Source organism: Ochlerotatus camptorhynchus, unplaced genomic scaffold, assembly GCF_037179485.1.
Source record: "Ochlerotatus camptorhynchus isolate MF236.1 unplaced genomic scaffold, CSIRO-AGI_Acam_v1.1 ptg000919l, whole genome shotgun sequence".
Taxonomy (NCBI): Eukaryota; Metazoa; Arthropoda; class Insecta; order Diptera; family Culicidae; genus Ochlerotatus; species Ochlerotatus camptorhynchus.
In genome coordinates, this window is record NW_027041367.1 from 70458 (window position 1) to 134536 (window position 64079).

At 38.4% G+C, this 64079-nt stretch overlaps 2 protein-coding genes and 1 pseudogene across 3 annotated transcripts; 1 reads left to right on the forward strand and 2 right to left on the reverse strand.

Moving 5' to 3' along the window:
• Positions 1 to 14780: 14780 nt before the first annotated feature.
• On the reverse strand, positions 14781 to 59381 carry LOC135715451 (protein unc-79 homolog). 2 transcript variants are annotated; one of them, XM_065238721.1, is made up of 4 exons: positions 58999 to 59381; positions 43791 to 43990; positions 34869 to 35301; positions 14781 to 17567 (listed from the first exon to the last, which is right to left on the reverse strand). In XM_065238721.1, exons 1-4 carry the CDS (start codon positions 59236 to 59238, stop codon positions 17268 to 17270), a joined length of 1173 nt encoding a protein of 390 aa, XP_065094793.1. In that variant the 5' UTR covers positions 59239 to 59381; the 3' UTR covers positions 14781 to 17267. The 2 variants fall into 2 exon arrangements, with proteins under 2 accessions (XP_065094793.1, XP_065094794.1); XM_065238722.1 differs by having other exon boundaries at positions 14782 to 17567; positions 43791 to 43969.
• Positions 51701 to 52869, forward strand: LOC135715454 (uncharacterized). Its single transcript, XM_065238724.1, has 3 exons — positions 51701 to 51950; positions 52211 to 52482; positions 52515 to 52869. The coding sequence occupies exons 1-3, from the start codon at positions 51758 to 51760 to the stop codon at positions 52860 to 52862; spliced, it is 813 nt and encodes a 270-aa protein (XP_065094796.1). The 5' UTR covers positions 51701 to 51757; the 3' UTR covers positions 52863 to 52869.
• Positions 56524 to 58539, reverse strand: LOC135715449 (uncharacterized; annotated as a pseudogene).
• Positions 59382 to 64079: the final 4698 nt, after the last annotated feature.

A 64079-nucleotide genomic window follows, 5' to 3' on the forward strand; every position in this document is an offset into this window, starting at 1 on the left:
CAAATCAGTTTTCTCCGGAGAGAATTCGATACCCAGCTTCATAGCCCAAGTAGACAAATTGTCTAAGGTATCTTGCAATGGTCCTTGCAGGTCCGGTGCACTTGGCCCTATAACGGATACAACGCCGTCATCTGCAAGCTGCCTTAGCGAGCAATTTTCATCAAGACAACCATCGTCTTTTACATAAAAATTATAAAGGAGGGGGCTTAAACATGAGCCCTGGGGGAGACCAATGTAACTAATTCGTGAAGTTGTCGAGTTTCCATGAGAAAAGCTCATATATTTCTCAGACAACAAGTTGCTCAAATAGTTGTTCATAATTGGTGAAAGCCCACTATCGTGGAGTTGATCCAAAAATTCTCGATCTATTTTGAACTGAATTTGGATCAAGACAAGCACTGCTCCAAACTAGTTTGACAGCTGTCGCACTCGAGATTTTGTTTTGTTTTGTTTCGTTGTTGGGGTTTTTTTCAGCAAAACAAACCGATTTAGTTCCTCAATTTTCTAAGAAACGTGGGCGGAACAATCGACTGCTGTTGGTGTAGTTCCAGGCCTATCGCGCTATCGGTGCTGCTGTTGCTGCTGTTGCTGCCGGCCCTGTCGTCGCAGCTGCGAAAGAATCACATGGGAGACATCCGGACGCTTCTGTTCTGCAGGATTTTCCGGGCATGTTCTGGAAACTCCCAGGGAAGTGGCCAGTTTCTGACTTTGTCCAAAACTCATCATGTGACACATCAAATCACATTAGATTTCAAAAGCAATATCAAGGGTAGTCAAATATAGTGCACATAATCATGTTGACCCCTATAGGATATGTTCCGGGCACCTTCAAGGAAATGGCTAGTTTCTGATTTAATCCAAAACACATCATGCGCCACATAGCAAATCACATTAGATTTCAAAACCAAGATCAATGTAAGTCAAATAATGTGCCCAAGACCACCTTTCTTACTTCCAAGCATCTTTCAGGAACTCCTAGGGATGTGACTAGTTTCTGATATGGTCCAAACCCTGTGATGTGTCAAATCTCACAGAAATAAAAAAAATGGTGGGGTTGTGTACAAGACACGACCGCATGGTTGACGTAGACTACGTTAAGCTGTGTAGTGAAATTCTCGTGCGTTTTTCTAGATATTGATATAAAATACAGTAGAAGTAACTGTGGCATCCAACGCCAGTTCACAACTGAAGATTTAGATTAGTGTAAATACAGGAACGGGATGAACGCAGAACGACTAGGGGAGAAGTAAAAACGTGTAGCTTGCGATCAGACGCTTTTACGAGAACCGGAAAATGAAGAGATTGTTTTAAAACTGGATATTAAATAAACTGTAATTAGTTGTAGTACTAAGATCCGAAACTGTATTCCTCACATTTGGCGACGCAGGATAAATAAAATGTAAGTAGAATATTTTTGCGACGTGAATCTTTTTCGCAGATTCTGGTGATAAAGAAGCGAATTTCAGTCGAAATGGTATGCATCATTCTTTGAAGAAGGGGTGGGGTTCGAGCTATGCCCTTCTGTAAAGCTTGGTTATGTCAACGGATGAAGGAGTTTTGGTTTTTTTTTCTTTTTTTTTGCCTTTTTTTTTTGTTGTCGGTATCGGAGGTATAGTGCTATGGTGATTTATGAAGTGGAAGCGGGAAGACCGTGTTTTTGGTGGAAAGATGGAATATGCTGAATCGCATTTTATTTACTTTTGTGTGTGTGATGGGTATTAAAAGAGAACTGTGTGAAGCGAGCAGCGGAGCACACCGTGAACAGAAAGATATATGTAGTGGAGAAAAATGTTGGTGGGTTGAAAACATGAATACATAAAATATACTGGGCGATTTGTATGCAATAATCGATTCTAGATTGTTTACATAAACGAAAAGAAGAGTTTGCCATCGTTTGATGATTGTTGAGGGAATCCAAAGCCATGATAAAATATGTTATTCTGATAACTGGAAAAAGTTATACATCTGAGGATGTGTACAATATGAGTAAACGGGTTCACCATGAATTGAGCGGGTTCACTATAAAAATAAGGCTTATTTGTACAAAGGTGAGTTCGCTAGGAGAAGGCGGGTTAGCCATGAGAAGGCGGGTTCACCATGAGAAGGCGGGTTCGCCATGAGAAGGCGGGTTCGCCATGAGAAGGCGGGTTCGCCATGAGAAGGCGGGTTCGCCATGAGAAGGTGGGTTCGCCATGAGAAGGTGGGTTTGCCATGAGAAGGCGAGTTCGCCATGAGAAGGCGGGTTCGCCATGAGAAGGTGGGTTCGCCATGAGAAGGCGGGTTTGCCATGAGAAGGCGGGTTCGCCATGAGAAAGCTAATGCGCTATAAGTATGTGGGATCAGAATTTATAAAAGTTATTAAAAATAGTATTGATGTATAACTACATTGAAGATTAAAGATACAAAATTGAAAGAATTAATAGAAACAAATAACAACATAAGAATCATGCGACCATTCATGACTTTCAAGATCATTTTAAAAGATTTGTTTTCTTAAATTTTGGAATAGGACAAGCAACGACGGCCGAATCAAACCGTTTTTGTCCTCAATAGAGTCTTCACAACTCCCTCTGGCCTGGTCAAAATAGAAAAGGGATTTGAAATCTTATTTTGAATCGGAAAAGATCATTTCCCAGTACGATAAACGCTCTAAATTATTGTATTTGGGTGGTTCTGATTTGAGGGATATATACGATAATCTGCCCGACACAGCTCAGGTATCATACGTGTTGAAAGATCCACCATATTATGATGTGGCCATTTCCAAACTCGACGCTCATTTCGAACCGTTCCGTCGTCGAACGTATGAGCACAAACGAAGTTACAGACGACTTTCTCCGAAGAAATTAATTAAAATAATGTGGTTCTCTGTAATAGAATTTAAGACCACTTTCCGCCGCTCACCGCCAGGTTCGCTAGTATTTTTGATTTGAATTAATTCAAGTTGGTTTTGTGTGCAATGATCTGGCAACTCGCGAAATTTTGATTAGAGTGAAAAAGTAAGAAACAGTCAGCGCGGGAACCGTGTGCATTACTATAGGTACGGCAGAAGGAATATAATCGACTCTTTCGTTCTCACGGTGTTCTTACGCATGATCCAACCACAGACAAACAGACATAACTCTCGCAAGTTTTTCATCGAACAAGCATTTAACGGAAAATTTAAAAGTATCGTAGTTGGTAGTACCGCCACCTGCGGCGCGCATAGTCAATTCCCTTGCGTTTGACGTTTACGCACTACCGCCATATATTCAGTGTAGTGCCCACCACAGTGTACTCAACAGATGGCGGTAATGTTTTAGCGACGACGTTTCACAGTGAGAAATATTCAATGTGTTATGTCTGTTTGTCTGTGATCCAACGTTACGTCACACTGGATTATGCATAAGAACGTCGTGATAATGAAAGAGCAAAGTTTGTATGTTTGGGAGCCTCGCATTCAACCCCCATTCCCACAACATCCATTTGAAACGGGCCAGATGAAGTGGGCTTGTGTAATTGAATCAGTGATTGCTAAACATTGCATTAGGTCCTAAGTAACATTGACAGATTCTCTTCGTCGACTTTTTCTTTGTATGCTCACGGCTAATTAAAGACATTCCCAGGTTTTTTCTGCTCACAGATCGATAAAAGAAGTTTTTATCTAGTATCTAATACGACAAATTCAACAAAAAACAGTTATGCGCTCAAGTTATTAACGAAAGAGAAAGTCTACACGGACAGAAAATTGTTTGCATTGAACCAAACAAAACTTTAGTTGTATTTAAACAAACAATTCCGGTTGAAATTATATTGCATTTTATTGTTTCTATAAAACTTATTCAAATAAATTCAACATAAGATTCTTTTTGTTTTAATAAGCCACTTTTCAATTGCAACTATTGTAAAAATAACAATATTCTATTATTAAGCCAACAATAGTTAATTTTAATTTAGCATTTATTTGCTGTGTCTATTCCCCGGGCCATGAATACAAAAATAACTACCAACTATTCCCTCGTTTTCACCCGGACAAAAATGTAAATAATAACAACAAATTTCTCATTTGATTAAGTATTGTTTTTAATTGTGAATTTCGGGAAATAAGTACGAGATTTCCGAAAATCTTGAGACTTGAGGTAAGCAAGTAAGCTGCAGTTGAAGCTGCAGTTGTTAAATATAATCAATTTTTAAGTTTTTTTTCCTTGATTTTTTTCCGTCGATCTTGTTTTCCGTACTGAGTACCAATGCTCCCGACGCCAGGAATGCACCTCCCACACCTGGACCCTACATATCGACCCATCAACTCATGAACCGGTGACCAACGGCTTTACTTCCCTTCCCGAAGGAAGGCGTGATCAGTGATTTTATGCCTCAAAAATTCAATTGCAATTCTGTTTGTTGCAAAAAGAAAACAAAACACAAAAAAAAAATCGACATTATTTTTGAATCAATAAACATATTGTTATTTCTACTGCGTGAATTGTCAGCCTTCATAAAATAAATTTGATTGAATCAACAAGAAATCTCTTTTAAAAACAAACATATTTTCTTGTTGACCCAGCTGCCAAATTTGACAGCTTACGTCAAAACCATGAAAGCTCTTGTAAATTCGAAAAGATTTTCTTTTTGATTTAACAATCCATGGGTTTTAAGGGACAACAATACTGGATTGTTGAAACAATAATGATTTCTTTTTGCAGCCAAAACAACATGAAATTCTTATTGCATTTACGTCAAATATTATTACGCTTAAAATATTTTTTTCTGCGTGTAGGAAGAGAATCGATCAATGTTACTTAGGACCTAATGCAATGTTCAGCTTGATTTTCTTGCATCATAACCGGCAGCAGCAACATCGGCAACATCAGAGTGGTAATGGCGAACATGGGTGCCAGTTGTCGGTCCAAATCAGGTTTCTCCCCGTCGTCGTGGTCCTTCCCGCTCTGGGAGAGAACGAGCCGTGCGAGAGAAACTAATGGGCTAGCTTTAGGCTCTAACGACCGACCGGTATCGACACGGAATCGGTAGCTTCCTGTTTCGATGTATCGCTCGTTTGGAATGTTTGCGGTTCATTCCTGGTTTCCTTTTTTTTAATCTTTATTAAAGAGATTTTTAGCCTTAGGCTAGTTCATCTCTAGTTCCTGGTTTCCGGATCCTTGAGTTCGATAGTTCAAAAGCATAATGGTTAAGTTAATTTTAATCGTCTAACGAACAACTAGAGGAGGACGAGGTCGGTTCTTTCCTTCATCTTCGATAACGATTTTGGTATTAATTACTTCGGCAACACGGTCATTAAAGGGGCACGTCTTTCCATGTCGGTTGCGGTTACCGCAGTGTAGGTGGAACGGAACTTCAACTTTATTTGTAGGAGTGGTCCTTTGCCCCTATTGATGACGATGCTCGGCTTGGGTGCGTATGTGGCTTGGGTGGAACATTAGCATTGACCTATCGACATGGATTGGGAGGTGTTCGTAGCTTGCTACTGGTAGATTAACCGTGAGTGATAAGTTGCCACTACACCGTGAAGTGACATCGGTAATAAGGGCCAACGTTCACTGTTGAGAAACATCAATTGTAGCACCACTTGCGGAACCTCTTTGATTTTGGAAGTAAATTTTGGCTTCTGTTGCTGAATAACTGTTGCTCTCCCAGTCCCATGTCTTCTCGGTCTCAGATGACTGCACGGAAAGTATAATCTACTATATTGGGGGTTTAAAGTAAACGCAATGCACCTATATGTTTTTCCAGACTACATTGTGAATTCGCTACGAGCACAAGTGCATTCAAAAATACTATACACTATAAAAACGCATTACGTAGTATTTTTAACCGTACATGCTACTTTACGATGACTTTTTCCCTAGATTCTACTATGGAATAATTGTGGTTTTTACTATGTTCTGTGATGTTTCACTATGGCATAGTATTTTGTGTTTTGTTTTTCAATTTTGCTATTTTTTACTTACAATTTTACCAAAATGAAAGCCACTTTAATAGATGCATTAAAATATTCAACAAATACAAATCAGTAACAAACATTCATGCGATTCCAACTTTGATGATAGATGACGTAATCCTCTATAAGCATTGAGCTTGGTATCGATGATAGTTGGTGTCAGCACCCGCCTCAGCAAGCATCGATTCTGCAAATGGCCTGTTCTCTCGGACTGTGCTCATCGTACGCGCCTTCCTTGTGACCAACACCGTGCAGAGATATTAAAACTTGCGCTCATACGCTCTCATACTGCAGCGGATTCATCTAATCCATCTACAAAAAAATGTAAAAATTTAACATCATCATCAGTTGCTTCTTCCCCAGCGAACGAAAAATAGTTTTCATTGCCATTCGCGCAACTGTCAGCTCCTGTACCATTGCGAAAACTTTCATACGTCAAGGTATGGCACCAGGAAACAGTTGCCAGAATCTTCCAGCCGTACGTACATTCAGTAGATAAGAAACTTACCCTTTGTCGTGGTACTGATCCAAACTTCAGCATCGGCGTTGATCAATTGCAGCAGACTGTTCGTTTTGTATTTCATGAAAAAAATAGCTATTTTTGCTGTGCAGTTCCGGGGAAAACTCAATGAAGGAAGCATGCAATATTCGTCCATCGAGGGTATTATTATGCGTCGATTTAGCGATGCTGATGCTGAGCCGAAACATCCAGTCTCTTTCTGCAGTTGCCTTCATGACAAGCTGAAAATATGTGGGAGGAAACTGATCTAATGTTTAATTTAACTTTGATTACTCCAATCTTATTGCTTACCTTTCAAAGCACGTAGAAATAATCACCGAAATTGAAAAAAAAAAATCGGCAAACTGACTCCGTTGTAAAAATTGTAACTGGCAGACGGTTCGCGATGGTGGAGCACTTTGTTTTGATTTTTTTTTTATGACTGCTGTCAAAAATTGCTACATAGTATTTTCAAACATAAAATATTTTCAGTAAAAACTGTCGGTCATTGACAGCTCAACATCGTTTACATGTAAGCAAATGTTAACTCTATGTGTTTACCCCCCATCATTTTGATCTATAGTCTTTCATTATACAAAAGAAGTGCAGATAACAACGAAGACGACATACACGCTAACTTGAAAGTACCCATTAATGAGTACAAATTCATCAATTTTATAGAAAAGTGGCTTAACTCATTTAATGAGTAAACCGGCTTTACTCATTAATGAGTATTCAAGGAATACTTCAAAAAATGGGTACTTTTGACCCTTCATTTTTATTCTATACATGAGTAGAAAGTACAAATTTTATTAAAAATTTTGCTTCATGGGGCACCCTGTCATCATAGATGTAACCAAGAAATAAATTGTGAAAAAAAACAGATTAAAAGGGATTGAAACTTTTTATATTGTACATATATTGATCATCAACGATTACAATTCAATTTTCTTGTTGAATTTATGACTAAATGGGCGGGAGACCTCTCCAGAGTTCCATCCACGTCCTCAAGACCGTAGCTGAAAAAATTCACCTGGCGGAAGCTTCTCCCTGAAAAATGCATTGAAATGTTGTGCTGGACATTCCCACAACGGCCTCCACCATCCAATCACGATTTCGATGTGTCGGTTGCAGCTCATGCACCCGCATAAACGCGAACCATAAATTGACCTTACCTAAAATGGTTAAAAATTGTTTATAATCCCTGCTAAACTTTAACTGAAATGGTTATGGAACTTTACATGAACGTTTAATGATAAAGTTTCAACCTTATGTATTATGGTTTTTTGGAACTGGACCTTACAAATAATGGGTTGTTAAGAACCATTACCGTTCCAAATTCTTGTTTTCTCCATACATTTTCGGAAAGAGAACTATATTAGAACCTTTTAACTTATGGTTTGAGAACTTTAATGGTAATGGTTATGGTAGTCAGTAAGGTCCACGAATGGTTTTGTAACATCGATTAACTTTATGTGGAATATATCGCGAATTGGTTGCCTGTAATTTACTGATTACCAATTCACGATATATTCCACGTAAAGTTGAGCGATAATACAAAACCATCAATGGACCTTACTAACTACCATAACCATTACCATTAATGTTCTCAAATCATAAGTAAAAACGTTCTTATATAGTTCTCTTTCTGAAAATGTATGGAGAAAACAAGAATTTGGAATGGTAATGGTTCTTAACAACCCATTATTTGTAAGGTCCAGTTCCAAAAAACCATAATACATAAGGTTGAAACTTTATCATTAAACGTTCATGTAAAGTTCCATAACCATTTCAGTTAAAGTTTAGCAGGGATTATAAACAATTTTTAACCATTTTAGGTAAGGTCAATTTATGGTTCGCGTTTATGCGGGCAGTTTTCTCAGCATGATCAGCAACAAATGAATGTTCTTCTTCGTGATGGATACTGCTATCGAATGGGTCCGGTTCCTTATGAATGTGAACTTCTTCGAAGATCTCAGCAAACCTGAAACGAAACACATTATTAGAACAATTTGTATGAATGTCGCACATCTATATAATCCCTACCTTGTAACAACTAGCTTTGTCGCTCTTTCCATAGTTGGAAAACTCGCGATAAATCCCGACCACGTAAAATTTCCTCCTGATATGCGAAAATGGCGTCTCTTTTTTTGCATTGAAATATGAATGAATTTTTTACCCATTTTTATTTCAAGCCAATGTTCTCAAAAATGAATAAAAAGTAAACATTTTTCATTTTGTAAAAATACCCATTTTTTGACAGCTAAGAATAAATTTAAAAAATGAGTACAAGATACTCATTTAATGGGTACTTTCAAGTTAGCGTGTAATGATATGCTGTTTGACAACAGGCTCTCCTTTCAAATTTCTTTAGAGAAAAAGAGATAACAGGCGGTACCCCAGTGGCATGAACTACTTTAAGCTAGTATATATGAGTAGATAGTGTTGCCGTGAGGTACACTCGAAAATTTAAAATGTAAGTGCGTCAAATCAAATTGCAAGCCGCTCCGTCTGTCACTTCGTTTGTGATCAAAAGGTCATCACCCGTATACACCGTACAACCACAAACGAAGTGACAGACGACTAACTGGCGAAGAAATCCATTTAAATAATGTGGTTCACTGTAATAGAATTTTCTTGGAAGCTTGTGCCATCATCCACCAGATGGGTTAGTTTTTTTGTTTTGATTTGAACAAAGTTGATTTTGTGTACAATGATTCTTTGACAGTGTGCAAAGGTGCGTATCATTTTGTCATTTTTTTATGCATTTCAGGTTTGAGTAGAGTGAAAGAGATAGAACCAAAACATTCTAGTACATTTGGTGAAAATGCTAGAACTAGCATTTTCACCAAATGTACTAGAATGTTTTGGTTCTATCTCTGTCACTCTACTCAAAATTGAAATGCATAAAAAAATGACAAAATGATACGCACTCTTTGCACACTGCCAAAGAATCATTGTACACAAAATCAACTTTGTGCAAAACCAAAACAAAAATACTATCCCATCTGGTGGATGATGGCACAAGCTTCTAAGAAAATTCTATTACATCGAACCACATTATTTTAATTGATTTCTTCGCCAGTTAGTCGTCTGTCACTTCGTTTGTGGTTATATTATCGTTTCAGTAGAAAACCGGAAAATCCCACACGCGCCAATTGAATTTACTCTCGTTCTGTACGTTAAACATAACGTCGGACATAGTGCGCTGTATTCACACAATGATGCGCTATTCAGCGCACTATGTCCGACCACAAACGAAGTGACAGACGGAGCGGCTCGAAAACTTTGGTGACTAACCTGCTATTTCAATTTTTCAGTTTACCACATGGCAACACCACTACTACTGGATTGTACCACATGGCAACACTACTACTGGATTGTACTAGCATTTTCACCAAATGTATTAGAATGTTTTGGTTCTATCTCTTTCACTCTACTCAAAACTGAAATGCATAAAAAAATGACAAAATGATACACTCTTTGCACACTGTCAAAGAATCATTGTACACAAAATCAACTTTGTTCAAATCAAAACAAAAAAACTAACCCATCTGCTGGATGATGGCACAAGTTTACAAGAAAATTCTATTACAGTGAACCACATTATTTTAATGGATTTCTTCGCCAGTTAGTCGTCTGTCACTTCGTTTGTGGTCCGACGTTATGTTTAACGTATAGAACGAGGGTAAAATCGAATGTCGCGTGTGGGATTTTCCGATGTCCAACTTGAACGACAATAACATGTTATAACTCTCCAGTCTAGGCCTCCCTTAGCTCAGTCGGTAAAGGCGCATCTACAAAGCAAGACCATGTTGGAGGTGGCTGGGTTCGATTCCCGGTTCGGTCTAGGAATTTTTTGGGTTGGAAAATTTCTCGACTTCCCTGGGCATAGAAGTATGATTGGACTTGCCACACAATCATATCAATGCAAAAATGGTACAGGCATCGAAAGCTGTCAATTAATAACTGTGGAAGTGCATCTAGAACACTAAGTTGAGAGCACGCAATAAGCTAATGTGCGATATGCAATAAGCTTGGAATGCGAAGAAGAAGAAGAAGAACTCTCCAGTCTGGATAGCGTTGTAGATCCTTAATCCTAAAAATTACAGATGTTTCGGTATTTTCTTGCTCATTTGCTGAAAACTGTAAATAAAATTACCGAATTTCGGTGATTTAATTTCAATTCGACGAAAACGGTAAAAAAAAAAATTACCGGCAGATCTGTAAATCAGCTTCATCACTGACTTCGGGTAAATATTTTACTGAAGTTTCGGTAAACAAAGCGTTCCGTTCCGAGTTCGGTAGATTTCACAGCGAGAATCGTCAAATCCGCCGTAATGTGTTTTCGACCTTTAAGAAAAAGTTTGTAAGTGGAAACTGAAAAACAAAAAGTGAAATGATGGAGGCTTTTATGGACCAGCTGCAACGCCAAAAGATGAGCGAATCGTAGATATTTTCCGTAAGTAATGATATTTCGTTATCTAAAAAAACACCCATTGTCATTGTTACATATGGCCGATGTTGTTGTTTTTTTTCTGTCGGTCGCAAGTTCCAGGCTATGTTACCGGAATGCACCAACATATCAATGACCACATAAAAAAGAGAAATTTTTATACTGGCAGCAATATTCAACTTTAATATTTACATTGACCACAACTGGAGCCAAATATTTGCATGGGTTGCAGTGACCGCCAGCGCTATGGGTAAGTTTTGGGTTTTTAGGTTTACATAAAACATATCCGTAAGAATAAAATAAAATAAAGGATAAGGAAAAATGCATTAAATTAATTGATAAAACCAAGAAAATACCTTGAAACAATATTTAAGCGAATTACAGTTGTCAGCGGCGCCGGTGGTGTAGTGGTAAGCGTGATTACTTCTCACCCCAGCAGGCCTGGGTTCAATCCCAGTCGGCGCCGCCGGGATGTTCAGGGAAGTAAAGCCGTTGGTCCCCGGTTCATGAGTTGATGGGTCGATAGGTAGGATCCAGGTGTGGGAGCTGCCTCCCTGGCGTTGGTAGCATTGGTGCTCAGCACGTAAAACAAGATCGACGGAAAACAAACCAAAGAAAAAAAAAAATTACCTTTTAAAAAACTACAGATCTTTCGGTAAATTTCATTTTCCATATCGACTCCAAAATTACAGTTCTCCGGTAAAGTCGATTACAAATCAAGCCGGTGTAGCTACACCGCAAAAACGAAAACGACATAATGCTGTGAACCATTATCCGAGTTAAATTTAACTCGTGGTTAAAAATGCCATTTCGAAAGTTATTCTCAATGTTCGAAAATCCCTGTGCTGTCGATCGACCGGTTTTCGAGAAGAACTCAACCACGATTGTCAAAATTTAACTTCTAGTCTGTCAGAAATAACCACGCTCGGATAGCAGAGTTAGCGTTAGCGTTGTTATGATATACTTCGTAGGTTGGATACTAGCGACACTCACGTCTCTTCTGAAAATCTCAGTTAGACTACTTTCAGGAATAATGCTGAGGAGTAAACATTGGTTCCAATCTAAACAAGAGTAACAGAAGCATGACTGTCGCTATTCCCGGCCACGCCCATCTTTACCATAACTAGGGATAGGGAAGGAAATGTTGATGTAGTACTTACTTAACGAGAGGCCACCGACTTAGCGACACCCTCATAAGTGCTACGGAGTTGGAGGGTTGGGTAGGGTATTCGGTTAGGATTCACCTCAAGTTGGCGATGCAACCAAAAGTATGTATTGTTTATTTGTTGTTTATTTAATCTCTCGATAGCCGGCTATCGAAAGAACATATTAATTTTGTTAAGTGATAATGAATTTTAAGAGTCATGACGGAGGGCTTGGGATGAAACCCATGATTTTCTGCTCAGTAAGCAAAAACGATCCCTCCAGGGTCATCGAGCATCTCAGAACCATAACGCTTCGCGACAATACAGGACTACGTTTTCGCTTGATATGCAAATAGTTTCCGAGGTTAATGTTCAGTATCAAATATACAAATGATGGTGGCGATTTATTGTACTGTGGAAGAGCTTGGGGTTAAATCCATGATTTTCTGCTCAGTAAGCAAAATCGATCCCTCGAAGGTCATCGAGCATCTTATAATCCACAGCGCTTCGCGTCAAAGTACGAATATATGGATTCTATTATTGAATAACTATTATTTGCAATAATTACATGAAATAAATAAAATATAGCTTAGCTTAGCTTAGATTGACTGCACATATCAATGGTTGCTACTCCTTGATTGATCAGAACATCCCCGCTGCCAACTGTTGTCTGTACCGGAAAAGCAGTTACACTTCACCGTTAGTTGCGGTTGACTGTCCGTCTGTTCAAAGTCCGAACTTCATCCTCGACATCTTCTATCTTGGGTGACTACACCAGCTGTGTACTGTATAGGCATACGAACTGAAGAACGGATTGAAAATAGGCATTTAAAACTTGGCAGATTTTAAAAAGTATTGCACGGCGAGGAAGTTTTAAACCGCTTATATTTTTCGAATGAAGTACTTTAAATTACTGTGTGTGTTACTGTGGGGAATAGAAAGCCGAAATCTACATATTCGAGCCACTTTCATCAAAAGATTTGTTAAATCAAGCTGAACAATGCAATAGGTCCTAATGAACAGTGATCGCTTCTCTTGTCGTGTTTGTCGTATTAGAAGCTAGATAATAGCTTCTAATTCAATCTGTGTGCTGAAAATAGCTGGGAATGTCTTAATATGGTCGTGAGGAGGCAAAGAGAAAGTCGAAGACGAGAACCTGTCAATGTTAAACTTAGGGCCTAATGCATTGTTCCGCTTGAAATTTCGAATATTTCATCATCGAAAAAAAAAGCTTTATTTGAGAAATAGGAGCTTTTCAAAATTTGAATCCGATACCTTCCCGTGCAAAATTTTTAAATCTGCATCATCAAGCCTTTTTTCAAGATGACCGCGAGAGCAGCCCGAAAAAAAATAACAACAAAAATACATTAAAAAACAATGTAACAATAAGACGAAAATTATTGTCTTAACAATGATTTATATTGTTACGTCTACAATAAATTTACCTTGATTTATGTTGTACAAAACAATAAATTTCATGGTAAATGGAAAATTTACAATAAAAAAGGGGGGTTGTTAAGTATCTTAACAATGAAATTTTCGTGATTTTCCCATATAATTTTTTTTCAATAACATTATATATTATTGTTATTTTACTGTTGGTTGGCGAATTTATTGATTAAAAAAAATAACAGGGTACTTTAGAGTGTATGTGTTGGCTTGACAGATCTACTTTATCGACTTTAAAAATAAATCGAAAAAATAAAACATTGCCCCGGGAAGGGAAGGGGGGTGGGGTGGTATGTCTGTTACGGGTGGTCCTTTTTTTTACTGGTTATGGATCGAGATTCGATCCGGAACTTGTGAGAAATGCAGGCCAACTCCCCTGCGCTCGATATCCCTAGGTCACGTCTCCTTGGTGGTTGAGCGTCGTTGATAAGTTAATGCATTCGACTGGAGAGAATCGCCCATGAAATATGCTTCCACCTGAGAGTTGCTTCCTGACATCTTCAAGTGGTGGAATTTTTTATTATTATTGTATGATTATTGACTGCACGGAAAAGGTCTCCATTAAGCTTTAGAGAGGGTCTAGGATAAGATATGAGCGGACGCGGACTGCCTGATTTTGAGCCAAACGAACTGTCAAAGCCAGAGCCATACGAGCAGCGCCTATCTTAATTACATTGGCAGTGTTGCTGACCCTCTCATAGTCTGCATGCTTCAATCAGATTTATTTTTATTGTTCGTGAAGTAACCCACAATGAAAATACACCAATATTTAATGTAACAACAATTTTTATTGTAATAGAGTTGTTAATTATTGTTCATGATCGAATCATGTTAACAATAAAATAAATGAAAAATACGATAAAAATCATTGTAACAACATTTTATTATGTACATTCATTGTACATCTAGGTAGCAGTTTTGCCGTTTTCGCAAGAGTACAACATTATAACAATCATTTTTATTGTCGACAATAAATATTAATGTTAGAGCATTGTTTCCACTGAAAATTTCACTGTAATTTTTTTTTCGGGAGGCTTGCTTCCAATCACTTGCTATGTAAAATTGGTTTTCGGAATTATTAAATCATTAGATGTTATGATGATAATTAGTACTTGTAAGTTACAAGAAGAGGTCGTAAAGCATGTGTTTGACACATAAAACCTGTCAATATTGCTTTCAGAGTTTCAAAATCAGTGCTCACGAATCATTAAATCGCTGATGTTGACGCTGTGAAAGCGAAATTAACAGGTTTTATGAGTCAATCACATACAGCACAACCTCTTCTTGTAACATACAATAACAAAATATCATTCAATGCAATGATTTCATGATTCTTAAAAAAACAATTTTTTATAGCAAGTGAGTGGAAGCCGGGCGAGAGGCCAAGTTTTAATTGCCTATGGACCCGAGTACTCGTGATTAGCACGTGCTTTTCGCGCGTTGGCAACAGTATTTAGTAGCAGTTAACTGTACACTACTCTTCTGTGTCGGGCCCCTACAACTGGTAATAACTGGCTGATAAGGACGACGCGTCCGTCCGTCGCACAATATGATGCAACCAACCTAGTCAGATGCAAGGGGAAACCTAGTCATGTTGGAACGGGCGGAATTTTGGATTGGATTATTTGTTTACGTTGTGCCCATACATGCGCCGAAATGGACTAATACGTGGCGGAGTCCATCCCGCTTCGCTTTCGCCAACGAGGTTAAGGTAATATTGCTCTATCAAATTGCATGAAATCCGGCATGAGTCTTCTTCTTAATTTATGCAATCAATCGATTTCATAATCCAATTTCAAGGCAGTGTTTTCAAAAGGTCCTATCTGCAGTCGTTGATACTTTCGGTCTGAGCTGTTCCTACTTTACGGTAGAGTTTAAATGTAAGCTATGCATCGTGAACCACAAAATTACATTAACTTGTAGAATAGGTCTCAACCAAAATATCAAATTACCTTAGAGCGAAGCTAATAGTGACAAACTGTCACGCAGATAGAACCGTTCTGAAAAATTCCCCCAAGATTTATTTGTTTTGACTACACGGTGGTAATAGGAACATGTGTGCAACCGATGAAACGTCACGGGTCATCACTGCACTGTCCATGTTGATTGATAAATATTAACAGTTATACTTTTTCTCTTGCATGTATTGAATTTGCTGTGATTTGGTTGGCAACTTATCAACACACCGCGTGACGGGAACTAATTCATTATCAAAGCATGCGGTGGAGGAGTGATGGGAATTTTCGTTCCGTCAGACAGAACTGCATTCAGGATTTCACCGCTTGCTGCGATTGATTTATAACTATGCATTTAAATAATGTTTGAAAATCAGGAATTTCAGTTTGCTTATGTTCAACATAACTGGATGTGAGTGGGTTGCGGGGAAAAACTACATAAATCACTACCCTAGTAACGGAGTGGCGTTGCTAAAAAATAATAAAACTCCACCACCTCATTCCTCTGCTGCTGTCAATGCCGGTGATAGGCTCACAATAATAGTGCAAAAGCACTACCGTTTTACGATGGGTGATGACCTCGGTGATGACAGCACACGGAACGAAGATATAAACAGTTCACCGACATTCGGTGATCCATATAGTTAACGTCAACCCAAAATAGTGGGATTAGCGTAATTTTTCCACACAGAGCTGCTTCACTGCCCTACAACTGTCAAACTGCTCATCGTGCCGTGAAATTTCGTTTAACTTTGGCTATAATTTCCGTAACATAGTTAATTGTACGGACATCTTCCTTGTACACATTCTCAATTCTTCATGCCTTGGGTTGGAACAAATAAGAATCGGTCGCATAAGCCAAATTTATGGGCAAATAACCCCCGACCCTAACCTATCAACAAACAACCGCATCGAAAGACAATGCACGCGGAAGAAAGTAAAACGAGGGTGGCAGTTCTGTCTTCGTTCCCACCCCTGCTCTCTGGCCGCACCGCATACACACGCAACCTTGGAAGGAAGAAAAAATCGTCCAAAATTTAGGAACTTGCCTGCGTCGAGTAGTTCCACAACCTAGCATGTAAATGAGTAACTCCCGTGGCCTGCTGTAGTTCCGCTTTGCGGATGATTTATAGGGTAGATTCCAAGACAAGTGGGAAGGGTTGCTCGGGGCAAATAACCACGCTCGGATAGCAGAGTTAATCAATAACTTTCCATCTGTCAAATTTTAACCAAAAGTTTAAAAAAATCTACCAAATGGTTCAGAGCCTTAGGCTGTGAACCATTTGCCGAGTTAAATTTAACTCGTGGTTAAAAGTGACATTTCGAAAGTAATTTCTTATGTTCGAAAATCCCCGTGCTGTCGATCGACCGATTTTCGAGCCATGAGCGTCAAAATTTAACTTCTTGTCTGTCAGAAATAACCATGCTCGGATAGCAGGGTTAATCGATAACATTCCATCTGCAAAATTTTAACCAAAAGTTAAAAAAAAAATCGCCAAATGGTTCATAGCCTTAGTATTCTTCTTTGGTTACCCTGACTTTGTATGAAATCGATCTATTAGCATGCTTATGGATTTCATCATAGGAATAAAGAGCTGCAGAGCCACTGTCAACGCCAATTAAAAGTCAATCCGATTTGGAGCTTACCGCCGTAACTGGTGCTTTAAAAAATAACCAAGAGATACACCTTTGCTTATTTTTTGGAGTAACTGTACGTGCTTAAATTATATTGATTATTTAAATGGTTGATAACAATCTGAACTCACTACCACAACGTCACAAATAAAAATACAAGCTACAAATTTAATTTAATTGCTACCACTTCTTAAATAGAATAGAATTGCGTTGCTGTTGATGATTGCAACTCTATTTGGCCCATTTTAAACTGTAATTGTTGGAGCCATTTCAGTAGTGCTTCCGAGGCGTGTAGATCCTGATCGGTAGCGTTTGGAACTGCGTCGCGGCAATTTTGTAGACGAACATGTAGCGTACCGGATAGCGGTGTGTTTGATGACAGAACAGGTGTCCAAAGAGGCAACAGTTTCGCCAGTACAGTTGAACGCGTTTCCTTCAATGCTTCCAGAAGGCTGAGAAAATGAAGACTTACACTCTCTGAAAATTGAAACTAAATGCAAACATATTATTTTGCAGTTGACACATACTACAGCACTATAGTCGCTATACATATTTACAGTCTGGCAGTAACAGAAAAGACCACCCCTAATAAAAAAACCATAAACGAACGATAACCCAAATGATTGAACTATTCCACAAATGGTTTGAATGATACCTCGAGCGCGTCGTTAAGCAAATTAACCATTACATTTTTATTAGCGATGTCAGGTTTTGCGACTGATAATCCGGAAAAACTTTTCTCGCGATTCAAAGCTCACCTACGCAAAACACCAGTTCCTATTTTATGATGCAAATGCGTTCGGTTGGCAAGGAATGGACTATCTAAGTTTTATTTTTAAAATTTGACCCCCTTTTTATTGGTTGGTCTTCAATATCTTGAATTGTTTCCCTTTCTTGCCGGAAGAAATTTTTCTCCGCCAGACGATAAATATAGATACATTGATAGAGAAGCGCAAAGAAAATGTATGTCAAAACAGCAGCATGGTTTTTGAGCAGGCCAGTTACAAGGCCTATACCAACAGCAGCGTTTCACCACAAACGAAGTGACAGACGACTAACTGGCGAAGAAATCCATTAAAATAATGTGGTTCACTGTAATAGAATTTTCTTGTAAACTTGTGCCATCATCCACCAGATGGGTTAGTTTTTTTGTTTTGATTTGAACAAAGTTGATTTTGTGTACAATGATTCTTTGACAGTGTGCAAAGAGTGTATCATTTTGTCATTTTTTTATGCATTTCAGTTTAGAGTAGAGTGAAAGAGATAGAACCAAAACATTCTAATACATTTGGTGAAAATGCTAGTACAATCCAGTAGTAGTGTTGCCATGTGGTACAATCCAGTAGTAGTGGTGTTGCCATGTGGTACACTGAAAAATTGAAATAGCAGGTTAGTCACCAAAGTTTTCGAGCCGCTCCGTCTGTCACTTCGTTTGTGGTTTCACAGTAGGCAGCATATCCCGGGCTCATCGTTTATTTTGCTGTAATGGGCCCGCTGTCACTGTATAACATGTTGCCTACGCGCCTGCCACTGGGTGATTTTATGGTAATGGACAAAAATGTCCAATGTTTTGACAGTAAATATTATGGTCACAATGACAATGAAAATCATTGTATTTTTATTGGATTTTTTTTCGGGCAAAGATTTCAGCTTTTCTACCACTGTAGCAGAAATCAGATTTAAATAAAATGCTCCATTCACAAAATAAAAGCATTTTAAGATTGCACTCGTATACTTCCCCGTTGAAAATTTTGAAACCATCATCACTTTCATAGTTCTTCTATTCTCCACGCGTGCCAACCTTGATTTGCCAATAGTATATGTCTTTTGAGTAGTCCTTTAGTTTTCTACTAACGTAACATTAACCAGATTTAAATCAAATGCTCAATTTGCAAAATAATAGCATTTTAAGATTGCACTCGTGTACCTCACCGTGTAAAATTTGGAAACCATCATCACTCTCATAGTTCTTCTATTCTCCACGAGTGCCAACCTTGATTTGCCAATTAAAATAATGTGGTTCGCTGCAATTGGCAAATCAAAGTTGGCACTCGTGGAGAATAGAAGAACTATGAGAGTGATGATGGTTTCAAAATTTTACACGGTGAGGTACACGAGTGCAATCTTAAAATGCTATTATTTTGCAAATTGAGCATTTGATTTAAATCTGGTTAATGTTACGTTAGTAGAAAACTTAAGGACTACTCAATAGACAAATAATACAGAAAAATTAATTTCTTTTCATATTTTTAGGTGTACACATAGATTTGAGCTTTTCTACCACTGTAGTAGCAACCAGATTTAAATAAAATGTTCCATTTGCAAAATAAAAGCATTTTAAGATTGCATTCGTATACTTCCCCGTGGAAAATTTTGAAACCATCATCACTCTCATAGTTCTTCTATTCTCCACGAGTGCCAACTTTGATTTGCCAATTCACCACCAGAGGTTGAATCGATCGTTTAGTTCCCATTAAAAAGGCCTATTGGCATAGGCCATTTATCATATAATTGTCAATAATTCCCCTTCGCGTCAATATATTGATGTGTGTGGGGTTTGCTTTAAACCCCGTTCATACTATGGCTTATATCATGTAATATAGGCTGTCTTGCAATGAGCACTCATACATAGGATTTCCACTGAAAACTTGATGTATGAGTGCTCATTGCAAGACAGCCTATATTACATGATATAAGCCATAGTCTGTACGAGGTATTAGACCAGCTCTGTGGGGGAATTTATGCTCGTTTATTTACACTCTGCCATCCGAGCACGAAGTTTGACACTTCGCTCTCGAGTGAAGTGTCAAACTTCATGATCGGATTCGGATAACATTGATGAGCAGCAGAGTGTAAATAAACAAGCAGCAATCTTATTGGCAAATCAAAGTTGGCACTCGTGGAGAATAGAAGAACTATGAAAGTGATGATGGTTTTAAAAGTTTTCCACGAGGAGGTATACGAGTGCAATCTTAAAATGCTTTTATTTTGCAAATGGAGCAGTTTATTTAAATCTGGTTGCTGCTACAGTTTTAGAAAAGCTGAAATCTCTGTGTACACCTAAAAATCTGAACAGAAATGATTTTTTCTATATTATATGTCTATTGAGTAGTCCTTAAGTTTTCTACTAACGTAGCATTAACCAGATTTAAATAAAATGCTCCGTTTGCAAAATAAAAGCATTTTAAGATTGCACTCGTATACCTCACCGTGTAAAATTTTGAAACCATCATCACTTTTATAGTTCTTCTATTCTCCACGAGTACCAACTTTGATTTGCCAATAGCGAATTCGTTTATTATTCAGTTCCAACCTGGATCGGGTATCAAGATTTGGTCTGCTTGTTTTCTGACAAACGTCAGTTTGATCGTTTGTTTTTAAAACCCAGCTCAGGTTGAGGTTGGAACTGGTTCCAACCCCGATAATAAACGAATTCGCTATTACATTCCGATAATAATTTTGGTAAAAACTATTCCATGTGGATGATGATTTCAAGCACCTGCGGTGGATAAATTAATCAGGAAAGGTGAAAATATTGTCCTCTTCCTATACGCCTTTTTAATGCACCACCAACGTAGAGTGCGCCAAGCGAGTTCGAGAAGAAACGTCAACCAAACCGTTTGTTTACATCAGAATAAGAATTTTCCCCAACGCAAATAACAGCAGTTTTCATTCAAAATTGTCGTGAACTGACCGAGGTTGCAAGTCTCGGCCATTTGTCGCAACAAAGACCATCCGGAAAGCAAATGCACAACCGTGCGCAACAAGATTGGTCAAATGACTGGTTCAATCATGCAGATGCCGAAACACATAAGCCTCGGCTCGTTCAAGCGTGCGTATGTGTGTGCGTTTATTTAAATCATCGTTTTAATGCTTCACGCTAACTTAATTCTACTCAAATTGAGAATGGCGTTACTCGACGCTCAGCTTTCTAGTTTTGATACATTCAATATGTATTGTTATCATGTTAATTATTATTATTATTATTTCATACCAAACATTATCTACCACAAAAATCTTGCCAATTTCTATCGGTAATTGTCTTTTTGTACGATTTTCCACAAATCTGAACTGATTTGCACCTTAACTATCCACACACAAGAAATCCGGAAGATCATAACCACTAAGAGCAACCGTACCAGTCGTTGCCATTTGCGGCACTATTTTACTTACGCACATTGTTTCCATTTTGGCTTAATCACTCCTCTCCACACCGGTCGTTGCTATCAGAGTCATAATTTAAGTTACCGTTTTCCACACCGGCAAAACATTTTTTTTACGTTTATTCAAAATAGCAACCGTCTGAGGCGTTGCTACCGGGTTGCTAAATTTATGAACTCACTACTTCCCATGGTGCGGATTGCTATTTCCCCCACCTGAATAGCAACCCTCGGTACGCAAGTAGCGTTATGGTAGAGGTTGGTAAATGTGCCTTATTTACTCATTGGTACGGTTGCTCTAAGGCACTTTTCTAATTTTGCATTTTTCGCAACAAAAATATTCCTGTACACCAGCAGGATGTTTGCAAAAACGTTACAGAATTAAATTTTTCAACTGTCGATTGAGTTTTGCAGCATCTCAGATGAATCAATTTATCAGGAAAAGTAAAAAAGTGTTCCGCTTCCTATGTCTCAAGGCAAAAATTTATGCTCACAACACTCTTTTTGACGTTCTCCTATTGGCAAATCAAAGTTGGCACTCGTGGAGAATAGAAGAACTATGAAAGTGATGATGGTTTTAAAAGTTTTCCACGAGGAGGTATACGAGTGCAATCTTAAAATGCTTTTATTTTGCAAATGGAGCAGTTTATTTAAATCTGGTTGCTGCTACAGTTGTAGAAAAGCTGAAATCTCTGTGTACACCTAAAAATCTGAACAGAAATGATTTTTTCTATATTATATGTCTATTGAGTAGTCCTTAAGTTTTCTACTAACGTAGCATTAACCAGATTTAAATAAAATGCTCCGTTTGCAAAATAAAAGCATTTTAAGATTGCACTCGTATACCTCACCGTGTAAAATTTTGAAACCATCATCACTCTCATAGTTCTTCTATTCTCCACGAGTGCCAACTTTGATTTGCCAATTCACCACCAGAGGTTGAATCGATCGTTTAGTTCCCATTAAAAAGGCCTATTGGCAAATCAAAGTTGGTACTTGTGGAGAATAGAAGAACTATGAAAGTGATGATGGTTTCAAAATTTTACACGGTGAGGTATACGAGTTCAATTTTAAAATGCTAATAATTTGCAAATGGAGCATCTTATTTAAATCTGGTTGATGCTACGTTAGTAGAAAACTTAAGGACTACACAATAGATATATAATATATAAAAAATAATTTATTTTCAGATTTTTAGGTGTATACATAGATTTCAGCATTTCTACCACTGTAGCAGTAACCAGATTTAAATAAAATGCTCCATTTACAAAATAAAAGCATTTTAAGATTGCACTCGTATACCTCTCCGTGAAAAATTTTGAAACCATCATCACTTTCATAGTTCGTCTATTATCCACGAGTGCCAACTTTGATTTGCCAATTGACAAATCAAAGTTGGCACTCGTGGAGAATAGATGAACACTCAAAAATAATACAAAACGAATATAGATTAAATTTTATGCATTTTATGGTTTTTCAAAATTTATACATTGGTTCGATTAAAATTTTCGTCAAAATTATACTAAGTCCGAATAACGGAGTGGAATTCGATCAGTGTTTACTAAAATGACAGGAATAAGAACATCTGGATTCCCTTCGGAGCTTCGTGCTGGTGAAGGGCTTTGTCCCAGCGGATTTCTACCAACAATCAATACGAAACTAACGATTTTAAATTGGCTCACCACTTTAGTAGCCTATTGGTCCCAAGCAAACGATTAACGTACCCTATTCTAGTTGAAATTCTATTACTACACTATGTTTGTTTTGATTCGCTATGAAAGTTTGACAGATAACATCAGGGGTGTGTGGATTCATGCAGAACATGCAGGGGTGAGTGAAATAGCTTGGGACTGCTTGGGACCGTTGTTCTGGTACTGAGTGAGCCAAAAATAATAATGATTTTCTTCGGGACCCAGTGGTCTTAGAGTTACCTCTATGTTTCTACTGCGCCTGTGATCTACTGGGCAGCATCGAAATTGTAAGTATTTTTTTTAAATATTATTAATAAAAAATAAACTAATGAAAAAAGCTTCCTGAGACAATTTTTATTTTTATTTGAAAACAATAATATTTACCATAAATAAAATAAAGAAGCGAAAAATACATTCTCTTGAATAAACCGTATCTATGCATTGTGAGTATATTTCGATTTTATACTATGGCACACATAAACCATTTTTATACTAAGTTTGCATTCTCTCCCTTTATACCGACCTTTGCGTCGGTACGGAGAGTTGCTATTTAGCGTAACTTTTATACTATTTAGATTTCAATATTTTTTGAGTGAACTATGAAAGTGATGATGGTTTCCAAATTTTAGACGGTGAGGTATACACTGAACGAATTTGACATATTCCTGTTGTGTGGAAATCTTATAAATTTGCGCTATAAGATAATCCATTGAAAATGATATGATTGAAAATGTGTCAGGTAAATTCTATATGAATATCTGATACATTTACAATGCTGATAATTTGGTAACTTTTATATGATCGTCATATGATAAATGAAAATCCATCAAATTATAATAATTAACTGAAATGGATTTGAAACCCATAAGCGTAAGCTATACTTTTCACCACAATATAATATATGTGTCATAAATCAATCGAAGTAAAGTTTGTGTGAAAATCACATGACATTTACTGCTTCTTTTGACACATATATTTAATCGATTTCTAAAAATAAATCGAAAAATAAACATCAGTCTTTCACAGATGTGCCTTTTTTTTTATTGTAGCTGATTTGGGATTCGATCAAGAACTGTTGAGGTGTGATGCTTTCGGTGTCTGCGCTCGATTCCACTGGGCCACGGCCGACTTCAAGATTGAGCTCGTTCAAATTGCATGAAGTAAGAACAGCTCTCCCGACATGGAATGTAGTGCAACGCTATGCTCGTTTTGCTAGAGTGAAGACAAATAGCACTGACAAATTTATGTTCTGTTTCGGTGGTGTGGTTTGTTCAAATCTTTCTTAATGCACCTGTGTGCAATAAATCAACGACTAAATTATATGAGCTGATAGAACTGGTTCATGAAGTTCAAATACTAGGGCTGGAATCTGAATTAGCCGTGTAGAAGGCTTACAATTAGAATCATAGCAAAGTAAATATTGCAATAGAATCTTTTTTTTTCAATCTCAATACATTCTTTTCCGGAACCCCTTATCTTATGAAACCATAACAAACAAAGATTATTCAATACAGTATCATTGTTGTTAGTAGTATTTAGATCAACTAATCATTTTAATGAGTGCACGATAACATCGTTGAAAATTGTTTCAATTAATTATAAAGAACAATCATGTAAGATGTATTTTATTGGGAGCGATATTCATCCCTGAAAAACATGCAAAAACAAATGTTTGCTGTTGGATTTCTTAAAAGGCAAATCTATATGACTATTAAATGATTGGGATAGATCTGTTTACAATCTTTAAACCTCAAAAATCAAAAGAAGCTATTCCAATCAGATATACATGTTTTCCTATACTGCAAAGTTAAATGACTGTCCAATAGTTTCTACATGTCTGTTTACACGCGACATATCAACAAACGTTAAAAATCATTAAAAGCAACTCCAATAAAATATACATGATTATCTTATAAGATATATATTTTAGTGAGCAATATTCATCATGAAAACAGGTATATTTTACTGGATTTTCTCATAGTGCAAACTTATATGATTTTTCATTAGTTTCTAGATGTCTGTTCCCACCCATGACATATCAACAGTTTTTCACCATGAAATATATCAGACAATATTCATATACTTCTTACCTATCGCTAACCACGTTCGAAGCAAAGTATTATCAACTACTAAGTATGTGAAATTACGATAGAAATCATTCCATATCGCAGTCATAGTTTTTAAGTGATAACCCAATGGAATCTATCAATCATCACATAGAATGAATAAATCCGCTGACATTGCTATGTTATAAGATGGATCCAATAAACGGTACATGTCGATTTGTTTCAGTGTACGAATTCAATCTTATACCCCGTTCACATTACAGCGTATATCACGTGATATACGCTGTCTTGCAATGAGCACTCATACATCTAGTTTTCACTGGAAATCCTATGTATGAGTGCTCATTGCAAGACAGCCTATATTACGTGATATAGGCTGTAATGTGAACGGGGTATTAAAATGCCATTATTTTGCATATGGAGCATTTTATTTAAATCTGGCTAGTGCTACGTTAGTAGAAAACTTAAGGACTACTCAATAGATATATAATGTAGAAAAAAATAATTTCTTTCAGATTTTTAGGTGTATACATAGATTTCAGCTTTTCTACAACTATAACAAAAACCAGGTTTAAATAAAATGCTCCATTTTCAAAATAAAAGCATTTTAATATTGCACTCGTATACCTCTACAGGAAGATTTTGAAAACATTCTATTCTCCATGAGTGCCAACTTTGATTTACCAATGCTGCACGCTGAAAATTTCCACCCTACACTGAAAAATTGGACAAATCACATTTTGATTGAAAAATAATCATTTTAATATTATACCCAGTACGATTAAGCTGGCTTTCTAAAAACTAATCAAAGTTGATTGAATTTTAGTCTTCTCTGGGTAAAATTTATTCATGTTCATGATTATTTCCATGAAAGTGTTAAATATGATTAACAGTGTAAAATCAAACGTCAAACTTGTTCGAAACCTCGTTTGCGTTTGTATATTTGCGGCGTCGGTTCTGCTGTGCGAGTGCTGTGCATTTTTATGAGTTTTTCGCGGTGATTCCGGGTGTGCTGCGATGGAAGAAGTGTTTGGTGCCATCGGTGAAGACACCACGTAGGTGATTAAAGGTAAGATATATAATTAAAAAGAAAACATTTCTCCATAAGTGCCCGACAATTCTCTCGGCATCATTAGATCATTCGTTGAGGAATAAAAATCTGGAAGTTGTCCGGATCTTCATTCATCAATGGATGATTGAATGATATCCAGAAAGCTTACGCAAAATCGACTCCGGAAGCGCGGAGTGAGCGAGACTTGTGTCGCAGCGGGAATGGACTAGGATCATCCAGCCGTTCAATTGTTGATCGTATAATGCATTCTAATTTTTGATTTCCAGCCCAAAAATTGCTTTTACTGCTTTCTATTTTTTTTTCGTTTCTTACAGACCCAGTGTTACACAGAAAACCACGGCAACTAGGCTAGAATGACGGCAGCGAGGCTAGAAGTAGGAGCGTCTGCTTTGTTTCATCCAAGGCTTATGTTTTTTAATGTATAGAAATAAAATTCAAATGAAATCAAGATTTAGATGTTCTTCTATAAACTTTATCAAGTTTTTCCACACACTTATCTTTGTTTGCCGAAATGGGCACCACCGAGTAGCTTGCGTTGATTAGAATGTATTATTGGGATGATGGATATTTAATTTTAAAATGAATAAATTTCAATGTTAATTTTATCACTGCAACATTGAAAAGTAAGCATTGCATGATTATTTCGAATTTATTCATGCATGATTACTGCCAAACTAATCTTGGTTCTGACTGAATAAGGCAAAGCGGAAAATTGCTTAGTTTTTAAGCATTTTTGATTTCATTTATATTTGAGTGTAATCACTCTTTTGACGGTTCCCCTATTAACCGCCAGAGCCTAAAAATTCAGGCTCTTTAGGCCGTTCGCAATGCTGTTGTATTTTATAAGGACTGTTTCAATTTGAAACTAGAACAGAAACGCACCTCTCGCAATGCTGAGTAGCAGTTTCATTATTCGAGCACTATTTTGCACCAGATTTGCAACTGCTCGACTATTCTGTTTTATTTCTGAGCGAGTTTGAAACACGAATGGAACTCTGTTTCAAATTTCTTTGGATGTGTTGAAGATGTTTCGAAGAGCTCCACAAATAAAAAACGGAGAACTTCATAGAGAACAGTAAAGTTTATGGAACTTGATGATTACAAACATGTTTTAGAACTGTGCGTTGCGCTGATCGTGTTGCAGTTTTATTTTTGACAGTTTCAAATTATAGAATTGACGAGTAGTTTAAAACAATTTTGAAACTCAGCATTGCGAACGGCCTTACGTTAGACGTGACCATGATAATCGATCTGCTCGACTCGAGTCGATCGGGTTGAATTCGGAGTCGATTTATGCTCGAATACTGTCATTCTGAATGAATATTTCAAAAGATCCTATATGAGTTCATCGATTTTCTTTCGTTAATAATTCAGCTGCAAAACCATTCCCTGTTGTATTTGGCAATCTGGACGCTAGATAAGAATCTCCTTTATCAAACTATGTGGTAAAAAAAGCGCGAAATCTATCTGCATAGCATTGGTTATCTAAGGAGAAAGACGATGAAGATAATCCATCAAAGCGATATTACCACAAACGAAGTGACAGACGGAGCGGCTCGAAAACTTTGGTGACTAACTTGCTATTGCAATTTTTCAGTGTACCACATGGCAACACCACTACTACTGGATTATACCACATGGCAACACTACTACTGGATTGAACTAGCATTTTCACCAAATGTACTAGAATGTTTTGGTTCTATCTCTTTCACTCTACTCAAAACTGAAATGCATAAAAAAATTACAAAATGATACGCACTCTTTGCACACTGTCAAAGAATCATTGTACACAAAATCAACTTTGTTCAAATCAAAACAAAAAAACTAACCCATCTGGTGGATGATGGCACAAGCTTCCAAGAAAATTCTATTACAGTGAACCACATTATTTAAATGGATTTCTTCGCCAGTTAGTCGTCTGTCACTTCGTTTGTGATATTACCATAGAGGTAACTCTAAGACCACTGGGTCCCGAAGAAAATCATTATTATTTTTGGCTCACTCAGTACCAGAACAACGGTCCCAAGCAGTCCCAAGCTATTTCACTCACTGATGTTATCTGTCAAACTTTCATAGCGAATCAAAACAAACATAGTGTAGTAATAGAATTTCAACTAGAATAGGGTACGTTAATCGTTTGCTTGGGACGAATAGGCTACTAAAGTGGTGAGCCAATTTAAAATCGTTAGTTTCGTATTGATTGTTGATATTACCACAGAACAGAAGGAGAAGTGCAAACAAATCGGTGAATCAAAAAGTGTTCGTTTTTCTGCTCAACAAGCGATGTGTTGTGGTAGCGTTCCACACGGGCTTTCTATGTGCACTCACACTATCATAGCATGCTGCCTATCTTAACTGCAGGCAGAAGATGCCTTCTACCGCTAGGTGCGCTAGTGTTCGCAAATGACAAGTGGAGCCACTTTCTGATCCAAAGTTCCACTCCTGTGATATTACCCTTTCACTCCACTAAAAATTTCCCTAACAAACTGTCAATATTTGCTAGAAGAGGCGACTTCTCGACGGTGCCGTCAACGCCAATGGCGAAATCCAAGGAGGGGGGGGGGGGGTAGGCTGTCAAATATGAACAATCGTCGCCTACCTCGGATAACTGGTTCCAAATTTAAACAAGCCATAAGAAACCTACAGGGTTTGTTTACGTTTGGAACCAATTTCATACAAGAATGATCAGTAGACTGATTTGACAGCACGTCCCACCCCAGGTGAAATCCCATTAGTAAACGTCACCTGATGCGGCTTTTTTCTTAATCGGTCACTCCACCGAAAAATGCCGTAACCAAGTGTCAATGTCCGCCATGTTTTGTAGTCACGAATTTAAACAAACTGAAGCAAAAGCGAATGCTCGATGAACATTTCAAAAAGTTCTATCTGCTTTGATCGATTATCTTCATCATCTTTCTCTTTAGATAACCAATGCTATGCAAACAGATTTCGAGCTTTTTTTTACCACATAGTTTGATAAAGGAGATTCTTATCTAGCGTCCAGATTGCCAAATACAACAGAGAAAGGTTTTGCAGCTGAATTATTAACGAAAGAAAATCGAAGAACTCGTATAGGATCTTTTGAAATATTTATTTCGAATGACAGTATTCGAGCATAAATCGACTCCGAATTCAACCCGATCGACTCGAGTCATGCAAATCGATTAGCATGGTCACGTCTAACGATGGTCTAACGCATACATTTTTTTTCTGGGTACCCGAAAAAAAATAATTATAATAAAACAACGAAATTACAATGATTTTTACCGTTGAATTTTGAGTACATTAAAATGTATTGTTAAATTATTGTACGGGAGAAAAAATAAATTTCGATTTTTAACGATACAATGCTCAAACAACGAAAATTAGTGTGATGAGATCAAATTTGTTCGGAAAAAATCACTTTTTTATAGGCCTTTTTAATGGGAACTTAACGATCGATTCAGCCTCTGGTGGTGAATAGGAGAACGTCGAAAAGAGTATTGTGAGCAGAAATGTTTGCCTTGAGACATAGAAGCGGAACACTTTTTACATTTCCTGATAAATTGATTCATCTGAGATGCTCCATAACTTAATCGACAGTTGAAAAATTTAATTCTGTAACGTTTTTGCAAACATCCTGCTGGTGTACAGGAATATTTTTGTTGCGAAAAATGCAAAATTAGAAAAGTGCCTTAGTGGTTATGATCTTCCGGATTTCTTGTGTGTGGATAGTTAAGGTACAAATCAGTTCAGATCTGTGGAAAATCGAACAATAAGACAATTACCGATAGAAATTGGCAAGGTGTTGAATGAAAAATGCTTTAATTTGCGTTGTTAAAAATTGTTATTCTGATGTAAACAAACGGTTTGGTTGACGTTTCTTCTCGAACTCACGTGGTGCACTCTACGTTGGTGGTGCATTAAAAAGGCTTATATTGTTAAGATGCTTAACAACCCCCCTTTTTTACTGTAAATTTCTCAAATACCATGATTTTCATTGTTGTGAACCATGAATTTCGTTGTGATTTTATGGTAATGGACAAAAATGTCCAATGTTTTGACAGTAAATACCATGGTTACAATGACAATGAAATTTTTTACGGGTAGTGATGGCCGATTTTCATTCGAATAATCGATGAATCGATTAACGAATCGAAAAGTAAAATCAAGCTGAACATTGCATCAGGTTCTAAGTAGCATTGACAGATTCTCTTCGTCGACTTTTTCTTTGTATCCCCACAACCATCTTAAGACATTCCCATGTATTTTCAGCACACTGATCGATAAAAAAAAGCTTTTATCTAGCATCCAATACGACAAACACAACATGAAACGGTTATGTGCTCAAGTTATTAATGAAAGAGAAAGTCAACGACGAGAATCGATCAATGTTACTTAGGACCTAATGCAATGTTCAGCTTGAAATATTTGTAATTGGTTATATCATGCCGATTGGCAAATCAAAGTTGGCACTAGTGGAGAATAGAAGAACTATGAAAGTGATGATGGTTTCAAAATTTTCCACGGAGAGGTATACGAGTGCAATCTTAAAATGCTTTTATTTTGCAAATGGAGCATTTTATTTAAATCTGCTTTCTGCTACAGTGGTAGAAAAGCTGAAATCTATGTCTACACATAAAAATCTGAAAAGAAATTATTTTTTCTATAGTATATGTCTTTTGAGTAGTCCTTTAGTTTTCTACTAACGTAACATTAACCAGATTTAAATAAAATGCTCAATTTGCAAAATAATAGCATTTTAAGATTGCACTCGTATACCTCACCGTGTAAAATTTGGAAACCATCATCACTCTCATAGTTCTTCTATTCTCCACGAGTGCCAACTTTGATTTGCCAATTTAAGCATTAAGGCTCTGAACCATTTGGTGGCTTATTTTAACTTTTGGTTAAAATTTGACAGATGGAAAGTTATCGATTAACCCTGCTATCCGAGCGTGGTTATTTCTGACAGACAAGAAGTTAAATTTTGACGACCGTGGCTCGAAAACCGGTCGATCGACACGGGGATTTTCGAACATAAGAAATAACTTCCGAAATGTCACTTTTAACTACGAGTTAAATTTAACTCGGCAAACGGTTCACAGCCTAAGTTCTCCATAGTAGAGTCGGTGTATTGGCAAATCAAAGTTGGCACTCGTGGAGAATAGACGAACTATAAAAGTGATGATGGTTTTAAAAATTTTCCACGGAGAGCTATACGAGTGCAATCTTAAAATGCTTTTATTTTAAAAATGGAGCATTGTATTTAAATCTGGTTGTTGCTACAGTTGTAGAAAAGCTGAAATCTATGCATACACCTAAAAATCTGAAAAGAAATTATTTTTTCTATATTATATATCTATTGAGTAGTCCTTAAGTTTTCTCCTAACGTAGCATTAACCAGATTTAAATAAAATGCTCCATTTGCAAAATAAAGGCATTTTAAGATTGAACTCGTATACCTCACCGTGTAAAATTTTGAAACCATCATCACTTTCATAGTTCATCTATTCTCCACGAGTGCCAACTTTGATTTGCCAATAATGAGTCACAAAATCACTGATATAATGATTTACTACAGCCGCTATTTTTTTCTCGCTAGAAGTCATTTGAAGTTGATGTAGAAGTCCTCTGTTGCCAAGTGAAAAGAAAGGGAATCTTTCAAAAACCGTGATGCGAGTTCAACTGTTTTTCTCTTGGCGTGACTCATTAATTCATTATACACCGACTCTACTCCAGAGGATCATCACCCATCGTTTCAAACATATGCTGCGCTCTCATTGGTGGAAAAATGACAGCACGGTGAACAAAAAATAATCGATTAGTTGTTAATCGAGTAATTAAAAAATGGGACATCTCTGTTTTTAGTGTGATTGTTTTGATAAAAAAGAGCGCCAAATTTCATCTTACCGAGGGGCAGCAAAACCACAAAATTACCTCGCATAGGGGTGGTATTCATTGGATGAAAGGGACCGTGAAAGAGTACACTAAAATAGAAAGTTTTTCTTCCGACTGTTTCATTTTAGTATTTTTTTTTATATAAGGCTGATGTTTCAGCAATAAAAAAAAAAACACATGAATACAATAATTGATTTTCGTTTCGTGGAGAACCAAAACATTCTAGTGCATTTGGTGTAAATGCTAGTAAAATCCAGTAGTAGCAAAGATGAATACTAAGATGAAACTGAATTTTGCGCACTTTTTATTTTATCAAAACAATAGGCCTTTTTAATAGAAACTAAACGAACGATTCAACCTCTGGTGGTGAATAGGAGAACGTCAAAAAGAGTGTTGTGAGCATAAATTTTTGCCTTGAGACATAGGAAGCGGAACACTTTTTTACTTTTCCTGATAAATTGATTCATCTGAGATGCTGCAAAACTTAATTGGCAAATCAAAGTTGGCACTCGTGGAGAATAGAAGAACTATGAAAGTGATGATGGTTTTTAAATTTTGCACGGGGAAGTATACGAGTGCAATCTTAAAATGCTTTTATTTTGAAAATGGAGCATTTTATTTAAATCTGGTTACTGCTACAGTGGTAGAAAAGCGGAAGTCTATGTTTACACCTAAAAATCTGAAAAGAAATTAAGTTTTCTGTATTATATGTCTATTGAGTAGTCCTGAAGTTTTCTACTAACGTAGCACTTACCAGATTTAAATAAAATGCTCCATTCACAAAATAAAAGTATTTTAAGATTGCACTCGTAAACCATCATCACTTTCATAGTTCTTCTATTCTCCACGCGTGCCAACTTTGATTTGCCAATCTACAGTTGAAAAATTTAATTCCGTAACGTTTTTGAAAATATCCTGCTGGTGTTCAGCAATATTTTTGTTGAGAAAAATGGAAAATTAGAAAAGTGCCTTAGTGGTTATGATCTTCCGGATTTCTTGTGTGTAAATAGTTAAGGTGCAAATTAGTTCAGATTTGTGGAAAATCGTACAATAAGACAATTACCGATGGAAATTTGCAAGATTTTGAATGAAAAATGCTGTTATTTGCGTTGGGGAAAATACTTATTCTGATGTAAACAAACGGTCAACTTCTTCTCGAACTCGCGTGGCGCACTCTACGTTGGTGGTGCATTATGTCGTTTTCGTTTTTGCGGTGTAGCACTGGTGTAGTGTAAGCAGGAATAAGCGCGAGTCTTTGACAGCTCAACATCATTTTTTTGTAAACAAAGGTGCATCCTATATCTACACCCTAAAATATTTCGGTGTACGGCAGTGTAGCACCGGTAGCTACACCGCAAAAACGAAAACGACATTAAAAGGGCGTATCACACCAAAATCAGAGATGTCCCATTTTTTAATTACTCGATTAACAACTAATCGATTATTTTTTGTTCGCTGTGCTGTCATTTTTCCACCAATGAGAGTGCAGCACATGTTTGAAACGATCGGTGATGATGCTCTGGAGAAGTTGATGCTTATATCGGCATGATATAACCGATTACAAATATTTTACTTTTCGGTTCGTTAATCGATTAATTGATTATTCGAATGAAAATCGTCCATCACTAGATGGATGTGAAACGTCTCTTCAAATATAAAGACCGTACATAAATAATGATACAATTTGAAAGGGACCGGGGCTAATCACAAATTACGTCCCAACGGTAACTGAAATAAACACGAGTGTTCACCGGTTGGTAGTAGCACAAACGAAGTGACAGACGGAGCGGCTCGAAAACTTTGGTGACTAGCCTGCTATTGCAATTTTTCAGTGTACCACATGGCAACACCACTACTACTGGATTGTACTACATGGCAACACTACTACCAACAATCAATACGAAACTAACGATTTTAAATTGGCTCACCACTTCAGTAGCCTATTGGTCCCAAGCAAACGATTAACGTACCCTATTCTAGTTGAAATTCTATTACTACACTATGTTTGTTTTGATTCGCTATGAAAGTTTGACAGATAACATCAGGGGTGTGTGGATTCATGCAGAACATGCAGGGGTGAGTGAAATAGCTTGGGACTGCTTGGGACCGTTGTTCTGGTACTGAGTGAGCCAAAAATAATAATGATTTTCTTCGGGACCCAGTGGTCTTAGAGTTACCTCTATGCTACTACTAGATTGAACTAGCATTTTCACCAAGTACTAGAATGTTTTGGTTCGATCTCTTTCACTCTACTCAAAACTGAAATTCATAAAAAAATGACAAAATGATACGCACTCTTTGCACACTGTCAAAGAATCATTGTACACAAAATCAACTTTGTTCAAATCAAAACAAAAAAAACTAACCCATCTGGTGGCACAAGCTTCCAAGAAAATTCTATTACAGTGAACAACATTATTTAAATGGATATCTTTGCCAGTTAGTCGTCTGTCACTTCGTTTGTGGTAGTAGTGTTGCCATGTGGTACACTTAAAAAAATCAATATCAGGTTCGTTACCAAGCCACTCCGTCTGTCGTTTCGTTTGTGGTAGTAGCACCGGTTGGAAACTAATGATTTTAAATTAGTGAGCTGATTAGCAGGTCCCGAAGAAACGTGCTCAACCTTTTGGCTCAGCTCTAGTATTATCTTCAGTCCCAAGCTAATCGATGCACCCCTCGAAACATAGAAAAATCCACGAACCCCTCATTTTATCTGTCATACTTTCATAGCGAATCAAAACAAACATAGTGTAGTACTAGAATTTTGACTAGGATGGGGTACGTTAATCGATTTGCTTGGGACCAATAGGCTAGTCAAGTAGTGAGCCAATTTAAAATCGTTAGTTTCCACCGGTATTACGAAAAAAAAATGGCAATGAATGATAGTGATAACATTTAGATTATAATAGGATCTGTACTAACCTTTGAATGTGACACCAACTGTAATATGCATGGTGTAACTTTGGCCCAAAATTCGAACAAAATACCCATCGAAATGTTGTGTGATTCAGAAGATGGCGCTGCTGCGCACGCGATTTGCTCCAAGTAGACGGTCCACAACTGACAAAGAGTGAAAGCATGGAACAATGAAGACATATGCAATACGGATGTTTTGGATTGCTCTGCAAAACCGGCAAATATAACTTGGATATGATCTGCAATATGACAACTGGATTCTTGTGGGACAGGCTGCGATACTGTGCTTACGGGATGCTGAAGGTGATATTGCACCGTCGCACCGTGATGTCCAATGTGTCCTCCACGTTTACCCATTAAAGCAGTGTGTGTTAATGAGCCCATAAGAAGCCATGATAATAATCGCATATGGCCTACACAATCCGTAAACTCTTTTGGCCTAAAAAGAAAGAATATTTACTTTTAAATTAAGTACAAGGTTAGTATAGACTTTTCTGACGTTTATCAATTGCACAAGTATTAGTGCAGGACTTTGGGCAAATACAAAGGTTTTCTTGCACTAATAATTATAATTTACCACAAGGTCTGGCCTAATACTTGTGCATTTCACAAACGTCAGAGAAGTCTATAGAGATTGCACACTACTTGAGTGACGTCTCGTGACGCTCGGTAAAGACGGCTTGCGATGTCTATTATACAAGGTCTGGTCCGAAGTCAATCGTACAAGGTCTGGAACAACAGGCAGCTTGCTGGTGTTAGAAGCAAAATTTTGTGACACTTGAATTCTATGTGCCTCATATCAGTGCTAACATTTGAAAACGGCATAAAAGCCATTTGTAAACAAATGGTTTGTGGGCCCTTTACTCACTACTTAAAGTACACCCACGCGACACAACAGCAACATCGGGTAGGGGAAATTTTCCCCTTCCTGACGATGCTGTTGGTTTGCGTGGGCGTTCTTCGGGTAGCGAGTAAAGGGCCCACAAACCATTTGTTTACAAATGGCTTTTGCGCCGTTTTCAAATGTTAGCACTGATATGGTTATATCAATACACACAAACAACAAAAATTGTATCAATAAAAATAATGCATTTTCATATTGAAAGGCTGCCAAAATTCGTAGTATTAACGGCGAAAATAATCAAAATGAACATTAAATTTTTTGTTTGAATGTGTTTTTTTCACTTTTGACTTGTAATTTTAAAAGTGCATTTTTTAAAAGGAAAGTTGTTCAACTGTCAATATATACCTTTTCACATCGATTTGTTTACTAGCAGCACTGAAGTTTCAGTAGCCGTTTACTTCGCGCCAAAATGTATTGCATTCATTTTTGCAGCAGCAGAACCGTCTCGGATATTGAGTGAGTAATTAATTTTAGAAATGTCGAAAAACGCTGCTTCAACAGGTTCACATTTATTAAAAAATTACTTTTTTCACAGCCTCATTGATTCGTCTATGCTCCAGTCAATTTTTGAAACAGCCAGCACCGACATTGACATCGAGAACCTCATGTTTTGCTTCCGCCTACAGACATTTTATTTTATTCATAATCCTGCCTGGCCTCAAGAACGGATGGAGATCAGCCGGGAGTAGTATGGATACTTTAATATTGTATTCAACAAGCGATCGCGTTAGGTATTCTGTTGGGAAGTTTCAGAACATTAGCGCTTTCCCTGAACTCGTGCAAGAGTGAGTGAGGTTTTTTGTCTTGATTTGAGATGCTGAAAATTGATCTTGGTGTTTTTCGTTTTAGGCATGTCTTCATGGGTTTGTTCGCGTGTGGTCACTTTCTGCGCTAGTAACGTCGCTGATGGATAACGGAAGTAGAACCCAACGTAGGAGACTCTTATCAACCTATACTTATGCCGTGCTGGACATCGATGGAATCAAACTTCAACTGAAGAATCCCTGATCTCATCTTGGCTGGCGGGGCAGCTGTTCTGAGCTGAATGTGGTAACTATTTCCTGGAATCCGAACCTATTCGACTACACATACATCATTCATCAGCTGTGGCGTTGAGCCTACGTAAGACGCTTATACGCGTGCCGGCACCGAACTGACATAATAAATATATTTTTGTATTTGTAGATTTTTATTTATCAAATAAAGAAAATATTTGGATTTAATATTTATTAGAATTAAATACTAAAAATGGTTTTATAATCTTCAAAATACTTATATTTAAATTGAAAATGCTTTTTGTGTAAATCAAAACAGTACATATTATTTCAAATTTACCACATTTTCATGTCAAAAATTTGTTTTGAATTGAAAAGAACCCACTTTTAATTTCAATACGCCGTGCTTTTCATTTGACAGTAGTACAATTCATCTTAAAAGTTTTAGCTTTTAAAAGTAGTGAACGGAAAACTTTTAATTAGACAATTGGTTGACTTTAGTTTTGAAAGCTAACCGCTTTCTACCAAAAAGAACCAACGCAAACTTTTAATTTTACTAATGTTTTTTTTTTAATTTTATCAACGATTATTTTTTGTGTGTAGCTTTGTACATCATAGTTCAATATTCTACTTTATCGACTTCTACTTTACCGACTCTAAAATGAATCGAAAAATACATAAACAAAACATCCAGAGGCCAGAGCATTCACATATATTTTTAATGCATGGGTCTGATTTGGGATTCGATCATGGACTGTTGGGGTGTGCTGCTGCTGGAGTCTTCGTTCGATCTCACTGTGCCACGGTTCTTCTCATATATGAGGCGGGTTGATAGGATAAAGTCACAACTCTTGTTTTCGATGTTTACCTTTCTGAGCAAGCTCACATCGTATTGAAATGCAAAACACTTTAAATCCATCTGTTTTGAACAGTAGTGTGATTCAATGTGCAATACACTTGAATAGATAGTGAAAGATTTTCAACATTTCAAAGTTTGAAACACTAGAAATTAACGTGTATAACACATTGAACCAAGGTGAAATGGTGAAATACACTTGAAGTAAATGTGATTGTGAATTTAAAAAATCAAGTGTTTAAACACTTCAATCAAATGTGTGGATTTTTTTTAGTGTAATATTACGTTGCACGATGTACATCGATTTTGCGAACATATTTACATCCATTGATGTAATATTGTATCTGCTTTTTGCTATTACATCATTATTTCATACATCAGCTTGAATTACATTGATCGATATTACATTTTTTTTGCTGTGTACCCTAATAAACAAATACCATAAACGAACTGTATCCCGGATGGGTAAACTATCCCACAAATGGTTTGGATGATACCTCGAACACGTCGTTAAGCTCTCTTTTATGGTTATTTTTATTAGGGTAGCCACACAGAAAAAAAAGTTGTTGAATAATACATCCAAACTGCTGCACAGAGGTCATTCCATGTTTGTGTAATATTACGTTGTACGATGTACATCGATTTTGCGAACAAAATTACATCTTTTGATGTAATATTGTATCTGCTTTTTGCTATTACATCATTATTTGATACATCAGCTTGAATTACGTTGATCGATATTACATTTTTTTTGCTGTGCACCTTGGGCTCCACTAGATTCGTCTTCGCCAGTCTGTATTTACTATATCGTCTACTGTAGAGTCGGTGTATAATGAGTCACGCCAAGAGTGAAGCCAAGTCTACCTATTGAACTGTCAAACCGGCTACCTATCGTGCAAAGTAAACAAACATTACTATGCTATGAAAGGTCCACGAAAGGTATTGCAATAAAATATAAAATACAATTGAAGAAATGATCATAAACACGCAGTGAGCATTAAATTGTCATGGGATACGTTTGGTAATGATCAGTAATGAGAATTTCTACTATTTTTTGATAAGATAATTTGACAAAATCACTGATATAATAATTTACTACAGCCGCTATTTTTTTTCTCGCTAGAAGTCATTTGAAGTTGATGTAGAAGTCCTCTGTTGCCAAGTGAAAAGAAAGGGAATGTTTCGAAAACCGTGATGCGAGTTCAACTGTTTTTCTCTTGGCGTGACTCATTATACACCGACTCTAGTCTACTGTAGTCAAAAGGCTTTATAGGAAAAAAAAAACATACAATCATGGTGGTAAGCTCCAACCGGCATTATCCTCGGATTAAATCCGGATCAAGAGTTAATCAACGCGACTTTAAGAAAATAATTTGCAGAACATCCACACAGGGACGGTATTAAAATTTAATCCAAGTTGGAGCCTACCACCATCAGACTCGACCGTCTACGATTTGCATGAAACTTTATAGTACGTTCAGGCTATAGCCTGGTACGCAGCTGAAAAGTAATGACGTTTTTACGTGCTACGGGATAGGACACGGAATGCTAAAGAAATTTCTTTTCCTTGCATTTCTTGACCAAGTACGCAGTTCAAAAGAAATCGGTAAAGGAAAGATCGATTTCATTAGTATCGTGATCGACATGAAGGTGGCGCATTCTGAATGCAATTTCACTTTCCTTGCGGAATAATGGTCTGATCAATTATTCCGTTAGGTAATGTTGGCGTTTATTGCAAAACTGATGTTTTGGATGCATTTAAACAACATAAACAGCATGGGATAAGCATGGTACGCAGCTGAAAAGTAATGACGTTAAAGAAATTTCTTTTAATTAGCATTTCTTGACCCAGTACGCAGTTCAAAAAAATCGGTAAAGGAAAGATCGATTTCATTAGTATCGTGATCGACATGAAGGTGGCGCATTCTGAATGCAATTTCACTTTCCTTGCGGAATCTATATTGATTGATAAATTTACGTTAAGGTCCTTTAGTAGATGGAAATGATGTTAAAATCACAGACAAACAGACGTAACACATTGAATATTTCTCATTGTAAAACATCGTCACTAAAACATTACCGCCATCTGTTGAATACACTGTGGTGGGTAGTACGCTGAACAGATGGCGGTAGTGTGTAAACGCCAAACGCAAGGGAATTGACTATGCGCGCCACATGTGGCAGTACTACCAACTGAGATACTTTTAAATTGACCGTTAAATGCTTGTGCGATGAACAATTTGTGAGTGTTATGTCTGTTTGTCTGTGTTAAAATGATAATGACGTTTTGCTACCTGTCAAACCGTATGGAATATTTTTTAGTACCTCATCACTTTTGTGGTTTTGGATTTCAATCTTAGGTGTCGCATGCACTGGTGCAGTTTCGCGTAGATTCATCAATTGACGTCTTGCAGTGAAACCTTTCCAAGCTTTCGCCACCTACATTTCGAAGTGAGAACTACTAGAAGGAGGATATTTTCCAAATTCTCCAAGTAAACAGACGATTTTTGGGGCAAATCGGCACATAAAGAAAAACTAAACTTTTGCTTGAATCGTGTAAGAAAACGTGTTTGCAAACTAACTGTTATTATTTCGGTATGGATCGGAGATGTTTCCATGGAAAATTATGCATTACAAGTTTGCGCAGCTGCATTTTTCGGAAAATGGTGAATATGTGCGATTTTTACTAGGATGAAAGTGGAAATTAAGTGAATTTACTTAGGAAAGATTGTATCATGCTGGTGATAATGGAGATATGGTTATGACGCCAATATTCAATAAATGTTCATTTTGGCCTTTTTTAGGAAAACATATTGATACTCACAATTTTCGACCAAAAATGCAACGGAACTTGATTTACTCAACACGCACCATACTATAAAATGGTGCTCGATGGTTTATAAAGTGATAACAAGATGACAAATCATCTTTATTTTGAGTAATTGAGCAATTTACTTCTATAGTTGAAGATGCTAATTTCAAATAACAGACTGTAGTGGTAATTTTTATACGATAGATGGAGTAGATGAAAGCATAGAGTTGATAGTTCCGTTAGAGTACGGCAGTGTGAAAATTGTATATAGATATTAGAATAGCGAACTAGGACAACTTTTAAGGAAGGTACAAATCGGTTTTTTCATCTCTCTTTACCAAACTCCCCCTTTGGAGAGGGATGGTGAGGGGTGTCCCCCCCCACCACCACTGGCTAAAAAAAAAATTTACTTCTGTTTACATCATATGTACGATGCAGCATTGATGGAGCTGTGAAATGAAATGAATATATCTTATGAAAGTTCATCTGGAAAAGTCAAAGATGCACATCAGTTTGATCGTGAAAACATTTTCTTCTTCAATTCGAATGTTGTATTGGAAGGATTTTACGCAGGCTTGATGAAAATTATGATTTAATGCAAATTTTCACGAATTTTATATGCAGTCTGTCAACATTATCATCATCATGCAGTGGCGACATCAGACCATTATTCCGCATCTGAAATTGCATTCAAAATGCGCCACCTTCATGTCGATCACCATACTAATGTAATCGATATTTCCTTTACCGATTTCTTTTGAATTGCGTACTGGGTCAAGAAATGCTAATACCCCGTTCACATTACAGCCTATATCACGAAATATAGGCTGTCTTGCAATGAGCACTCATACATAGGATTTCCAGTGAAAACTAGATGTATGAGTGATCATTGCAAGACAGCCTATATTACATGATATAAGGCATAGTCTGGTACGGGGTATTAATCATTTTTAATTCTATTTTAATCATTTTTGATTGATTTTAAATCTGTTTTCATTGAATTTTAATCTCTGTTGATTACATATTAATATTCTAAAAGAATCAAATTGAATACTTAAAAGATAAATTAATCATGCGTGACTATTGCCGAATTAAGCCTGGTACGCAGCTGAAAAGAAAACGGAAAAGTAATTTTTGAGGAATATTCCCAAAAGTAAATTTGACAGCTATAGGGAGGTGTCTTTTGCTAAATTTTGAGATCATAGGTAGGTGTCGTCTAATTTTAAAATCAACAATTATCAATTTTTATGTTGTTAAAATGCATCCAAAACATCATTTTTATAACAAACGTTAAAATTACCTAACGGAATAATTGGTCAGACCATTATTCCGCAAGGAAAATGAAATTGCATTCAGAATGCGCCACCTTCATATCGATCACGATACTAATGTAATCGATCTTTCCTTTACCGATTTCTTTTGAACTGCGTACTGGGTCAAGAAATGCTAATTAAAAGAAATTTCTTTAGCATTCCGTGTCCTTTCCCGTAGCCCGTAAAAACGTCATTACTTTTCAGCTGCGTACCATGCTTTAAGCCTACCCGTAAAAAAAAAGAACCGTAGAGGTACAATGAAATGTATTGTAACCATACAATAGAGTTTATGGTATTTACAATAAATCGTATTCTCCACAACGATAAAATAACAATAGAATGTATTGTTTCTACAATAGAATCTATGGTAAATGGGGGATTATACAATAGATTAAGGGGGTCGAACCATACGAAAAATCATTTTTTCCCGAACAAACTTGAACCATTTACCATTAATTGTATTGTTGTTCTATTGTTGAAAACTCTTACTATATGGGACGTATTGTACATCTATTGTAATTACAATATGTTAAAACTTCGTGTACTATATACACACAATAAGATCGATTGTTGGCAATAGATTTACTTGTAACTGTATTTTATTTTATGGTAATTGTATGGTTATTTTTTTCCGGGTAGTACGCAGCTGAAAAAAAAACGGAAAAGTAATTTTTGAGGATTTTTCCCAAAAGAAAATTTGACAGCTATAGTCTGCTAAATTTTGAGATTATAGCGAGATGTCGTCAAATTGTAAAATCAACACTTATTAGTGTTTATGTTGTTTAAATGCATCCAAAACATCAGTTTTGCACTAAACGCCAACATTACCTAACGGAATAATTGATCAGACCATTATTCCGCAAGGAAAGTGAAATTGCATTCAGAATGCGCTACCTTCATGTCGATCACGATACTAATGTAATCGATCTTTCCTTTACCGATTTCTTTTGAACTGCGTACTTGTCATTTGGTGAAAATGCTAGTTCAATCTAGTAGTAGTGTTGCCATGTGGTACAATCCAGTAGTAGTGGTGTTGCCATGTGGTACACTGAAAAATTGAAATAGCAGTTTAGTCACCAAAGTTTTCAAGCCGCTCCGTCTGTCACTTCGTTTGTGGTACTAGTAAGTTACAAGAAGAAGTCGTGAAGTATGTGGTTGACACATAAAACCTGTCAAAATTGCTTTCAGTGCGTCACAATCAGCGATTTAACGATTCGTGAGCGCTCACTCTGAGTGAACGCTCACGAATCATAAGATCGCTGATTGTGAGGCTCTGAAAGCGAAATTGACAGGTTTTATGAGTCAAATACATACTTTACACCCTCTTCTTGTTACTTACAAGTGCAACACATCATTTATCGAAAAACATTGTTTTATAGCAAGTGAGTGAAAGCAACCCTTTTTGAGTGTATGGATATTTCTAAAGCCCTACAGTAAAAGTATCGACGACTGTCACCACAAAACTGAAAAAAAGCTGTTCCAATCGAGCAAACGGTGCATTTTGACGGTTCGATTGGAACAACTTTTGACAGACGTCCATACTTTTACTGTAGGGCTTTAGATATTTCAACATTTCAGTGTCAACATTTCAAAGGGGCGTAATTGCTTTTGTAAACAATGACTTTAGCCGTCAATTTCTCGCGAATGATATCTTACCTCTCCAAAATTACAATGCTAGCTGGTAGAGGAAACATTCCTCTACCTGGTGGTGTTATTATTTTTCATGAGTGAGCTTTTATTTGCGAGAAATCTATGGCTAAAGCCATTGTTTACAAATGCAATTACGCCCCTTTGAAATGTTGGCACTGATTTAAAAAAAAATATCGGCCCATGGTATGTGGGTTTTATTGAAAAATATCAAGTACGCCATCTTCAATATTATTGCAAGATTCAAAATTGATGAATTTAAGCACAAATGTCAATGATTATCCAACAAAGAATTATGTAGAGGTTCATAAAATTCGGAGAAGGTCGTGTCTGTTGGATTCATCATTAAATGATTTTGGCGTGGACCTGCTCTATATTTTTACACAATGTACGCAACACACCCTTGTTGTAGTGACGACGGCGCATTGTTTAACCATGGTAGATATCTGGACACTGCTCTATTATCTCTGGAATTACCGCGGGACATTTCCAAAGCGAGATATTGTGCAACAGCTCCTTTCAAAACTCCTCCTAGGGTGTCTTCACTGAAGCCTAGCGTGATGCCTCCGTTTTTTAAATTCTGTTGTGATGTAAAAAGAAACTAAAAATTACGTTTAAATCATATCGCCTCTGTACATAAGTACATTATCCAGGTTACAAGGCCAGGCTTAGATCAGATAACTTTTATGGTGGTAAGCTCTAACCAGTATTATCCTCGGATCAAATCCCGATCAAGAATGTCCGGCTGCTTTGATGTTGACATCAGATTTAAGCAACATTTAGCAGATCATCCGAACAGGGGCGAGATTAAAAGTTAATCCGAGATGGAGCTTACCGCCATTAAAGGTACTGGAGGGTCATTCAATAATTACGTGAGCACGTTTTCTTACACGGGAGGGAGGGAGTCTGAGAACATAAGCGCGAACAAGTCATATACAGACCATTGAATTATGATGCAAGATATTACCAACAATCAATACGAAACTAACGATTTTAAATTGGCTCACCACTTTAGTAGCCTATTGGTCCCAAGCAAACGATTAACGTTTCCTATTCTAGTTGCAATTCTATTACTACACTATGTTTGTTTTGATTCGCTATGAAAGTTTGACAGATAACATCAGGGGTGTGTGGATTCATGCAGAACATGCAGGGGTGAGTGAAATAGCTTGGGACTGCTTGGGACCGTTGTTCTGGTACTGAGTGAGCCAAAAATAATAATGATTTTCTTCGGGACCCAGTGGTCTTAGAGTTACCTCTATGATATTACCACAAACGAAGTGACAGACGACTAACTGGCGAAGAAATCCATTTAAATAATGTGGTTCACTGTAATAGAATTTTCTTGGAAGCTTGTGCCATCATCCACCAGATGGGTTAGTTTTTTTGTTTTGATTTGAACAAAGTTGATTTTGTGTACAATGATTCTTTGACAGTGTGCAAAGAGTGCGTATCATTTTGTCATTTTTTTATGCATTTCAGTTTTGAGTAGAGTGAAAGAGATAGAACCAAAACATTCTGGTACATTTGGTGAAAATGCTAGTTCAATCTAGTAGTAGTGTTGCCATGTGGTACAATCCAGTAGTAGTGGTGTTGCCATGTGGTACACTGAAAAATTGAAATAGCAGGTTAGTCACCAAAGTTTTCGAGCCGCTCCGTCTGTCACTTCGTTTGTGATATTACTAACAATCAATACGAAACTAACGATTTTAAATTGGCTCACCACTTGACTAGCCTATTGGTCCCAAGCAAACGATTAACGTACCCTATTCTAGTCGAAATTCTAGTACTACGCAATGTTTGTTTTGATTCGCTATGAAAGTTTGACAGATAAAATGAGGGGTTATTGGTTTTTCTTATGTTTCGAGGGGTGAATCATTAGCTTGGGACCGAAGAGAGTACCAGAGCTGAGCCAAAAAGTTGAGCACGTTATTTCGGGACCTTCTAGTCTTAGAGTTACCTCTATGATATTACTAAGAGCACTGCCACGGGAGGCGATATCTCCTACCCCTATAATAAGGCTCCATCTAGGTAGCTATTTTAGCTTAGCACCCCATTCTTCCACTGGTAATTCATGTTGGTTTCTATTTTGAGTTAGCGATTTGAGTAATGTCTTTCTACCGTGTGTTGCTAAGAACCCAATTGTCGCAAAACTTGTTTACAAAGATTGTTGCAGAAATAGAATCCGCGAATCCTTACTGCGCGCAAAAGCCTGAATCCGTTAGCTTGAATATGGCATATTAGACTGATGCAAATTTTGACTTTTTCGCTCCACAGCGCTCAAACGGTTCCAAATCGGGTCCTGATTAGTCTCCCAAAATTTGAACTCATTTGATAAGAAACTGACTTGTCACAAACCATTTGAAGCTTATATGGAAATTACTATGGAAATCCAAACTTTTTGTTCATTGTCTTCTTACCTTTTTGCATATTGCATTGTTCAAAAATTCAAAAGCTATACTTATGAAAATTTTTCTCAGCTACAACTTAGCAGAATATAGTTTGTGAGCAACACTGTATCTTGCAGTGTGACAAAGTAGCCATGATTTTTGAGCTCTATTCTACCCGCCAGAAACACCAATGTTGCCTGCTGAACAGTTGATTGAGCATAATCATAAGACATTAGTGGCTTGAATTATTTATAACTTTTGATGCTTACATTATATTGAAAAGTGGTATAGGACAAAGTTGTAGCTGAGAAAATTTGCTACGAGCTCAGTTATCACTTTTTAAAGCAGAGCGATATGGTAAATTTTTAGATGGATATGAACAAAACATTTAGTTTTTAGCAAGATAAAGCGCCGTATTTTCTTATAGCGAATTTGTTTATTATTCAGTTCCAACCTGGATCGGGTATCAAGATAGGGTCTGCTTGTTTTCTGACAAACGTCAGTTTGATCGTTTGTTTTTAAAACCTAACTCAGGTTGAGGTTCGCACTGACAAAAAGTTCGGTTTCGCACTGGGTTAGAACTGGTTTCAACCCCGATAATAAACAAATTCGCTGTTAGGATGTCCAGCTTTCACCTCTTTCATTTGTATTCATCCTGACAAAACGCAATAAAATGCACTGAACCACAAAGCGAGATGTAAACTGTGATGGACAGAATCAGGTGTCAGTGGAACGGGAGGGTCACCGGGAATTCGGAAGCACAGTGGAAATAACTTTACACACGCGGAATACTTTGTAAAAAGGTATTTAATCGGGAGAAAGAATACAACACGTTCTATGCGCGATGAGCGATCAGTTTACACTGAAAGTAAAATGCTAACAACATTACCTTGATGTCACCGGCTCTTGGTTCCCAGGGGTGGGCGATGTGGAGTAGGTTTAGGAAAGGGCGTAACCATTGGATCTCCACACTCCTCCTCAATGTCGCGTCCTTTCTGCTACTCCTTGATCCCGAGAATCTGTCGGAATCGTTCCAGCTTCAGAGGTCCCAACGGTTTTGTGAACGCATCCGCTGCCATCAAATCAGTTGGGCAATACTCCAAAGCTACTTGCTTCGAAATACACAGTTCTTCGACGAATCTTTCACGCGTGTCGATGTGTTTCGACCTACGGCTGGCTCTTTCAGTTGTAACGAACGAAATGCAGCCTTGGTTGTCTTCTCGCAGCACGGTTGGCTTCCGTTGCTCTTCGTCGAAATCTCGCAGAAGTTTCCTCAGCCACAAAGCCTCTTGACAGGCTTCGCTAAGCGCCACATACTCAGCCTCCATAGAGGAGAGTGTGACGCAGGACTGCCGTCGACTGGCCCAGGAGACCGCACCGTCTCCGAACATAAAGACGAATCCGGAAGTTGATCGTCTTGTCTCGATATCGTCAGCCCAGTCGGAGTCCGTGTAACCGGACAGAACTTGATCCTCGCCTCCGCCAAGATGAAGATAGAAGTTGCGTGTCGATTTCAAATAGCGGAGTACATGCTTCGCTGCTGACCAGTCACGTTCACTCGGCTTAGCGAACTTCCTGCCTAGAATCGCTGCACTGACGGCCAAATCTGGTCGCACACTAACGGCCAAATACAGGATTCCACCCACTAAGCTTCGGTACTTCGTTGCGTCAACCAGATCTGCACTCGTGTCCGCCGTCTTCAAGAACCCCGGATCCATAGGGGAGTTCGCCGTTTTCGCTTGATCCATACTAAACTTGGCAATCAGTTGGTCGATGTACACCGGAAGACGCAGCTTGAATCCGCCACTATCTCGAAGCACCTCCATGCCTAGGAAGTGGCGTACATCTCCGAGATTTGTCAACTCGAATTCGTTCTTGAGGCTTCCGACGATTCGCTGGATCTCTTTGTCGTCCGTTGATGCCACCAGCATATCGTCGACGTAAACCAGAATGAAAATCTTCAAGCTGCCTACTTTCTTCACAAACAAGCACTGGTCCGCGTGAGACGCACGAAATCCAAGTTTCGCCAACACCTCTTGGAGCTTCTTGTTCCAGCAGCGTGCGGCCTGCCGTAGACCGTAGATGCTACGCTTCAGACGGCAGACGAACTCCTCCTGCCCCGGCAGCTCGTAGCCAGGAGGTTGGCGCATGTACAGTTCCTCATCCAGCTCCCCGTTGAGGTATGCTGTCTTAACGTCAACATGCCGCACAACCATCTTCTGCTTCACAGCTACCGCAAGGAACGTACGAAGCGTCGCTTGGTGCGTCACTGGAACGAACACTTGGTTAAAGTCCACTCCGAACTTTTGCGCAAATCCTTGCGCCACTATTCTTGCCTTGTATTTCACTACTCGTCCCAGTTCGTCCTTCTTCACTTTATACACCCACTTGGAGCCTATCGCCCTCTTTCCCGGAGGCAATGCAACCAGCTCCCAAGTGTCATTTCGCCGATGGGACTCAAGTTCATCAGCCATAGCGTCTCTCCACTCACGTTTCTGTTTCGCTTCACTAATGTCCGTCGGCTCTTCGACCGCACACGCCGCGATACCCACAGAAAAGTCTAGCACATAATCGTTCAAATATTTGGGGATTGCCCCACGGTTTTGGCGTGAAGATTGACGAACTGGGAGTTGCACTCTGTTCTCGGAATTGTCACTGAACGAATCGTATTGGCTTTGTTCATCATCACTTCTTTCCTCTTCTTCTTGCTGCGACGGATCTTCTCCGCTTCCTTCTTCTTCATCACTGATCACTGGTTTCTCTTCTTCCTCTTCTTCAGCAGATCCACGTTTTTCAGGAACGGAAACAGCAACCGGAATCTCCGACGACGATGACCCATTGCCGAGCTCAACGAATCGAGCATCGCGGCTCACAATGATACGGTCCGTTTCACGATCGAGGAATCGATATCCTTTGTGCTCCATGGAATATCCTACGAAGAGCATCTTCCGGGCTTTGCTCTCCATCTTGCTTCGCTTGGTTTCCGGAATGTGCACAAAAGCTTCAGCGCCAAACACTCGAAGGTGGCTGAGATCCGGCTTCCGACCCCACCACAGTTCGAAGGGCGTCTTCGTGAGTGTCCTTGACGGGAGTCGATTCTGGAGGTACGTGGCAGTGAGCACCGCTTCACCCCAGTACCGCTTCTCCAGGTTGGCGTCGATCAACATGCAGGTCGCCATCTCGGTGATCGACCGATTCTTCCGCTCGGCCACTCCGTTGGATTGCGGAGAATATGCGGTTGTGTATTGTGGTTTTATTCCCTCCTCCTTATAAAACCGTCTCAACTCGGCATTATCGAACTCGCCGCCACCGTCAGACCTAACTACGCGCGGCTTGCGCCCTGTTAGAGTCTCAACCCAACGAACATAGTCTTTAATATTGCCCGCCGCTTCGGACTTGGCCTTGAGCAGGTATGTTACGGTAAACCGACTATAGTCATCAATAATATGCATGACATAGCGGTTGCCACTCGGGGTCTCGTTTTTCATCGGACCGCAAAGGTCTGTGTGAACGATGTCGAGAATTTGGTTCGATTTTCGTTCAACGACCGCAGGGAAGGGGGCGCGGGCAGACTTTCCCTCCATGCAACACTCACATACAACTTTCAATCCACAGTTGCTTACCCTAATTCCGGTTGCAAGCTCCTCCTTCAGCAAACGCTCCGCAGCCGCCCAGTCGCGATGGCCCAATCGTCGGTGCCACTGGTGCTGGCAGTTTTCCAGATGCTGCCCAGCCGTAGCATTCATCGACGAATGACCGAGACGCAGTCGATACAGTCCGCCGGTGCGAACTCCTGTCGCCACAACGGTACCTCTTCCATCGCAAATCTTACACAAATCCTCTTCGAACAACACTTTCAGGTTCTTCTGTGCCAAGCGCCCCACGGAAATCAGGCTCGTCGCGAGACCCGGCACGTATTTCACTTCGGCCATTGTGATTTTAACATGTTCACCTTCATCATCAATGCCGTTTAGCACACCACACCCTTCACCACGAATCTGGGTTTTCTCACCGTTTGCCATGGTGATCCACCCTCCGGCGAATTCCCGCAGCGTACCGAAGAACGACTTGTCTCCGGTCATGTGTGTGCTGGCACCACTATCGATTACCCAGGCGGACGAGCCAGCTTCTTCGCCCAACGTAAAGGCCGCTTCTTTTTCGCCGCCCTGGGCGGTCTTCGCTTTTGCCCCCTCCTTCTTGGAATTTTCCGCCTTCTTCAGCGCCAGAAACTTTCTGCAGTTCCGGCGAATGTGGCCCGGCAACTTACAAAAGTGGCACGTTCTCGAATCCGGTTCCTTCTTACCTTCGGAAGATCGCATCGCCTTCTCCGTCTTGCTGGAGGAACCATCCCTCTCCATGCGCCGGAGGTACTCATCCGTCAGTTTAGATTTCACCACGTCCATAGAGATATCGTCATCGGAACGACCATCCAACGCAGAGACGATTCCATCGAACGACGGCGGCAAGCTTCGCAGGAGCATGCAAATCTTCGTATCTTTATCGAGCTCCGTGCCTGCAGCATCGAGCCGATCAAACAGCTCGTCAATTTCACACAAATGCCGATCCAGATCTTCGCGCTCCGGAAGATTCATCGCGCACAATTTCTTTAGGAGAGACACACGCACAGACCGACTCGTTTTCTGGTGGTACGCTTTCAACGAGTTGTAAACATCGCGCGCGGAAGCACTGTTCTTCACCAGCGCGAGCTGGCTATCTTCTAGCAATAGCACGATGGTTGCTTTTGCCTTTCGGTCGGCGTTCTTCCAGCGAGCATATTCCACCACTTCGTTTTCATCCGGAGGGTCGTCTTCGATAACAAACCACAGGTCTTCACGACACAGCAGCATTTCGACGCGAATTGTCCAGGTCTGCCAGTTCTGTCCGCTCAACTTCGGAATAGAGAACCTGGCATCGACCATTTTCGCGAATTTCACTTTCACTTGCCGAACGTAAACAAAGTCTTCTTCTTGTCTCGGCGCCGGCACCGCACGTTTGCTCTACGTTCGTCACGAAACGTCTTCCACCCGACCGACGGTGGGAAATCAAAACAACGCTCACCAACACACACAGCCGCTCGAGCAGCGGGCAGTCTTCGCGCGGTCTTTTCGTCTTTTTCCACTCCTCGCACACACGGCGGAACAGCAGCAATGGCGGCTCGGCCAGCCAGAACTTTTACAATTCACTTTTCCGATTCCCGACGCGGCTTGACCACTGGGCCCATAACCTGATGGACAGAATCAGGTGTCAGTGGAACGGGAGGGTCACCGGGAATTCGGAAGCACAGTGGAAATAACTTTACACACGCGGAATACTTTGTAAAAAGGTATTTAATCGGGAGAAAGAATACAACACGTTCTATGCGCGATGAGCGATCAGTTTACACTGAAAGTAAAATGCTAACAACATTACCTTGATGTCACCGGCTCTTGGTTCCCAGGGGTGGGCGATGTGGAGTAGGTTTAGGAAAGGGCGTAACCATTGGATCTCCACAAACTGAACCACACAATGTGAACCAATGCAGCAGTGTCGCAAGCAAACAAAATAGCGACCCAGAGCAGAATTTTAGCAACCGGTGGAAACTAATGGCAAATTCGTTTATTATCAGTGCGAAACCGAACTTTTTGTCAGTGCGAACCTCAACCTGAGCTAGGTTTTAAAAACAAACGAGCAAACTGACGTTTGTCAGAAAACAAGCAGACCCAATCCTGATACCCGATCCAGGTTGGAACTGAATAATAAACGAATTCGCTATAGAGAAAAAAAAAGCAGCAAACGACTCATAGTTGGCGCTGCGGTTCTGTTGATGCCATTTTCATTTAAAGCTGTCAATTCGTTCGATGTATGAAGTTTTTCAACACAAAATTTTGAATTACGCTAATGTTATCATGTTTTTCACTGCAATAATGTAACTTCAGGAAATAAAAAGACTTCGTTTAGCCATATAAGTGTAAAATTAGGTTATAAAGTGATACAGGACAATGGAATCGTTGAAGAAGTGCGTAGTTCCCTCCTGCCGAAATGTTGTCGGGCTCCCGGGATCGTTAAAATTTTTTGCTGTGCCACCATCAACCCGTAAAAACATTAAGGCATGGAAGCAGTTCATGAGCCTTTCTGGAGACCGCAAAGAAAGAATTTGCGAAGAACATTTCGTTGAATCGGATTTCATTAAACGTAAGTGACCAATATGCTTGACAAACAGACGGAGTGTTTTAAAGGTACTCTGGAGGAGGAAATCACGAAAAATTGCATCAGGTAGAAGAGCATCGACAATTTAGCCAATGCATTTCACATTTGCATTTCGAAATGCATGAAATTTTCTCTTCAGAGTATCCACAATCCACTCCCCTGTATTATGTTTTTTATTTGTCTGTTTTGTTTGACAACATTGATTTAACTTTTGATACCTTTACTTAATTAATTGCAACTTGCAGATGAACGATCAAAACTCAATATCAATGCTGTTCCAAGCCAAAAATTACCATCTGATGGTACAAAATTCCGCACTACTGGACTATGTTGCATCCGACGCTGCTGTACGAAAGCACGCAAAATTATGGAACCTTTCCCGCAAAAAAAGACAACTCTTCGTAAGTGGCACCAGGCTCTGAATATTGACCCACACATGGACACCACGTACGCAATGATCTGTCGACGTCATTTTAAGTCAGAGGACTTTTGCAAAGGTAATTCGTTTAATGAATGCTTCTGAAGAGTTTTGAACTAATTTCCCATTCCGTTACAGTTACCTCCAAGTATCTGAAAACAAGTGCTATTCCATCGAAAAAAGTCACGAGACTAGTCAGATTGCCGAAACGGTTTTCTGTAAAGCAAGCCCTTCCACCGTATCTCCACGACCACAACTATAGTAAATTCGAGCCTGCGTCCAAGCATGTTCGGAAGTGCTACGTAACTGGGTGTCGATCCAAGGCAAACAACAGAATAATGTTACACAGCTTTCTGAAGAAAACAGATCATCGGTATCAGCAATGGATTCGAATTCTTAAGTGTAGAATTGAACCGACCATTAACTCAAAAGTTTGTAGTATCCACTTCCCCAGTAAGGACTATTTACCTGGTTTGTAATGTTAATAATGGTAATGAGGATACACTTAACCGTTTTTGTGCTTATTGTTTTAGGTGGTAAACGTCTTAACATCACTGCTCTACCATCAGCAAAGCTGCCCACTGAAGTAGCCGAACGTAGTGCATGGGATATTGTATGCGGAGGCGAGCTACTCAACACAAGTACTACTGCAAGTGATTGCACAGCGGGAACAGAAAATTGTGAGAACAATAGGAACAACAGTATTTCCGGCAATGAAACCAATGATGGTGACACGGTAACTCTAGTGGAAGCTCTGGAAGAACCCGTAGAAGATGGAGCCAAAGAGACTACCGTTCATCAAAGTGGTAACATCTATAACGATCGAACTATCGGTGAAAAAGTTGAACCTTACCATTGCGATGGAACAATAGCTTTTGATCGGGATTATGCTGTTTCACTGGATGTTGTGGAAGACCAAGAACAGACCCAAACGTACCTTCAGCCGAATGTTAAGGAAGCTATGGACTGCATCAAGCAAAGCGAGGCAATGACACTTTCCGATCTACTTATTTCCGACAAAGATGTTCGGATTTGGACCGGACTACAAACATTGGCATTGTTGCAGGAGATTTGTTTAGCAGTCAGGAAGCTAGAGGATGTTGTTACTGGTAAAAACTTCAAATTACATGCCACTGACAGGGTCATTCTTAGTTTTGCAAAGCTTAAGCAAAATATTTCTTTCGAGGCACTTGCGACATTGTATCGCACTAGCAGCGTGAGCATTTCAACGTATTTCGTTCATACGATACAAATAATTGCTATTCTTATGAAACGATTTATTTACCGCCCCTCGAAAGAGGAAATCAAAGAAAATATTCCGCTATTATTCAGGCAACACTTTGGCAACGTAACAATGATTTTGGATTGCACTGAGATTTCCGTTGCGTCTTTGAAATGTTTAAATTGCAGGATAGCTTGCTATTCGAACTACAAAAGCCGTCGAACTGTAAAATTTCTCCTGGGTGTCACTCCTGCAGGCCTTATTTCGTTTGTTTCTGATGCGTACTCTGGCAAAGCTTCAGACAAATTCATATTCAATGAGGAAAAACTCATCGATAGCTTGGAGCCCCATGTCGATGAGCTGATGGTGGATAAAGGGGTTTCAATAGAAAATGAATGCACCAATAAATGCATTAAGCTGCACATACCACTTTTCATGAGGTCTGAACGTTTAACGCCTGCAGAAGCAACACGGAATGAAGCTATAGCTCGGGCTAGGATCCACGTGGAAAGAGCAATAAATTCAAAGAATTAAATTTTTTTAAATTATGACCGGCAATTTAAATGCATCCGCGCTTAGCATGATTGACGCTATCATAGTTTCAGTTTGTGGAGTTGTGAATCTCAGTCCACCTATTTTGAAGGACGATAAGTTTTGATTTCAAGGATATTTTTTTCATTATACTGTAAATGGGACTAATAAATCAGGGATTAATTTTCAAAAGGACATATCTGCTATTATAAACAAACATCCAAACGTCAATTTTTTTAAACTCCTAATTTGCGTGGGTGAGCTAAAAGATTTGGCACATTGACGTTTGAATCTTTGTTTGCAGAAGCATATACGTCCTTCTGAAAATTCATCATTTAAATACAACTTTAAAATGTTATTAATTTTAATAAAAAAACTGTTTTCGAATATATCGTGTTTAATTTTGTGTGTATGTGTGTATGTTTGGATGTGATGTATATGTGTCCATGAACATTCATATTTTGAAATAGATAACACAAGAAAGTAAACCAATTGGACTAAATTCTTGGAAAATCTAATGATTTTAGACGATTAAATACATTGGGTGTCAAAAACGTTTTTATTCAGGATCGGTTCATTAATTGTGTGAGCATTCTTTGGAAAATAAAGATTTGAGATGGTTGATCACATTTTCTACAAACTGACAATCAAAAGGTACTTCTATAAGCGCAAAGTCATCATCCTTTTTAGAATATATAATGAAATCACAAATTGAGCAATTGGCTATCCACATGTTGATTTGAACTTGACAGTAGTACCACAAACGAAGTGACAGACGACTAACTGGCGAAGAAATCAATTAAAATAATGTGGTTCGCTGTAATAGAATTTTCTTAGAAGCTTGTGCCATCATCCACCAGATGGAATAGTATTTTTGTTTTGGTTTTGCACATTGTTGATTTTGTGTACAATGATTCTTTGACAGTGTGCAAAGAGTGCGTATCATTTTGTCATTTTTTTATGCATTTCAGTTTTTAGTAGAGTGAAAGAGATAGAACCAAAACATTCTAGTACATTTGGTGATGTGGTACAATCCAGTAGTAGTGGTGTTGCCATGTGGTACACTGAAAAATTGCAATAGCAGGTTAGTCACCAAAGTTTTCGAGCCGCTCCGTCTGTCACTTCGTTTGTGGTAGTACATATGTTTATCATTCAACATTAAATTTACGGAATCTGAACAGCGCTTTACGTATCTCAGAACATTAGGAGATTTCATAATTTCTTCAAGTGAGCTATCTCCGCCCACTGGACATTTTATTTCCAGCACAATGCTCATTAGAGGATCGATTCCGTCAGGTGAACCACCAATCCAATTTTCAGTTGGGTGGATCACTAGACCACATTTTTTAACAAGAGGGTTACGTTTTCTTTTGTAGCTTTCATATGCTAGTGGTTCTGTATCTTTTCCATACTTGGTTGCTTTTACTTTCAGCACGTTAGTGTCCCAATATTGTTTTATTTTTTTATCCCAATCGGGGTTCTTGTTGTTGATGTATGTGTAAAGTTGATAGCATGCGCTAGCCGTAATTCTAGTCGATCGTTGAATTTTCCATTGATTGGAGTCCTGATACTTGGTAGCTATGGCTAAATCTACTGACTGCTTCAAAGTAACAGCAATATTTGCATCGTAATATTTTTCTTCCTCATGTGAAGTAAAACTATGGGCATCTATTTTCACGTCGAATCTATTGGTCTTTAGGCATACTATGAGTTCATCTTGAGTACAAAAGTCATCCAGTAGATTGACACCTGCAGATTGTAGTGCACGGTCTGGGAATATTCTCATTTCATTTAAATGTCTCCTGGCAGAATGTTTTGATATTGCGGAATTTTCACAAACTGGAATTTAAATATAAAAATAATAATTATAAATATTATCTGATATACGAAATAAAAAAAATATTTTGATATATTCAGGCATAACATTTCAAAACGGCACAAAAGCTTTTGTCAGCAAAAGTTGTAAGGCCCTTCACACGTGAACCGAAGTACGCCCACGCAAACCAACAACATCAGCGGGAAGGGGAAATTCTTCGAAAGTGGTATTGATTTGCGTGGGCGTACTTCGGTTCGCGTGTGCACTTTTGTGCCATTTTAAAATGTTACGCCTGATATGATCAGTTACTGGCTTAAAATTCTATGGTTTCAAAAATTAATCGGTTGGTAAAATTTACAAAATCAATTTAGCAGAAATTAATTCCAAAATGTCCTATGTCTATTTTCAGTGTTTAAAAATCTTAACAAATTAAATATGAAAGTCCAAACATGAACTGAAAATTATCCTTGATCATAAATAGAATCGAAAAAAATGTGTAAACGGCCGCAGCAAAATAAGATCTAATTTATTTTTTCTAATTTTGTCAAGGCCACCTTATTTGTTTAAAATTTCAAGATTTAGATTCCTCGAGCGTATCTGGTGAGTTTCACAATAATCAATATGGATTCAAATTACCCACTACCAAAATTATATTTACCTGATAAAATTCTATGGAACGATTCTGTCAAAATCCCTTCCACGTCATCTACAGGAAAATGTATCCTTTTCGATTTTGGAACGCAGCACAAATTTCGATTTTTTTTGCACACCAAGGAGCAGTTTTTTGGGATTTTGAAATTCCCCATGCTTGTTTTACGTCTGTACATGATAAATATTCAAGCTTTTCATTCCTGCAATTAAATTAAGGGTATTCATTACTATGCTGAAAAAAAAGCAGCAGACCACCCAACTATGTTCTTTTGCAGAAAAGCTGTTTGTAACATTTCATGTCAAAAATCAGATTTTTCTATATTGTGCATTCAAAAACAGGCGGAATCACTTGCCGACTAAAAATGAATGCTTTAAGCGTGATGTACGTGACGGGGTAACCGGGTATCCAGCATCAATTTGAATAACACGGTGTAGAAAAAAAGCAACAACAAGAATGCATTGCACCATAACATCGTTGTTAACAGAATACATCTAAAGGAAAACTAGTTGGGTGGGGTGCGAGTAGTACTAATCTTGCATACTTCTCTAAATGTAAGAGGCAAGCAATAATATGCTTGCACTTTGCTGTCCCAGCCTTACATGAACATTCTAATTTCCAGCTGTTCACATTCTCAGAAATCTTTAATTTCACCTCATGAGGGAGAATACCTGGATGCGAACTTTGAGTCACATATACAGCCACTTCCACACTAGAATTAATTATATGATTTGAGTAGTAGCTATATTGAAGATCCGAGAGATGTCGCCCCTTCAGTGGTAGGAAAATCATTTTTGCAGTATGGAGAATATCAGAAAATCCACGATTTGTGACTAAACATGCTTTCACAGAAGAAAACAAATAAACGAGTGTTTACCTTATCACCATAGTAATGTACTCGTGCAATTTTTGTGCATCTAAAACTGCCCATAAAGACGATAATGAATAAAAACTGAAAATTTTCATGCACTTCCCAATGGTTTCCTACCATTCCCATACATTCAAAGTGACTGGCTCTCTGGATGTGGATGATGTCAAAAACAACAAAACATGATTAATTTGAGTTGTTCCGGTATCCAATCACGACGATATGGTTGGCTACAAAAACAGCAAACCCTTCCCGTATAGGGCGAATCGAATCTCCAACGTAATCGAGGATATCAATAATAGTTAATCCACAACAACATCCGGTGCACTTTTGTGGCTTACGCTCACTGTGGCTGAATCTGTCGTAAGAAAAAACAGGATGAAAGCAATTATCTGTACATCAAATATGCTTCGTTACCTTCACCAGCAGCTTGCATTATTGATGCTTTTGCAATCTCCGTTCAATTTCAATTAGATCTACATATTACAACTAATATCAACCTCGATATCAACTTAATTAGCTCACTGAAAACTGTTATTAATTCTAGTTGTCAAGTGCAGTAGAAGAAAGAAAACAAAGTAGGACGTTGCAAGTACGCTCACCAAAAGATAACCTCACTAATGCCTTGTTCAGACTGGAGAGTTATAACATGTTATAACGGTTGTCAAATAATTGCAACACAGAAACCACCATCAAGATAGCGCTATAACATGTTATAACTCTGTAGTCTGAACGTACTATAAGGGTGAAAAGGCTCGGAACTCTCAATAACAGTGTATAAGTGACATAAATCAATGGAGAAATGCGTCCTTTATATCGATTCGAGATTTTAATTCAATTTAATTCAAATATTTGTTTGATAAATCCTTTGGAATTGTGCATAAATTGATTTTTTAGTCTGCTTGCTATGATGTGCCAAGGAGGATTTCAAAAACTGAATCATTTTGTTAAATCCATCTCCCACAACCAGAGGGCTAGAGTTTTGCCTTTTTTGCTCTATAACTAATTAAAAATTGGCTCACTATTTAACTAGCCTATTGGACCCAAGTACATATATAAGCGTACCCCATTCTAGTCGAAATTCTAGTACTACACTATGTTTGTTTTGAATCGCTATGAAAATTTGACAGATAAACTGAGGGGTTCGTGGATTTTCCTATGTTTCGAGGGTTGCTCGATTAGCTTGGAACCGAAGATAGTACCAGAGCTGAGCCAAAAAGTTGAGGACGTTTCTTCGGAACCTTCTGGTTTTAGTGGGGCGCCAAATATAAAACTCATGATTTATTTTTTGTTGCGTTCTCATTTCCCAAGCCCGTTTAGCTACTACCGGTGCGGGGCTCGGAAATAGAGATAGGGACCCGTATGGGGACTCCCGTGGCGGTGCTCTTAGGGGGGAGGATTGTTTTTGTTTGTTAAATATTAATTGGTCTTGGTCTCAATTGGGAGAGGGATGGGGGTTTGAAAAAAAAAGTGCTCACCTAATTATTGTATAACCCCTTTCCACAATATGTTAATTTAAATATACTTACTTTAATCTTGCTGAGTGTGTGGAAATCAGCTAAAAACTCCATTACATCATTCAAATACGTCTGTCGCATACAATCCGCTATGTTACAACTGAAATTCGGAGCAGTTTCCGGTAAGTCTTCAATTACACCCGGTGGCATAGCACCACCAGCGTCCTGTAGCAATATTCCAACTAACAACAAAAGATTGCTGTCAGGAATATTAGTTTTAAACTTAAGTGCTTGCACCAATTCAAATACCATCTGCCTACACAGTTGAAGTTTGTCACGTTCCTTTGAGAACGCGCGGCTATTCAAATAACATAGATCCACTAACACCTTGTGGGATAATACGATGTTTTGAATTCCATAGCTCAAGATTTTGGAAAATGGTTCCAAAACATTCTAAGAAAAAATAAATCATGATTAGTCTTCGGACAAATTTCTGTAATAAATCAGTGCACGGAAACTAGACAGTTCATTTACATTTGTTTTGTTCAGAGATCTCGTTTACTTTCATGAACAGCAACTTATAGACTATTTTAAGAGCCGTACACTCAACGGTAATGACCATTTGCCAGCGAATGGTAACAGTTAGTGGAGGAGGAGCAGCATGGGCGAGAATGCTGCAGCAATGCATGAGAACTAATGTGGAGCGATACAGGCAAGCACAGATCAAGCAAGGTCTTTTGAAAGAAGAAGCGCCAACAGGAAGACCAATATCGCAAAAAAAAAGTAAGATAAAAGCATAAAAGTGTACATTTCCGTCAAATCGTTTTGGACTTCTTCGGAGTTTTTATTGCTTGCATAATAAGGAATAAGCGCACCGAAGACACCAAGACGATTAGATGGAAACGGAGATACGTACATTTCCTATGTGATCATCGCTGATCAACCAATCATTTTTGTGATGTTCGAGAACTTCTAGCGATTGGATCTGCTTATAACTTTTCAGAAATGAAGTTTAATGATTATTGGAACTAGCTCTTTGATTATTTCTGTGCCACAATAATTGTTGCCATGTTAAATAATGTTTCGAAAATGACCAATAAGCGGCGCCGGTGGTATAGTGGTAAGCGTGATTACCTCTCACCGCAGCAGGCCTGATCATGCCTTCCTTCGGAAGGAAAGTAAAGCCGTTGGTCCCCGGTTCATGAGTTGATGAGTCGATAGGTAGGGTCCAGGTGTGGGAGCTGCATCCCTGGCGTTGGTAGCATTTGTGCTCAGCACGGAAAACAAGATCGAAGGAAAACAAATCAAGGAAAAAATGAAAATTACCATTATCCCATACATTTTTGTATGGCGTCCTTATATTTATGTCCGAAGGAGGAAATCACATTTCCATTGATTTCTCCTACGAACATGATGCAATTGGTTCTTTCTTAGGCTCATATTGTAGCATGATAATGTGGCTTCCACTCATGATATAGAATTCCTCTGATTCTTAGATTCGGGAGGAGCTATGGTTTTTAAAGTGTCCTTATATTAATTTCCACTAGTGTATTATCGGTACTGATGAAAACCGGAAAACCCCACACGCGAAATTCTTGTTCTGTAAGTTATATATAGTGTTGGACTACGTTTTTTGACCTCTTGGCCTGATCGGAGAATTGCCATCGCCTCGTGTAACAATAATAGTAACCCGACCGTTTTCAAAACAGGCGTAGACTACTTTGGCCCCGTCTACGTCCGACCAGCTCCTAGACGCGCGGCTGTGAATGCTTACTAGACTTGCCCACATTTATATGAGAGATTTTTTTTATCATTTTTTTCAACGGGCCAATCCCTAAATTTGTACCATTAAGTGAAAAAAACCACTCTCTGAAAATTTCAGCTCATGCGGATGTAACACGAGCTGGCGCTTTTGGCTTAAAGTTTGTATGGTGATTTTTTTTTCGAATATATGGATAAATAATATCCTTTCACAGGTTCAGCAAACTCTTTTAAGCTCAGAATTTCAGCACATGTAGCTTACACAGCAAAAAATAAATTTCAATATTACATCTAAGAGGATGCACTTCACTCATGTCGAAAATCTCATGTAAGTTTTACCACAAACGAAGTGACAGACGACTAACTGGCGAAGAAATTCATTAAAATAATGTGGTTCACTGTAATAGAATTTTTTTGGAAGCTTGTGCCATCATCCACCAGATGGGTTAGTTTTTTTGTTTTGATTTGAACAAAGTTGATTTTGTGTACAATGATTCTTTGACAGTGTGCAAAGAGTGTATCATTTTGTCATTTTTTTATGCATTTCAGTTTTGAGTAGAGTGAAAGAGATAGAACCAAAACATTCTAATACATTTGATGAAAATGCTAGTACAATTCTTAGTAGTGTTGCCATGTGGTACAATCCAGTAGTAGTGGTGTTGCCATGTGGTACACTGAAAAATTGAAATAGCAGGTTAGTCACCAAAGTTTTCGAGCCGCTCCTCTGTCACTTCGGTTGTGGTTAAGTTAATGATAATTTTGTCCTTTTTGGCAAGTAATATTACACCATATTTTCGATATGATTGAAGTGCATCCACTTTGATGTGATATTAAAATTAATTTTTTACTGTGTAGTCTATAAGAAACAACTTTGCTGAAAACAGCATCATGGTTCAATTTAAGTTAGTATTATGGAGATATTCATTCTTGAATTTATCTGGCATTTTGTCGAAATTCTAGTACTACACTATGTTTGTTTTGATTTGCTATGAAAGTTTGACAGATAAAATGAGGGCTTCATCGATTTTCCTATGTTTCGAGGGCTGCATCGATTAGCTTGCAACCGAAGATAGTACCAGAGCTGAGCCAAAAAGTTGAGCACGTATCTTCGGGACCTTCTGGTCTTAGAGTTACCTCTATGGTACTGCTGCCAGCTCCTTTTTCTGGTCCGATGCCCCCTTTTTGCGCCCAGATTTCGGTAAATATTCAAGAGAACACTTTGTTTCAAACTTCTTAACAATCTTGAACACTGTATATTTACTGCACTTCACGCTTTTTGCCAATCCTCGAAACGACAACTGCGAGTTAATAAGCTGATATTTCGAAATTTCTAACTTTTATTTTTATTTTTCAGGTGTGTTGCCAAAATAAACAATAGTTTTACACACTGAAAGATAATTCACAATTTTTCGTTAAGTTTTAACCCTAAACCATTGATAAACAGGTGTTTCTTTAATGAACAGTCCTTATTCGGGTAGCCTATAGACGAGTGCACGGATGGTTTTAAGTTCACTCACTCGACAAAAAGAAACACAACAGCGGGGCCCTGTTTACTAAAAATGGACACATGAATAATACTCACGTAACCTTTGAAACAGGTCTATCAACTTATGTACACAAAATTTGTTAAGCCTTTTTCGCGCGAACTGAATACACTCACGCAAACTAACAACACCATCGGGCAGATGAAATTCTCCCCTTCCCGATAGTGCTCTTGGTTTGCGTGAGCGTACTTCGATTCTCGTGAAAACGACCTAGCAAATTATTTACAAAAGTTGATAGCCCCTTTTCAAATGTTACGTGAGCATTATTCATGTATTCATTTTTAGTAAACAGGGCCCCACTGTTGTGTCAAAAAAATTTCAGTAGATGAACAAAAGTTCACCCGTGCACTCGTCTATTGACCAATTAGGTTTTGCACCGTCGGGGTTAACCTCAATCTGATGACAGTTCTGTGGTACTGTTTACGTGGACTTAGTCGTTTTTTTCTTGGGTAGATTTTCTCGATAATTTTTCAGACTGCAGTGAGATGTGGCAGTGTTAATAGGCTGAACCTTTTTGACAGTTCAGTGGTACTGTTTACAAGCACTTAGTCGTTTTTTACGAAAAAAAAAAACAAATTCTAAAATTCTGGATTTTAACTTGAAAATTGTCGAGGAACAGCGCGGTGAAAGGATGTTGCTCGTGGACAATGCAGAAGTGTGGTTTACATCTCACTGCACTCTGAAAAATTATCGAGAAAATCCACCCAAGAAAAAATCGACTAAGTCCACGTAAACAGTACCACTGAACTGTCATCAGATTGAGGTTAACCCCGACGGTGCAAAACCTAATGCACGCAATGAACTGCATGAACAAATTTGACGTTTGAGCGGTGCCGTGTTTACTAAAAATGAACACATGAACAATACTCGCGTAACATTTAAAAATGGCCTATCAACTTATGTACACAAAACTTGTTAGACATTTTTCGCGCGAACCGAAGTACGCCCATGTAAACCAACAACCAGTGCTGTAAATTCTCAAAATCATTTGAACATTTTTGATGAAAATGAGAAAAGTAGCTATTCGCTATCAAAGGGGACCTCCTCCGAATGGGTGATATCAGTTGCTTAGTCATTTGACGAAGGCATGGATCATTCTCATTTGAGAAACGCTATATATCATTCGATTGAGTGTAACCTACACACAAACGGAACTCTGGTCGACATTCCGGCGAAAAAGCTAAGCCAACCCGACACCAACCTGACTTCTATCAAACCCCAACCCGATGTTGACCCGACATTGACCCGACATAAACCCAAAATTGACCCGACATTAACACGACATTGGGTCGACATCGACCTTAAATTAGCCTTACATTGATCCGACATCGAGTCGACTTGTCTGTTCGGGACCATTTTGCTGGATTTCTTCCATACTCCACTGTCGTATATCAAATGATACTGAGTGACTCAATTGACAGTGACAATGAGCTTCGAATGAGAAAGGGGCTCTTCAAATTATGGTCATGTGAGAATTCGTTTACACAGAATTGATTGAATGGTTGTAGTGGTTCATCTTCAATCGAATGATATGAAAATTTACAGCACTGCCAACAACACCATTGGGTAGGGTGAATTCTCTCCTTTCCGATAGTGGTTTGGTTTGGTTGCCGAAGAACAGGCTCGTGAGAAAAGGGTCTAACAAGTTGTTTATAAAAGTTGATAGGATTTTTTCTAAAGTTACGCGAGCATTACATCATGCGTTCATTCCACATCGAACGCTCGACTGTTTCGGTCAAGTATTGCTTGCACTCCGTAATCGGTACTAGTTTTTTTTTCCCCTATTGAGGTTTTTTTTTCAATCCGCTTTCATCCTTAGTGGTGTTGTAGTATACAACAGTGTAGTGA

Excerpts from the sequence above, each read along its gene's own strand:
- LOC135715454 (XM_065238724.1), top strand. The coding sequence starts at position 51,758 with ATGGAATCGTTGAAGAAGTGCGTAGTTCCCTCCTGCCGAAATGTTGTC. Across the intron at positions 51,951-52,210 it reads TGAATCGGATTTCATTAAAC|ATGAACGATCAAAACTCAAT; the intron begins GTAAGTGACCAA and ends TGCAACTTGCAG. Across the intron at positions 52,483-52,514 it reads GTAATTCGTTTAATGAATGC|GTTACAGTTACCTCCAAGTA; the intron begins TTCTGAAGAGTT and ends ATTTCCCATTCC.
- LOC135715451 (XM_065238721.1), bottom strand. The coding sequence starts at position 59,238 with ATGGTATTTGAATTGGTGCAAGCACTTAAGTTTAAAACTAATATTCCT. Across the intron at positions 35,302-43,790 it reads CCGTCGTCACTACAACAAGG|GCCAAAAGAGTTTACGGATT; the intron begins GTGTGTTGCGTA and ends CTTTCTTTTTAG. Across the intron at positions 17,568-34,868 it reads AGTTGGTGTCACATTCAAAG|TTTCAATTTTCAGAGAGTGT; the intron begins GTTAGTACAGAT and ends GTTTGCATTTAG.